Below are 72,089 nucleotides of genomic sequence, written 5' to 3'. Positions count from 1 at the left end.
TATGTTGGCCAGAAAGGGGGCGCTTCAAATGTTTACACACACTTGTTATTACATATGTTGGCCAGAGGAGGAGCACTTCGAATTTTTACACACACTTGTTATTTCATATGTTGGCCAGAAGGGCTGCACTTCAAATGTTTACACACACACACTTGTTATTACATATGTTGAGAGGAGTTGGAGGACTTCAAATTTTTACACACACATTTTATTTCGTATGTTGGCCAGAGGGGGTGCACTTTGAATTTTTACACACTTGTTATTTCATATGTTGACCAGAGGAGGAGCACTTTGAATTTTTACACACACTTGTTATTTCATATGTTGGCCAGAAGGGCTGCACTTCAAATGTTTACACACACACACACTTGTTATTACATATGTTGAGAGGAGTTGGAGGACTTCAAATTTTTACACACACTTTTTATTTCGTATGTTGGCCAGAGGGGGTGCACTTTTAATTTTTACACACACTTGTTATTTCATATGTTGACCAGAGGAGGAGCACTTCGAATTTTTACACACACTTGTTATTTCATATGTTGGCCAGAAGGGCTGCACTTCAAATGTTTACACACACACTTGTTATTACATATGTTGAGAGGAGTTGGAGGACTTTGAATTTTTACACACACTTGTTATTTCATATGTTGGCCAGAAAGGGGGCGCTTCAAATGTTTACACACACTTGTTATTACATATGTTGGCCAGAGGAGGAGCACTTCGAATTATACACACACTTGTTATTTCATATGTTGGCCAGAAGGGGGGCACTTCAAATGTTTACACACACTTGTTATTACATATGTTGACCAGAAGAGGAGCACTTTGAATTTTTAATCACACTTGTTATTTCATATGTGGGCCAGAAGGGCTGCACTTCAAATGTTTACACACACTTGTTATTACATATGTTGGTCAGAGGGGGTGCACTTTTAATTTTTACACACACTTGTTATTTCATATGTTGACCAGAGGAGGAGCACTTCGAATTTTTACACACACTTGTTATTTCATATGTTGGCCAGAAGGGCTGCACTTCAAATGTTTACACACACACTTGTTATTACATATGTTGAGAGGAGTTGGAGGACTTTGAATTTTTACACACACTTGTTATTTCATATGTTGGCCAGAAAGGGGGCGCTTCAAATGTTTACACACACTTGTTATTACATATGTTGGCCAGAGGAGGAGCACTTCGAATTTTACACACACTTGTTATTTCATATGTTGGCCAGAAGGGGGGCACTTCAAATGTTTACACACACTTGTTATTACATATGTTGACCAGAAGAGGAGCACTTTGAATTTTTAATCACACTTGTTATTTCATATGTGGGCCAGAAGGGCTGCACTTCAAATGTTTACACACACTTGTTATTATATATGTTGGTCAGAGGGGGTGCACTTTTAATTTTTACACACACTTGTTATTTCATATGTTGACCAGAGGAGGAGCACTTCAAATTTTTACACACACTTGTTATTTCATATGTTGGCCAGAAGGGCTGCACTTCAAATGTTTACACACACACTTGTTATTACATATGTTGAGAGGAGTTGGAGGACTTTGAATTTTTACACACACTTGTTATTTCATATGTTGGCCAGAAAGGGGGCGCTTCAAATGTTTACACACACTTGTTATTACATATGTTGGCCAGAGGAGGAGCACTTCGAATTTTACACACACTTGTTATTTCATATGTTGGCCAGAAGGGGGGCACTTCAAATGTTTACACACACTTGTTATTACATATGTTGACCAGAAGAGGAGCACTTTGGATTTTTAATCACACTTGTTATTTCATATGTGGGCCAGAAGGGCTGCACTTCAAATGTTTACACACACTTGTTATTACATATGTTGGTCAGAGGGGGGCACTTCAAATTTTTACACACAGTTGTTATTACATATGTTGACCAGAGGAAGAGCACTTCGAATTTTTAATCACACTTGTTTTTTCATATGTTGGCCAGAGGGTGCACTTCAAAATTTTTACACACACTTGTTATTACATATGTTGACCAGAGGAGGAGCACTTCGAATTTTTATACACACTTGTTGTTTAATATGTTGGCCAGAAGGGGCGCACTTCAAATGTTTACACACACTTGTTATGTCATATGTTGAGAGGAGTTGGAGGACTTTGAATTTTTACACACAATTTGTATTTCGTATGTTGGCCAGAGGAGGAGCACTTCGAATTTTTACACACACTTGTTATTTCATATGTTGGCCAGAGGGGGGGGCACTTCAAATGTTTAAACACTTGTTATTACATATGTTGAGAGGAGGAGGAGGTCTTTGAATTTTTACACACGCTTGTTATTTCATATGTTGGCCAGAGGGGGGGGGGGGGGGGGGCATTTCAAATGTTTAAACACTTGTTATTACATATGTTGAGAGGAGGAGGAGGACTTTGAATTTTTACACACACTTGATATTTCATATGTTGGCCAGAAAGGGGGCGCTTCAAATGTTTACACACACTTATTATTACATATGTTGACCAGAGGAGGAGCACTTCGAATTTCTACACACACTTGTTGTTTCATATGTTGGCCAGAAGGGGCGCACTTCAAATGTTTACACACACTTGTTATTACATATGTTGAGAAGAGGTGGAGGACTTCGAATTTTTACACACACTTTTTATTTCATATGTTGGCCAGAAAGGGGGCGCTTCAAATATTTACACACACTTGTTATTTCATATGTTGGCCAGAGGGGTCACTTCAAATTTTTATACACACTTGTTATTTCATATGTTGGCCAGGGGTGCACTTCAAATGTTTACACACACTTGTTATTACATATATTGAGAGGAGAGGGAGGACTTCGAAAGTTTACACACACTTGTTATTTCGTATGTTGACCAGAGGGGGAGCACTTCAAAATTGTACACCCACTTGTTATTACATATGTTGGCCAGATGGGGGGCACTTCAAATGTTTACACACACTTGTTATTACATATGTTGACCAGAGGAGCAGCACTTCGAATTTTTACACACACTTGTTGTCAGGTTCAAACACTGATGACATCTATTAAACAAGACAAGAAGCAAAGAATCAAGCAGAGACATAATTCAATTTGGGCTCAATTGAGGAGAGACGCCTGGACACTGTACTCTTGTACAATCTCCAGCACGCTCTAGCAAAAGATTGTACTCCTCCTCCTTTATTAGACTTTCTCTGACCACATGACCACAGCTGCTTCCAGAAGGGAAGTGGATTGTAAACTTACAGAACAGTTCAAAACTTAAAACAGTTGAAAAAGTTATAATTTAATATTGCAATATTACAGAAACAGAAATAATATGATATTTATTTGTAATTGTTTTTTAATCTTCATTATTTACTTCAAGTTATTACAGTATGTCTCTATATACATATATTTTTTTTTTAATCAATTTTGGCCAAAGGGGGCGCATTTCAATTACTTACACACACTTGTTATTTCATATGGGGGAGCACTTTTAAAACCGACAGAAACGACATGGTTTTCGTCCTGGTCGTGGAACTGTGGACCAGCTCTATACTCTCGGCAGGGTCCTTGAGGGTGCATGGGACTTTGTGGACTTGGAGAAGGCATTCGACCGTGTCCCTCGGGAAGTCCTGTGGGGAGTGCTCAGAGAGTATGGGGTATCGGACTGTCTGATTTTGGCAGTCCGCTCCCTGTATGATCAGTGTCAGAGCTTGGTCCGCATTGCCGGCAGTAAGTCGGACACGTTTCCAGTGAGGGTTGGACTCCGCCAAGGCTGCCCTTTGTCACCCATTCTGTTCATAACTTTTATGGACAGAATTTCTAGGCGCAGTCAAGGCGTTGAAGGGATCCGGTTTGGTGGCTGCAGGATTAGGTCTCTGCTTTTTGCAGATGATGTGGTCCTGATGGCTTCATCTGGCCAGGATCTTCAGCTCTCGCTGGATCGGTTCGCAGCCGAGTGTGAAGCGACTGGGATGAGAATCAGCACCTCCAAGTCCGAGTCCATGGTTCTCGCCCGGAAAAGGGTGGAGTGCCATCTCCGGGTTGGGGAGGAGACCCTGCCCCAAGTGGAGGAGTTCAAGTACCTCGGAGTCTTGTTCACGAGTGAGGGAAGAGTGGATCGTGAGATCGACAGGCGGATCGGTGCGGCATCTTCAGTAATGCGGACGCTGTATCGATCCGTTGTGGTGAAGAAGGAGCTGAGCCGGAAGGCAAAGCTCTCAATTTATCGGTCGATCTACGTTCCCATCCTCACCTATGGTCATGAGCTTTGGGTTATGACCGAAAGGACAAGATCACGGGTACAAGCGGCCAAAATGAGTTTCCTCCGCCGGGTGGCGGGGCTCTCCCTTAGAGATAGGGTGAGAAGCTCTGCCATCCACGGGGAGCTCAAAGTAAAGCCGCTGCTCCTCCACATCGAGAGGAGCCAGATGAGGTGGTTCGGGCATCTGGTCAGGATGCCACCCGATCGCCTCCCTCGGGAGGTGTTTAGAGCACGTCCGACCGGTAGGAGGCCATGGGGAAGACCCAGGACACGTTGGGAAGACTATGTCTCCCGGCTGGCCTGGGAACGCCTCGGGTTCCCCCGGGAAGAGCCGCAAGGCAAAGCTCTCAATTTACCGGTCGGTCTACGTTCCCATCCTCACCTATGGTCATGAGCTTTGGGTTATGACCGAAAGGACAAGATCACGGGTACAAGCGGCCAAAATGAGTTTCCTCCGCCGGGTGGCGGGGCTCTCCCTTAGAGATAGGGTGAGAAGCTCTGTCATCCACGGGAGCTCAAAGTAAAGCCGCTGCTCCTCCACATCGCGAGGAGCCAGATGAGGTGGTTCGGGCATCTGGTCAGGATGCCACCCGATCCCCTCCCTCGGGAGGTGTTTAGGGCACGTCCGACCGGTAGGAGGCCACGGGGAAGACCCAGGACACGTTGGGAAGACTATGTCTCCCGGCTGGCCTGGGAACGCCTCGGGATCCCCCGGGAGGAGCTGGACGAAGTGGCTGGGGAGAGGGAAGTCTGGGCTTCCCTGCTTAGGCTGCTGCCCCCGCGACCCGACCTCGGATAAGCGGAAGAAGATGGATGGATGGATGGAAACGACATTCTCTATTAGATGTGATTTATGTCCTAACTTGTTCACACCTCCTCATAATAAAGGTACTTCTCCTTGTTGATGTCTCAAGAAGGGTCGAAAGACAAGAACACACACACACACACACACACACACACACACACACACACACACACACACACACACACTTTATGGACAGAAAATGAGCGCACGTCTTTCTTGCTGACTCTCCTCCTCTGCCTCTGCCCCCTGTGTGAGTGTATCATCATCAACTGTGTTGTCACACATTTTGCTTTACTTTCAGAAACATAACCCTCGCTCCTCTCTCCCTCTTTTTACTAGGGCTGCCAAAATGAACGTGTCCGTCCATCATCATCATCATTATTCATCGGATTCAAAATTCTCCCTGAAGTAACTCATCTGTAGTGCAGAATGACTTAAAATCCCCGAAACGTCGCTGGCAATTAAATGATGGAATGGATTTAAATGAAACAAAGCACCAATATAATTCAGTTTATTTGACTGTTCAAACTACAAGTGTTCACAAAGTACAAAGAAGAACAATTATGAACATCTTGAACCTTTTTTTTTTAGATAATTGTCACACCTGAGTGAATTCTTGTCTGGGTTTTGTCTGGCTTCAGGTTGTTTTGATGGATTGAAACTCTTATTAGTAGATTGCACAGTACAGTACATATTCCATACAATTGACCACTAAATGGTAACACCCCAATAAGTTTTTACACTTGTTTAAGTCGGGGTCCACGTTAATCAATTTGTGGTAATTCATTGTCTTGTCACTTCCTGTTTTATTTTATTTAGATGCCGCTATTAACGGACTGTAGTACTGGTCTCCTAAAGCTTTAGGAAAACTTGATAATATTCCTATTCTGTCTTGATGGTCCTTCTTACTCAACATATATGTCTTCTGAAAGAACTTGGAATTGACCAGTGACTTGTATTCCCTGAGAGGAAGACTGGTCAGACGCAACAAGACCCAGCAGCTGGTCTCCACGGCCAAAAGGCATGCAACGTCGAGAATAGTCCACTTGAAGGCTTTGGAATGTGGGAGCATGACATACTCCATAGTCTCTCCAAACGGACTCTGGTGTGTCAAAGACTGTGGAGAATGCATATATTTTTAAGAGTTCTTTCTTTATTCATAGTCACGTTTAAATCAGCTAATATTTTCCTACGTGTACACTTTGTTCTTGTATCTTATGTCCGAAAGTAAACTCTGTGCTTTACCTTGAAGGCTTTGGAATGTGGGAGTATGACATACTCCCTTTTTTATCTTATCAGTATTAGAACAAAGAGGCTGTATACCTTTCTGGGCAGGGTGGGGGCTGTTTTGGTATTCAATAAGTTGTCTCTTCCAGTTTGAATTTCAGACCGATTCTAGATGCCGCTATTAACGGACTGTAGGACTGGTCTCCTAAAGCTTTAGGAAAACTTGATAATATTCCTATTCAGTCTTGATGGTCCTTCTTACTCAACATATATGTCATCTGAAAGAACTTGGAATTGACCAGTGACTTTAATTCCCTAAGAGGAAGACTGGTCAGACGCAACAAGACCCACCTGCGACCGATGAATTGCCCTCAGAAAGCTTTACAGTCCTTCTTATTTTCTACTTAACCAAACTTTCCGACAAGCAAACCGAAGACAAAGAGCGGTTCCGACTGAGAAGCAGTTTTTTTTATGTGCGATTGATTATCAGACTGCTTCTAGATGCCGCTCTTAACGGACTGTAGGATTGGTCTCCTAAAGCTTTAGGAAAACTTGATAATATTCCTATTCTGTCTTGATGGTCCTTCTTACTCAACATATATGTCATCTGAAATAACTTGGGATTGACCAGTGACTTGTATTCCCTGAGAGGAAGACTGGTCAGATGCAACAAGACCCAGCAGCTGGTCTCCAAGGCCAAAAGGTATACAACGTCGGGAATAGTCCACTTGAAGGCTTTGGAATGTGGGAGTATGGCATACTCCCTTTTTTATCTTATCAGTATTAGAACAAAGAAGCTGTATTCCTTTCTGGGCAGGGTGGGGGCTGTTTTCGTATTCAATAAGTTGTCTCTTCCCGTTTGATTTTCAGACCGCTTCTAGATGTCGCTATTAACGGACTGTAGGACTGGTCTCCTAAAGCTTTAGGAAAACTTGATAATATTTCTATTCTGTCTTGATGGTCCTTCTTACTCAACATATATGTCTTCTGAAAGAACTTGGAATTGACCAGTGACTTTAATTCCCTAAGAGGAAGACTGGGCAGACGCAACAAGACCCAGCAGCTGGTCTCCACGGCCAAAAGGCATGCAACTTTGGGAATAGTCCACTTGAAGGCTTTGGAATGTGGGAGCATGACATACTCCCTTTTTGATTTTATCAGTATTAAAACAAAGAAGCTGTATTCCTTTCTGGGCAGGGTGGGGGGCTGTTGTCGTATTCAATAAGTTGTCTCTTCCCTTTTGATTTTCAGACCGCTTCTAGATGCTGCTATTAACAGACTGTAGGACTGGTCTCCTAAAGCTTTAGGAAAACTTGATAATATTCCTATTCAGTCTTGATGGTCCTTCTTACTCAACATATATGTCATCTGAAAGAATTTGGGATTGACCAGTGACTTGTATTCCGAGAGGAAGACTGGTCAGACGCAACAAGACCCAGCAGCTGGTCTCCACGGCCAAAAGGCATGCAACGTCGGGAATAGTTCACTTGAAGGCTTTGGAATGTGGGAGTATGACATACTCCCTTTTTTACCTTATCAGTGTTAGAACAAAGAAGCTGTATTCCTTTCTGGGCAGGGTGGGGGGCTGTTGTCGTATTCAATAAGTTGTCTCTTCCCTTTTGATTTTCAGACCGCTTCTAGATGCCGCTCTTAACGGACTGTAGGACTGGTCTCCTAAAGCTTTAGAAAAACTTGATAATATTCCTATTCAGTCTTGATGGTCCTTCTTACTCAACATATATGTCATCTGAAATAACTTGGGATTGACCAGTGACTTGTATTCCCTGAGAGGAAGACTGGTCAGACGCAACAAGACCCAGCAGCTGGTCTCCACGGCCAAAAGGCATGCAACGTCGGGAATAGTCCACTTGAAGGCTTTGGAATGTGGGAGCATGACATACTCCCTTTTTGATTTTATCAGTATTAAAACAAAGAAGCTGTATTCCTTTCTGGGCAGGGTGGGGGGCTGTTGTCGTATTCAATAAGTTGTCTCTTCCCTTTTGATTTTCAGACCGCTTCTAGATGCTGCTATTAACAGACTGTAGGACTGGTCTCCCAAAGCTTTAGGAAAACTTGATAATATTCCTATTCAGTCTTGATGGTCCTTCTTACTCAACATATATGTCATCTGAAAGAATTTGGGATTGACCAGTGACTTGTATTCCGAGAGGAAGACTGGTCAGACGCAACAAGACCCAGCAGCTGGTCTCCACGGCCAAAAGGCATGCAACGTCGGGAATAGTTCACTTGAAGGCTTTGGAATGTGGGAGTATGACATACTCCCTTTTTTACCTTATCAGTGTTAGAACAAAGAAGCTGTATTCCTTTCTGGGCAGGGTGGGGGGCTGTTGTCGTATTCAATAAGTTGTCTCTTCCCTTTTGATTTTCAGACCGCTTCTAGATGCCGCTATTAATGGACTGTAGGCCTGGTCTCTTAAAGCTTTAGGAAAACTTGATAATATTCCTATTCTGTCTTGATGGTCCTTCTTACTCAACATATATGTCATCTGAAAGAATTTGGGATTGACCAGTGACTTTAATTCCCTAAGAGGAAGACTGGGCAGACGCAACAAGACCCAGCGGCTGGTCTCCACGGCCAAAAGGCATGCAACGTCGGGAATAGTCCACTTGAAGGCTTTGGAATGTGGGAGCATGACATACTCCCTTTTTTATCTTATCAGTATTAAAACAAAGAAGCTGTATTCCTTTCTGGGCAGGGTGGGGGCTGTTTTCATATTCAATAAGTTGTCTCTTCCCTTTTGATTTTCAGACCGCTTCTAGATGCCGCTATTAACGGACTGTAGGACTGGTCTCCTAAAGCTTTAGGAAAACTTGATAATATTCCTATTCTGTCTTGATGGTCCTTCTTACTCAACATATAAGTCATCTGAAAGAATTTGGGATTGACCAGTGACTTGTATTCCCTGAGAGGAAGACTGGTCAGACGCAACAAGACCCAGCGGCTGGTCTCCACGGCCAAAAGGCATGCAACGTCGGGAATAGTCCACTTGAAGGCTTTGGAATGTGGGAGTATGACATACTCCCTTTTTTATCTTATCAATATTAAAACAAAGAAGCTGTATTCCTTTCTGGGCAGGGTGGGGTGCTGTTGTCGTATTCAATAAGTTGTCTCTTCCCGTTTGATTTTCAGACCGCTTCTAGATGCCGTTATTAATGGACTGTAGGCCTGGTCTCCTAAAGCTTTAGTAAAAATTTGATAATATTCCTATTCTGTCTTGATGGTCCTTCTTACTCAACATATATGTCATCTGAAAGAATTTGGGATTGACCAGTGACTTGTATTCCCTGAGAGGAAGACTGGTCAGACGCAACAAGACCCAGCAGCTGGTCTCCACGGCCAAAAGGCATGCAACGTCGGGAATAGTCCACCTGCGATCAATGAATTCCCCTCAGAAAGCTTTACAGTCCTTCTTATTTTCTACTTAACCAAACTTTCCGACAAGCAAACCGAAGATAAACAGCGGTGCCGACTAAGAAGCAGTTTTTTCTTTTTATGTGCGATTTGTGTGTGCACCATCTTAATTACTGTGCCATAACACCTCTGCGCACGCTCATCCCAGTGTGAGCACATGTGCTGCTGCAGTCCACAGGGGATGGTTTAGGCAGCAGGATCACAGGCATGGAAAGGGGGGGGAGAGAGGAGGATCAACAGAAAAAAAAATGGCAGGATATGAAGAAAGCCTGCAGGAGGATGGCAGTGATGCTGCCAGAGAGAGAGAGAGAGAGGGAGAGAAAGAGAGAGAGAAGGAAAGAAGTGAGGAATTATTGCCGGGCGGGGAAGGGAGATTAAGAAACATGGGAATAGCAACTGGAATAGGAAGTGGCTGAGGGGGGATGGGGGAGTGATATATGGACAAGGAGTGAGGGTCAGGTAGGGGGAAAAAAGAGAAAGCCATTCTCATCCTTGACCTATAGAGAAAGAGCGAGACAAATAGACGGTGTCAATGCACATTATATTACACAGTATATATATAATGTAGTAACAGACACCTTCATAACAATATGTAATATATTGTGTGTCTATATATATATATATATATATATATATATATATATATATATATATATATATATATATATATATATATATATATATATAATGTAGTAACAGACACCTTCATATCAATATGTACTATTTACAATATACACACTGCAAGTATATATAATTTAGTAACAGACACCTTCATAACAATATGTAATATGTACAATATAAACACTGCAAGTATATATATAATGTAGTAACGGACACCTTCATAACAATATGTAATATGTACAATATAAACACTGCAAGTATATATATAATGTAGTAACAGACACCTTCATAACAATATGTAATATGTACAATATACACACTAAGAGTATATATAATGTAGTAACAGACACCTTCATAACAATATGTAATATGTACAATATATACACTGCAAGTATATATATAATGTAATAACAGACACCTTCATAACAATATGTAATATGTACAATATACACACTGCATGTTGAAATTTATAATGTAGTAACAGACACCTTCATAACTATATGTAATATATACATTATACACATTGCAAGTATATATATAATGTAGTAACAGACACATAACAATATGTAATATGTACAATATACACACTGCAAGTATATATGTAATATAGTAACAGACACCTTCATAACAATATGTAATATGTACAATATACACACTGCAAGTACATATATAATGTAGTAACAGACACCTTCATAACAATATGTAATATATTGTGTGTCTATATATATATATATATATATATATATATATATATATATATATATATATATATATATATATATATATATATATATAATGTAGTAACAGACACCTTCATATCAATATGTAATATTTACAATATACACACTGCAAGTTTATATAATTTAGTAACAGACACCTTCATAACAATATGTAATATGTACAATATAAACACTGCAAGTATATATATAATGTAGTAACGGACACCTTCATAACAATATGTAATATGTACAATATACACACTGCAAGTATATATATAATGTAGTAACAGACACCTTCATAACAATATGTAATATGTACAATATACACACTAAGAGTATATATAATGTAGTAACAGACACCTTCATAACAATATGTTATATGTACAATATACACACTGCAAGTATATATATAATGTAGTAACAGACACCTTTATAACAACATGTACAATATACACACTGCATGTTGAAATTTATAATGTAGTAACAGACACCTTCATAACTATATGTAATATGTACATTATACACATTGCAAGTATATATATAATGTAGTTACAGACACCTTCATAACAATATGTAATATGTACAATATACACACTGCAAGTATATATATATAATGTAGTATTAGACACCTTCATAACAAAATGTAATATGTACAATATACACACTGCAAGTATATATATAATGTAGTAACAGACACCTTCATAACAATATGTAATATGTACAATATACACACTGCAAGTATATATGTAATATAGTAACAGACACCTTCATAACAATATGTAATATGTACAATATACACATTGCAAGTATATATATATAATGTAGTAACAGACACCTTCATAACAATATGTAATATGTACAATATACACACTGCATGTATATATATAATGTAGTAACAGACGGCTTCATAACAATATGTAATATGTACAATATACACATTGCAAGTATATATATAATGTAGTAACAGACACCTTCATAACAATATGTAATATGTACATTATACACATTGCAAGTATATATATATAATGTAGTAACAGACACATAACAATATGTAATATGTACAATATACACACTGCAAGTATATATGTAATATAGTAACAGACACCTTCATAACAATATGTAATATGTACAATATACACACTGCAAGTATATATATAATGTAGTAACAGACACCTTCATAACAAGATGTAATATGTACAATATACACACTGCAAGTATATATATAATGTAGTAACAGACAGCTTCATAACAATATGTAATATGTACAATATACACACTGCAAGTATATATATATAATGTAGTAACAGACACATCATAAAAATATGTAATATGTACAATATACACATTGCAAGTATATATATATAATGTAGAAACAGACACCTTCATAACAATATGTAATATGTACAATATACACACTGCAAGTATATATATAATATAATGTAGTAACAGACACCTTCATAACAATATGTAATATGTACAATATACACACTGCAAGTATATACTGTATATGATATAGTAACAGACACCTTCATAACAATATGTAATATGTACAATATACACACTGTAAGTATATATGTATATATATAATGTAGTAACGGACACCTTCATAACAATATGTAATATGTACAATATACACACTGCAAGCATATATATAATGTAGTAACAGACACCTTCATAACAATATGTAATATGTACAATATACACACTAAGAGTATATATAATGTAGTAACAGACACCTTCACAACAATATGTAATATGTACAATATACACACTGCAAGTATATATATAATGTAGTAACGGACACCTTCATAACAATATGTAATATGTACAATATACACACTGCATGTTGAAATTTATAATGTAGTAACAGACACCTTCATAACTATATGTAATATGTACATTATAGACATTGCAAGTATATATATAATGTAGTAACAGACACATAACAATATGTAATATGTACAATATACACACTGCAAGTATATATGTAATATAGTAACAGACACCTTCATAACAATATGTAATATGTACAATATACACACTGCAAGTATATATATAATGTAGTAACAGACACCTTCATAACAATATGTAATATGTACAATATACACACTGCAAATATATATATATATAATGTAGTAACAGACACCTTCATAACAAAATGTAATATGTACAATATACACACTGCAAGTATATATATAATGTAGTAACAGACACCTTCATAACAATATGTAATATGTACAATATACACACTGCAAGTATATATATAATGTAGTAACGGATACCTTCATAACAATATGTAATATGTACAATATACACACTGCATGTTGAAATTTATAATGTAGTAACAGACACCTTCATAACTATATGCAATATGTACATTATACACATTGCAAGTATATATATAATGTAGTAACAGACACATAACAATATGTAATATGTACAATATACACACTGCAAGTATATATGTAATATAGTAACAGACACCTTCATAACAATATGTAATATGTACAATATACACACTGCAAGTATATATATAATGTAGTAACAGACACCTTTATAACAAGATGTAATATGTACAATATACACACTGCAAGTATATATATAATGTAGTAACAGACACCTTCATAACAATATGTAATATGTACAATATACACGCTGCAAGTATATATATAGTGTAGTAACAGACACCTTCATAACAATATGTAATATGTACAATATACACACTGCAAGTATATATATAATGTAGTAACAGACACCTTCATTACAATATGTAATATGTACAATATACACACTGCAAGTATATATATAATGTAGTAACGGACACCTTCATAACAATATGTAATATGTACAATCTACACACTGCAAGTATATATATAATGTAGTAACAGACACCTTTATAACAATATGTAATATGTACAATATACACACTGCAAGGATATATATAATATAATGTAGTAACAGACACCTTCATAACAATATGTAATATGTACAATATATACACTGCAAGTATATACTGTATATGATATAGTAACAGACACCTTCATAACAATATGTAATATGTACAATATACACACTGCAAGTATATATTTAATGTAGTAACAGACACCTTCATAACAATATGCAATATGTACAATATACACACTAAGAGTATATATAATGTAGTAACAGACACCTTCACAACAATATGTAATATGTACAATATACACACTGCAAGTATATATAATGTAGTAACAGACACCTTTATAACAATATGTAATATGTACAATATACACACTGCATGTTGAAATGTATAATGTAGTAACAGACACCTTCATAACTATATGTAATATGTACATTATACACATTGCAAGTATATATATAATGTAGTAACAGACACATAACAATATGTAATATGTACAATATACACACTGCAAGTATATATGTAATATAGTAACAGACACCTTCATAACAATATGTAATATGTACAATACACACACTGCAAGTATATATATAATGTAGTAACAGACACCTTCATTACAATATGTAATATGTACAATATACACACTGCAAGTATATATATAATGTAGTAACAGACACCTTCATAACAATATGTAATATGTACAATATACACACTGCAAGTATATATATATAATGTAGTAACAGACACCTTCATAACAAAATGTAATATGTACAATATACACACTGCAAGTATATATATAATATAATGTAGTAACAGACACCTTCATAACAATATGTAATATGTACAATATACACACTGCAAGTATATACTGTATATGATATAGTAACAGACACCTTCATAACAATATGTAATATGTACAATATACACACTGTAAGTATATATATAAAATGTAGTAACAGACACCTTCAAAACAATATGCAATATGTACAATATACACACTGCAAGTAAATATATAATGTAGTAACAGACACCTTCATAACAATATGTAATATGTACAATATACACACTGCAAGTATATATATAATGTAGTAACAGACACCTTCATAACAATATGTAATATGTACAATATACACATTGCAAGTAAACATATAATGTAGTAACAGACACCTTCATAACAATATGTAATATGTACAATATACACACTGCATGTATATATAATAAATATATATAGCTTTTGATGTATACGTGAAGTGTGTATGCTATGTGTGTGCATGCTCTGATGTATGTGTAGAAACTAACCACATAGTATTGACCAGAGGTTGTTGGAAGTGTGTGTTGGTTGTGGAGGCAAACAAGTGGGGGCTGAGTAAAAGAGGTCCGCGATCCAAGCGAGAGAGACGTCCTGAGGTCCGGGTCCAAAAGCGGTGTAGTCGAGGATCGAGGAAGGCAGTCGGGGTCCAGGGGGAGATCCAGAGAAGTGAGGCGCACGGCTCACTTCTAAGGTAACGGAGACAACTACGGGAACAGGGACGAGTCAAAACAAGGAGCGAGGGAACAAGGAGAGCAGACACGGGAGAGGAGCCAGAGACGCGAAGCTTACTGTAAACAGAGAACTACGTTCCGGCGCAGGGTAGTCTGCCGAGTGAGCCTTTATGCTGCTGTTCCTCATCAAGTCCAGGTGCGCAGATTGCAGATTGCCTCCCGCCGTGGAGGGAGGAGCAGAATGCGCGTGCGCCGTAACAATTACTTTAGAAATTGGCCATTCCAACTTATTTTCCTATGAGCCAAAGTGTACTGAGTAGCCAGGACACAGATACACAGTATGTACCACTTTCCGTCTTTGCAGGTCAATTTCTTCCAGGTTCTGCACGCCTTTTGAGGCTTATTTTGCATCAATTCCCAATCATTCGACGGCTGTATCGATCCGTTGTGGTGAAGAAGGAGCTGAGCCGGTAGGCGAAGCTCTCAATTTACCCGTCGATCTACGTTCCCATCCTCACCTATGGTCATGAGCTTTGGGTTATGACCGAAAGGACAAGATCACGGGTGCAAGCGGCCAAAATGAGTTTCCTCCGCCGGGTGGCGGGTCTCTCCCTTAGAGATAGGGTGAGAAGCTCTGTCATCCAGGGGGAGCTCAGAGTAAAGCCGCTGCTCCTCCACATCGAGAGGTGCCAGATGAGGTGGTCCGGGCATCTGGTCAGGATGCCACCCGAACGCCTCCTTGGGGAGGTGTTTAGGGCACGTCCGACCGGTAGGAGGCTGCGGGGAGGACCCAGGACACGTTGGGAAGACTATGTCTCCCGGCTGGCCTGGGAACGCCTCGGGATCCCCCGGGAAGAGCCGGAAGGCAAAGCTCTCAATTTAACGGTCGGTCTACGTTCCCATCCTCACCTATGGTCATGAGCTTTGGGTTATGACCGAAAGGACAAGATCACGTGTACAAGCGGCCGAATTGAGTTTCCTCCACCGGGTGGCGGGTCTCTCCCTTAGAGATAGGGTGAGAAGCTTTGTCATCCAGGGGGAGCTCAAAGTAAAGCCGCTGCTCCTCCACATGGAGAGGAGCCAGATGAGGTGGTTCGGGCATCTGGTCAGGATGCCACCCGAACGCCTCCCTAGGGAGGTGTTTAGGGCACGTCCGACCGGTAGGAGGCCGCGGGGAGGACCCAGGACACAGTGGGAAGACTATGTCTCCCGGCTGGCCTGGGAACGCCTCGGGATCCCCCGGGAAGAGCCGGAAGGCAAAGCTCTCAATTTAACGGTCGGTCTACGTTCCCATCCTCACCTATGGTCATGAGCTTTGGGTTATGACCGAAAGGACAAGATCACGTGTACAAGCGGCCGAATTGAGTTTCCTCCACCGGGTGGCGGGTCTCTCCCTTAGAGATAGGGTGAGAAGCTTTGTCATCCAGGGGGAGCTCAAAGTAAAGCCGCTGCACCTCCACATCGAGAGGAGCTCGATGAGGTGGTTCGGGCATCTGGTCAGGATGCCACCCGAACGCCTCCCGAGGGAGGTGTTTAGGGCACGTCCGACTGGTAGGAGGCCACGGGGAAGACCCAGGACACGTTGGGAAGACTATGTCTCCCGGCTGGCCTGGAAATGCCTCGGGATCCCCCGGGAAGAGCCGCAAGGCAAAGCTCTCAATTTACCGGTCGGTCTACGTTCCCATCTTCACCTATGGTCATGAGCTTTGGGTTATGACCGAAAGGACAAGATCACGGGTACAAGCGGCCGAATTGAGTTTCCTCCGCCGGGTGGCGGGTCTCTCCCTTAGAGATAGGGTGAGAAGCTTTGTCATCCAGGTGGAGCTCAAAGTAAAGCCGCTGCTCCTCCACATCGAGAGGAGATAGATGAGGTGGTTCGGGCATCTGGTCAGGATGCCACCCGAACACCTCCTTGGGGAGGTGTTTAGGGCACGTCCGACCGGTAGGACGCCACGGGGAAGACCCAGGGCACGTTGGGAAGACTATGTCTCGCGGCTGACCTGGGAACGCCTCAGGATCCCCCGGGAAGAGCTGGACCAAGTGGCTGGGGAGAGGGAAGTCTGGGCTTTTTTTCCGTTGACGGTCCAGTTTCATCTTGCAAGGATCTCTGGTTTGTTTGTGTTTTTCCTGGCTGTAGCTTACATTCCGGCCCCGTCGGCCTGAACTGGCTTCACATCTTTTTGCAAAAGTGCATCTGGAGTTATGTCTTAAAAATAAACCCGTTTTCAAATGTGCGGCTTCACAAAAAAATGCAAATGCGCACACTGGTGATTCCACACTGGTGATTCCACACTGGTGATTCCACACTGTGTGATGCACCGCAAATCAGTTAATCCGTTTCCGTCTCGCGGCCAATTTGAGCCTGACATTAAAGTGTCCTCTGGTAAATTTGAGGCATGTCATTTCTTTCAGGGTAAAAAGTGCTGATTGCGGATTGGCCCGCTATCAAGTAGTCTATCATCTCCAGGACAATGTTTCTAAGTTCTATTACGGGAAACATGAGGGGCAAGAAGTGGGGAAGGAGAGCGTAATGGGGAGGAATGAGGGATGAGCTGGATGGATAAAGGGGTCGTGCTGGGGGAGGGTCTAAAACATCATACATTTATTTACTGTCCCTCTTCCTGTCCTTCCCACTCACTCACTTCTACTTGGTAATTTACTGGCATATTGATCTGCACATACAGTATATATCTGGTGTCATCCTTTTGTGTTCCTGATGTTTCCCTCTTCTTTTCAAGTGGGTTTTTTTGGCCTTTTGGTTCTGGACCCTTTGAGGACTGTGTGACAAGGGGTGGCACTTTCAGTAGAAGCATTTAAGTCCCATCTTAAAACTCATTTGTATACTCTAGCCTTTAAAAAGACCCCCTTTTTAGACCAGTTGATCTGCCGTTTCTTTTCTGCTCTGCTCTGCCCCCCCTCTCAGATTCGGCACAGCTGTTCGGTGACCACAGATGAGGCGCTCGCTGTCCAAAGTTGGGGCCCAGAGTGGACCACTCATCTGTGCATCAGTTGGGGACATCTCTGCGCTGCTGACCTGTCTCCACTCGGGATGATCTCCTGCTGGCCCCACTATGGACTGGACTCTCACTATTATGTTAAATCCACTATGGACTGGACTCTCACACTATTATGTTAGATCCACTATAGACTGGACTCTCACTATTATGTTAGATCCACTATGGACTGGACTCTCACTATTATGTTAGATCCACTATGGACTGGACTCTCACACTATTATGTTAGATCCACTATAGACTGGACTCTCACTATTATGTTAGATCCACTATGGACTGGACTCTCATTATTATGTTAGATCCACTATGGACTGGACTCTCACTATTATGTTAGATCCACTATGGACTGGACTTTCACTATTATGTTAGATCCGGCTCCGAGATGGGCGACAGGTGCGTAGATGGTCCACCTGGACGGGTTTATCTGATCACCTGTCACTCTATAAAAGGGCAGCAGCTGGGAAGGAAGAGGTTGGAGAAGTTGGAGTTGTTGATGGTGAAGAGAAAACCCGAGCACGAGCGAGAGCGAGACGGAAACGGAGACAGAGACGAGAGTGGATGGTTGAAAAGCAACCCGAAGAGCAAAACCGCCACGAGAGGCGATTGCTGAACACCAGAGTGGTAATTTTATTGCAAATTAAACCAAATCACAAAACCGTCAAGCCTGTCATGTCCGTCCTTGGTGGTCCAAAGAACCCGGAGGTGCAAGACCTTCACAATCATCAAAAACATGATCAAGTGTGTCGCCAACTTTCCAAAGCACTACGAGCGTACAACTACTAGTCTGCTCTAGGGTTGTACGGAATGCCGGTGTTAGTATAGTACCGCGATACTAATGAATAATTTTCGGTACTATACTGCCTCAGAAACGTACCTGGACTTAACTGCAAAAATAAACATGTATATTTAATGTACCCAAAAACATTTTTGTTAAAATAAAGCCAATAATGCAATTTTTTGTGATCTCCTTCATTTAGAAAAGTACCAAAAAGTATTGAAATAATTTTAGTACCGGTACCATACCAAAATATTTGTATCGTTACAACACTAGTCTGCTCCATACTGAAGCAGACTTAGTCTAATTCCGGCCAATCATTTTTAAATAACATCTAAATGGCAAACATTTTTCCATGAAAGTATTAAAAAGCTGCTGCTGATGTGTTCGACGAAGAAGCAGCTTGAAATAGATATTGCAGAAGTCCAAGTTTTGTAACCTTCATCTGCTGCTCCTCAGACCTTCTTCATACACTCCCTCATTCTCTCGAACCATTTCCCGATCTGCTCCTACGAACCGTCTCCTAAACGTGAATCCATGCCACACCACGCCTGTCACTCCCGCTCTCTTCTCACCCGAGGGAGCCGAGGCTCTTCCTTGCTCCCCTGTCACTCCTTTTCGCTCGCTTAGTTGCTCGTCACTCCCGCACTCTCTGACTGTCACTCACAGTAGATTAGCTCAGGGTGGAGAAGAGCATCGGGAGGAGAAGATGGGAGTGAGGGAACTCAAACGAGGCCACGAGAGGACACGTGGTACAAAGGAAAAGGCTCAGCCGAGAGGAAGCGTGGAAGTCGATGCGCGCCGGAAGGGCGAAATGGAGTTGGAAAAGTAATGAGATTACGTTGAGGTGAGATAAAGGTCTGATGACATCTTCAGGTTTGACTGAGTCATTTCAGCTCACTCATCACTTGGTCGTCGTCTTGCATGAATACAGATAATAAATGAGTATCATTCCACTTCTGCCACACACTCACACTAAACCTAGTACACTTAAAACACCCGCATGACCGGAATTTCACTAACAAGTTCTCTTTATAAATGTTTTGTTCTGAAAATGAATCTGGCAGTCTCCCATAATACCCTTTAGTTGTTCCCCCTGTCTCCTTTCCATCGCCAGACTCGTTATGCCGCCCCCCCTCTTCGTGTGCCAATTGTTTGTTTCCGAGCTTGCTCTATTGTCGTTAGTTAAGTGTGACTCAAACAGTAATCTATATTTCTGGGAAAAAATGATGATGCTTTCCCGGTTAAGGTGAAGGCCGTCCCTCCTCAGCAAGCCCGGTTTGCCCCAGAAAGAGGGCCAATTATCAATAAACATTAGTCCCTGTTCTCTACAAAAAACTAGCCAGCCACTTGTTAAGCGAGACTAATCTGCTATACCTCTCATCATTGCCTCTCACAGGCAGGGGGCCAGAGACAAGTACTCGATGCCTGGACATCTTTCTAGCGAGAATACAAGTTTAATCTAAGTTCTTCTTTGTAATCTCTCACTGTCTCATCCTAGTGTCATTGGAGCCGACATGTACAACTATGTTTGCTTAGCTCGTGGTGCAATTAGTCAGCTCTCTAAGACTAGCTTCAATGGCAGGTGTTCTGGGCCCGGGAATACACTTAATTCTGTCCGGTTTACTAAGCTGTATGTTCCGGGTGATGGAGTGGAGTCCCCTATGACAAAGGTGTGGTGTCCGGTAGACTGGGGTGTAGGACTAGCTAAAGGGATACATCTATTATGCGTCTCAGCCGGTTCACCCTGGCTTGTAGGCCGCTTTGGGCTGCTACAATCTGGCCTAAATCCTTTCGGTCTGTAAAAATGGTCAATTTATCAATTGATGGCGATACAAGTTACACTGAGAGTGGCCGTATAAACAACTTTAACATTGTTAGAAATATACGCCACACTGTGAACCCACACCAAACAAGAGTGACAAACACATTTCGGGAGAACATCCGCACCGTAGCACAACAGAACAAATACCCAGAACCCTTTGCAGCACTAACTCTTCCGGGACGCTATAAGGTGGTGGGGGGGTGGGGGGTTTGGTGGTAGCAGGGGTGTATATTGTAGCGTCTCGAAAGAGTTAGTGCTGCAAACTCTTCAATTTTCTTATAATAAAGCCAACAGTTGACTTTGGAATATTAAGGAACAAGGAAATTTCACGACTGGATTTGTTGCTCAGGTGGCATCCTATGACAGTTACACGCTGGAAATCACTGAAAGCGACCCATTCTTTCACAAAGAACTCTGGCTTATTAGTGATTCCCAGAGCCCAAAAAAAGTCTGCAGGCTATAGAGCGTTTTCTATTGGGGCTCCAGTACTATGGAATGCCCTCCCGGTAACAATTAGAGATGCTACCTCAGTAGAAGCATTTTAGTCCCATCTTAAAACTCATTTGTATACTCTAGCCTTTAAATAGACACCCTTTTTAGACCAGTTGATCTGCCGTTTCTTTTCTTTTCTCCTCTGCTCCCCCCATCCCTTGTGGAGGGGGAGACACACAGGTCCAGTGGCCATGGATGATGCTGGCTGTCCAGAGTCGGGACCCGGGGTGGACCGCTCGCCTGTGCATCGGTTGGGTACATCTCTGCGCTGCTGACCTGTCTCCGCTCAGGATGGTTTCCTGCTGACCCCACTATGGACTGGACTCTCACTATTATGTTAGATCCACTATGGACTGGACTCTCACACTATTATGTTAGATCCACTATGGACTGGACTCTCACTATAATGTTAGATCCACTATGGACTGGACTCTCACTATTATGTTAGATCCACTATGGACTGGACTCTCACTATTATGTTAGATCCACTATGGACTGGACTCTCACTATTATGTTAGATCCACTATGGACTGGACTCTTACTATTATGTTGGATCCACTATGGACTGGACTCACACTATTAAGTTAGATCCACTATGGACTGGACTCTCACACTATTATGTTAGATCCACTATGGACTGGACTCTTACTATTATGTTAGATCCACTATGGACTGGACTCTTACTATTATGTTAGATCCACTATGGACTGGACTCTTACTATTATGTTGGATCCACTGTGGACTGGACTCTCACTATTATGTTAGATCCACTATGGACTGGACTCTCACACTATTATGTTAGATCCACTATGGACTGGGCTCTCACTATTATGTTAGATCCACTATGGACTGGGCTCTCACTATTATGTTAAACCCACTATGGACTGGACTCTTACTATTATGTTGGATACACTATGGACTGGACTCTCACTATTATGTTAGATCCACTATGGACTGGACTCTCACTATTATGTTAGATCCACTATGGACTGGACTCTCACTTTATGTTGGATCCACTATGGACTGGACTCTCACACTATTATGTTAGATCCACTATGGACTGGACTCTCACTATTATGTTAGATCCACTATGGACTGGACTCTCACTATTATGTTAGATCCACTATGGACTGGACTCTCACACTATTATGTTAGATCCACTATGGACTGGACTCTCACTATAATGTTAGATCCACTATGGACTGGACTCTCACTATTATGTTAGATCCACTATGGACTGGACTCTCACTATTATGTTAGATCCACTAAGGACTGGACTCTCACACTATTATGTTAGATCCACTATGGACTGGACTCTCACTATTATGTTAGATCCACTATGGACTGGACTCTCACACTATTATGTTAGATCCACTATGGACTGGACTCTCACTATTATGTTAGATCCACTATGGACTGGACTCTCACTATTATGTTAGATCCATTATGGACTGGACTCTCACTATTATGTTAGATCCACTAAGGACTGGACTCTCACACTATTCTGTTAGATCCACTATGGACTCGACTCTCACACTATTATGTTAGATCCACTATGGACTGGACTCTCACACTATTATGTTAGATCCACTATGGACTGAACTCTCACTATTATGTTAGATCCACTATGGACTGGACTCTCACTATTATGTTAGATCCACTATGGACTGGACTCTCACAATATTATGTTAGATCCACTATGGACTGGACTCTCACTATTATGTTAGATCCACTATGGACTGGACTCTCACACTATTATGTTAGATCCACTATGGACTGGACTCTCACTATTATGTTAGATCCACTATGGACTGGACTCTCACAATATTATGTTAGATCCACTAAGGACTGGACTCGCACATTATTATGTTAGATCCACTATGGACTGGACTCTCACTTTTATGTTAGATCCACTATGGACTGGACTCTCACACTATTATGTTAGATCCACTATGGACTGAACTCTCACTATTATGTTAGATCCACTATGGACTGGACTCTTACTATTATGTTAGATCCACTATGGACTAGACTCTCACACTATTATGTTAGATCCACTATGGACTGGACTCTCACTATTATGTTAGATCCACTATGGACTGGACTCTCACTATTATGTTAGATCCACTATGGACTGGACTCTCACTATTATGTTAGATCCACTATGGACTGGACTCTCACTATTATGTTAGATCCACTATGGACTGGACTCTCACTATTATGTTAGATCCACTAAGGACTGGACTCTCACACTATTATGTTAGATCCACTATGGACTGGACTCTCACACTATTATGTTAGATCCACTATGGACTGGACTCTCACTATTATGTTAGATCCACTATGGACTGGACTCTCACTATTATGTTAGATCCACTATGGACTGCACTCTCACACTATTATGTTAGATCCACTATGGACTGGACTCTCACTATTATGTTAGATCCACTATGGACTGGACTCTCACTATTATGTTAGATCCACTATGGACTGGGCTCTCACTATTATGTTAGAGCCACTATGGACTGGACTCTCACTATTATGTTAGATCCACTATGGACTGGACTCTCACACTATTATGTTAGATCCACTATGGACTGGACTCTCACACTATTATGTTAGATCCACTATGGACTGGACTCTCACTATTATGTTCGATCCACTATGGACTGGACTCTCACACTATTATGTTAGATCCACTATGGACTGGACTCTCACTATTATGTTAGATCCACTATGGACTGGACTCTCACTATTATGTTAGATCCACTATGGACTGGAGTCTCACACTATTATGTTAGATCCACTATGGACTGGACTCTCACTATTATGTTAGGTCCACGATGGACTGGACTCTCACTATTATGTTAGATCCACTATGGACTGGACTCACAATATTATGTTAGATCCACTATGGACTGGACTCTCACACTATTATGTTAGATCCACTATGGACTGGACTCTCACACTATTATGTTAGATCCACTATGGACTGGACTCTCACTATTGTGTTAGATCCACTATGGACTGGACTCTAATTATTATGTTAGATCCACTATGGACTGGACTCTCACACTATTATGTTAGATCCACTATGGACTGGACTCTTACTATTATGTTGGATCCACTATGGACTGGACTCTCACACTACTTTGTTAGATCCACTATGGACTGGACTCTCACACTATTATGTTAGATCCACTATGGACTGGACTCTCACTATAATGTTAGATCCACTATGGACTGGACTCTCACTATTATGTTAGATCCACTATGGACTGGACTCTCACTATTATGTTAGATCCACTATGGACTGGACTCTCACTATTATGTTAGATCCACTATGGACTGGACTCTTACTATTATGTTGGATCCACTATGGACTGGACTCACACTATTATGTTAGATCCACTATGGACTGGACTCTCACACTATTATGTTAGATCCACTATGGACTGGACTCTTACTATTATGTTAGATCCACTATGGACTGGACTCTTACTATTATGTTAGATCCACTATGGACTGGACTCTTACTATTATGTTGGATCCACTGTGGACTGGACTCTCACTATTATGTTAGATCCACTATGGACTGGACTCTCACACTATTATGTTAGATCCACTATGGACTGGGCTCTCACTATTATGTTAGATCCACTATGGACTGGGCTCTCACTATTATGTTAGATCCACTATGGACTGAAATCTCTCACTATTATGTTGGATCCACTATGGACTGGACTCTCACTATTATTATGATCCACTATGGACTGGACTCTCACACTATTATGTTAGATCCACTATGGACTGGACTCTCACTATTATGTTAGATCCACTATGGACTGGACTCTCACACTATTATGTTAGATCCACTAAGGACTGGACTCTCACACTATTATGTTAGATCCACTATGGACTGGACTCTCACTATTATGTTAGATCCACTATGGACTGGACTCTCACTATTATGTTAGATCCACTATGGACTGGACTCTTACTATTATGTTGGATCCACTATGGACTGGACTCTCACTATAATGTTAGATCCACTATGGACTGGACTCTCACACTATTATGTTAGATCCACTATGGACTGGACTCTCACACTATTATGTTAGATCCACTATGGACTGGACTCTCACTATTATGTTAGATCCACTATGGACTGGACTCTCACTATTATGTTAGATCCACTATGGACTGGACTCTCACTATTATGTTAGATCCACTATGGACTGGACTCTCACAATTATGTTAGATCCACTATGGACTGGACTCTCACTATTATGTTAGATCCACTATGGACTGGACTCTCACACTATTATGTTAGATCCACTATGGACTGGACTCTCACACTATTATGTTAGATCCACTATGGACTGGACTCTCACTAAAATGTTAGATCCACTATGGACTGGACTCTTACTATTATGTTAGATCCACTATGGACTGGACTCTCACTATTATGTTAGATCCACTATGGACTGGACTCTCACTATTATGTTAGATCCACTAAGGACTGGACTCTCACACTATTATGTTAGATCCACTATGGACTGGACTCTCACACTATTATGTTAGATCCACTATGGACTGGACTCTCACACTATTATGTTAGATCCACTATGGACTGGACTCTCACTAAAATGTTAGATCCACTATGGACTGGACTCTCACTATTATGTTAGATCCACTATGGACTGGACTCTCACTATTATGTTAGATCCACTATGGACTGGACTCTCACTATTATGTTGGATCCACTATGGACTGGACTCTCACTATTATGTTAGATCCACTATGGACTGGACTCTCACACTATTATGTTAGATCCACTATGGACTGGACTCTCACTATTATGTTAGATCCACTATGGACTGGACTCTCACACTATTATGTTAGATCCACTATGGACTGGACTCTCACTATTATGTTAGATCCACTATGGACTGGACTCTCACACTATTATGTTAGATCCACTAAGGACTGGACTCTCACACTATTATGTTAGATCCACTATGGACTGGATTCTTACTATATATTCTTACTAATATAGTTAATACATATAAATAAATCATAGCGCTAAATACGACTCCCTTGTGGTCTGTGCCGTCAACTCCTCCTACAGCCAAATCATTGATACAGCATCTCTGCACATCAACTAGTCCAGCTCTCTATTAGACGTGGATAGAGGATTATCCTCCTGCTTCTCAGTGGGAGCTGGGTGTCATTATTAGCTGTCTGGCTCCGTTTCATCCTCATGCGGTTTCAGTCCCCCACTAAGTGTGTGTATGTATGATGTGTTTGTTGGTGTGTGTGTGTGTGTGTGTGTGTGTGTGTGTGTGACAACCGCAGTAACTCAATCTCCCAGTCCGTAATGGCTTCTGTCCTCACTTGAGCCTCGGAAAAGAGGCTGAGAGAGCATGGCAGCGTTGGCAGAGCAGGCAGACAAGAAGGGCACCTAGGGGTGAAGGAAGAAAGGAGGCATTGGGCAGAACAAGACAAGCATAGAGGGGATGGGGGACATGAAAACCTCAAATACACACTAGGGTTGTACGGTAAACCGGTACTAGTATAGTACCGCGATCCTAATGAATCATATTCGGTACTATACCACCTCTAAAAAGTACCAAATCCCCCCCCTGTCGTCACGTCATGACATTGCTGGTTAACGAGCAGAGGAGCATGTTCGGCAGCGCTCACACACGGAGTACTTACAAGCAGACATAGTGTGTAGACAGAAAAGGGAGAACGGACGCAAAAGTAAAGATAAAGGTGAAGTTATAACACTGAAACACCCTCAGGAAGAGGTGCTTTAAGACATGGCAAACGTCCATCCGCAATCCGCAGTGTTTTAGCCATACTTGCCGACCTTGAGACCTCCGATTTCGGGAGGTGGGGGGTGGGGGCGTGGTCGGGGGTGGGGCGGGGCGTGGTTGGGGGCGTGGTTAAGAGGGGAGGAGTATATTGACAGCTAGAATTCACCAAGTCAAGTATTTCATACATATATATATATATATATATATATATATATATCCTGAAAATCCCTGGAAAAAGACTTCCGGACGGCTTCGAAGCAATTCTGGACCACCATCCGCCGCCTCAGGAAGGGGAAGCAGTGCAGTGTCAACACCGTGTATGGTGGGGATGGTGTTCTGCTGACCTCGACTGCGGATGTTGTGGATCGGTGGAGGGAATACTTCGAAGACCTCCTCAATCCTACCAGCATGTCTTCCTATGAGGAAGCAGTGCCTGGGGAATCTGTGGTGGGCTCTCCTATTTCTGGGGCTGAGGTTGCCGAGGTAGTTAAAAAGCTCCTCGGTGGCAAGGCCCCGGGGGTGGAAGAGATCCGCCCGGAGTTCCTTAAGGCTCTGGATGTTGTGGGGTTGTCTTGGTTGACAAGACTCTGCAACATCGCGTGGACATCGGGGGCGGTACCACTGGATTGGCAGACCGGGGTGGTGGTTCCTCTCTTTAAGAAGGAGAACCGGAGGGTGTGTTCCAACTATCGTGGGATCACACTCCTCAGCCTTCCCGGTAAGGTCTATTCAGGTGTACTGGAGAGGAGGCTACGCCGGATAGTCGAACCTCGGATTCAGGAGGAACAGTGTGGTTTTCGTCCTGGTCGTGGAACTGTGGACCAGCTCTATACTCTTGGCAGGGTCCTTGAGGGTGCATGGGAGTTTGCCCAACCAGTCTACATGTGCTTTGTGGACTTGGAGAAGGCATTCGACCGTGTACCCCGGGAAGTCCTGTGGGGAGTGCTCAGAGAGTATGGGGTGACGGACTGTCTTATTGTGGCAGTTCGCTCCCTGTATAATCAGTGCCAGAGCTTGGTCCGCATTGCCGGCAGTAAGTGGGACACGTTTCCAGTGAGGGTTGGACTCCGCCAAGGCTGCCCTTTGTCACCGATTCTGTTCATAACCTTTATGGACAGAATTTCTAGGCGCAGTCAGGGCGTTGAAGGGATCTGATTTGGTGGCTGCAGGATTAGGTCTCTGCTATTTGCAGATGATGTGGTCCTGATGGCTTCCTCCGGCCAAGATCTTCAGCTCTCACTGGATCGGTTCGCAGCCGAGTGTGAAGCGACTGGGATGGGAATCAGCACCTCCGAGTCCGAGTCCATGGTTCTCTTCCGGAAAAGGGTGGAGTGCCATCTCCGGGTTGGGGAGGAGATCTTGCCCCAAGTGGAGGAGTTCAAGTACCTCGGAGTCTTGTTCACGAGTGAGGGAAGAGCGGATCGTGAGATCGACAGGCGGATCGGTGCGGTGTCTTCAGTAATGCGGACGCTGTATCGATCCGTGGTGGTGAAGAAGGAGCTGAGCCGGAAGGCAAAGCTCTCGATTTACCGGTCGATCTACGTTCCCATCCTCACCTATGGTCATGAGCTTTGGGTCATGACCGAAAGGACAAGATCACGGGTACAAGCGGCCGAAATGAGTTTCCTCCGCCGGGTGGCGGGGCTCTCCCTTAGAGATAGGGTGAGAAGCTCTGCCATCCGGGAGGAGCTCAAAGTAAAGCCGCTGCTCCTCCACATGGAGAGGAGCCAGATGAGGTGGTTCGGGCATCTGGTCAGGATGCCACCCGAACGCCTCCCTAGGAAGGTGTTTCGGGCACGTCCGACCGGTAGGAGGCTACGGGGAAGACCCAGGACACGCTGGGAAGACTATCTCGCCTGGCTGGCCTGGGAACGCGTCGGGATCCCCCGGGAGGAGCTGGACGAAGTTGCTGGGGAGAGGGAAGTCTGGGCTTCCCTGCTTAAGCTGCTGCCCTCGGATAAGCGGAAGAAGATGGATGGATGGATGGATGGATATCCTGAAAATATGCAAACAAACTGTGTTTCGATAATTGATACTTCAAACTTGCATAAATAAATATTAAGGAATGCAACATAACTTGGCTTCTGAGAGTTTCAAAATGTAATGAATAAAATGCTAAAGTTGTTGATAAACAAGCAATTATTTTAATAATTAAATATGATCATTTTAAATGAATTATTATGAGAATTTAAAATCAATTATTTCAAATATGTTTATTTTAATGTATAATTCTATGGCTGGATGTAATAAGGAGTCACGAAAAAATACAAATAAAAATACAATTAATTTTGATGTTTTTAAGCAAAATATAGTAAAAATTTATTTAGTTTTTTGTTTTTTTTAATTAATAAATATATTTATTTTTAGGTAAGATAAACATAATAATACAATTTATCTCTAGTCTGGATGATTTAGTTCTTGTCACCCTGTTGTCCTCCCGTCATGAAAAAAAGGCTGTCCTCACTCAGGTCCGCATGGAGCTGGAGGGGGCGTGGCTTCCAGCTCCGGCTGAAAATCGGGAGATTTTCGGGAGAATATTTGTTTCCGGGAGGTTTTCGGGAGAGGCGCTGAATTCCGGGAGTCTCCCGGAAAATTCGGGAGGGTTGGCAAGTATGGTTTTAGCTACTTCTAAATCACTAATCCTCGCCTCCATGGCGACAAATAAAGTACGTTTCTTACAAGTATTATTATCACTGGATGACAAGGAATAGCTAAACATGCTTCACTACAAACCGGAGCTGAAAGGCTTCACAATGTAAACAAACACCATGGGTGGATCTATACCTGACATCCACTGTAATGATACCAACTACAGGAGTGTATCTAGTCGCAATAGTAATACATCGATAATTTTTAGCATCATAAAATCTTATTTTGTTTTTTTAAAGTTTATATTATGTTTATTTATTTTTTATTTATTTATTTTTTATTAATTAATCAAGCCAACAAAATAATACACAATAATACCATAAAAATACAGTTTGAATTCCAAAACCAAGAATAGCAATTAAGAGGACTCACAAAAATGACAAAAAACAATCCAAAAGTAGTCAAACAAAAATGAATAATATTAACAACAGTATCAATATTAATAGGAATTCCAACATAGCAGTGGTTAGAAATCCCTCATTGACATTATCATTACAGCCATTTATAAAAATTAAAAAAAAACTCAGTAAATATGTCCCTGGACACTTGAGGACTTTGAATATGACCAATGTATGATCCTGTAACTACTTGGTATCGGATCCATACCTAAATGTGTGGTATCGTCCAAAACTAATGTCAAGTATCAAAGAAGAGAAGAATAAGTGATTATTACATTTTAACAGAAGTGTAGATAGAACATGTTAAAACAGAAAATAAGCAGATATTAACAGTAAATGTACAAGTAGATTAATAATATTTTTTACAGCTTGTCCTTAATAATGTGTACAAAATAATAGGTGTATAAATGACACAATATGTTACTGCATACGACTAATTAGGAGTCTTTGTTTGTTTACTTACTACTAAAAGACAAGTTGTCTACAAACCCCGTTTCCATATGAGTTGGGAAATTGTGTTAGATGTAAATATAAACGGAATACAATGATTTGCAAATCATTTTCAACCCATATTCAGTTGAATATGCTACAAAGACAACATATTTGATGTTTAAACTCATAAACATTTTATTTTTTTGCAAATAATAATTAACTTAGAATTTCATGGCTGCAACACATGCCAAAGTAGTTGGGAAAGGGCATGTTCACCACTGTGTTACATGGCCTTTCCTTTTAACAACACTCAATAAACGTTTGGGAACTGAGGAGACACTTTTTTGAAGCTTCTCAGGTGGAATTCTTTCCCATTCTTGCTTGATGTACAGCTTAAGTTGTTCAACAGTCCGGGGGTCTCCGTTGTGGTATTTTATACTTCATAATGCGCCACACAGGTCTGGACTACAGGCAGGCCAGTCTAGTACCCGCACTCTTTTACTATGAAGCACACGTTGATGTAACACGACGTCCACAGTTTCCAAAAACAATTTGAAATGTGGACTCGTCAGACCACAGAACACTTTTCCACTTTGTATCAGTCCATCTTAGATGAGCTCAGGGCCCAGCGAAGCCGACGGCGTTTCTGGGTGTTGTTGATAAACGGTTTTCGCCTTGCATAGGAGAGTTTTAACTTGCACTTACAGATGTAGCGACCAACTGTAGTTACTGACAGTGGGTTTCTGAAGTGTTCCTGAGCCCATGTGGTGATATCCTTTACACACCGATGTCGCTTGTTGATGCAGTACAGCCTGAGGGATGGAAGGTCACGGGCTTAGCTGCTTACGTGCAGTGATTTCTCCAGATTCTCTGAACCCTTTGATGATATTACGGACCGTAGATGGTGAAATCCCTAAATTCCTTGCTTGAGAAAGGTTTTTCTTAAACTGTTCGACAGTTTGCTCACGCATTTGTTGACAAAGTGGTGACCCTCGCCCTATCCTTGTTTGTGAATGACTGAGCATTTCATAGGAATCTACTTTTATACCCAATCATGGCACCCACCTGTTCCCAATTAGCCTGCACACCTGTGGGATGTTCCAAATAAGTGTTTGATGAGCATTCCTCAACTTTATCAGTATTTATTGCCACCTTTCCCAACTTCTTTGTCACGTGTTGCTGGCATCAAATTCTAAAGTTAATGATTATTTGCAAAAAAAAAAAAAAAAAGTTTATCAGTTTGAACATCAAATATGTTGTCTTTGTAGCATATTCAACTGAATATGGGTTGAAAATTATTTGCAAATCATTGTATTCCGTTTATATTTACATCTAACACAATTTCCCAACTCATATGGAAACGGGGTTTGTAGTATGTTCACTATTTTTTTTAAGGACTTAACTGCAATAATAAACATCCATCCATCCATCCATCTTCTTCCGCTTATCCGAGGTCGGGTCGCGGGGGCAGCAGCCTAAGGAGGGAAGCCCAGACTTCCCTCTCCCCAGCCACTTCGTCCAGCTCTTCCTGTGGGACCCCGAGGCGTTCCCAGGCCAGCCGGGAGACATAGTCTTCCCAACGTGTCCTGGGTCTTCCCCGCGGCCTCCTACCGGTCGGACGTGCCCTAAACACCTCCCTAGGGAGGCGTTCGGGTGGCATCCTGACCAGATGCCCGAACCACCTCATCTGGCTCCTCTCCATGTGGAGGAGCAGCGGCTTTACTTTGAGCTCCCCCCGGATGGCAGAGCTTCTCACCCTATCTCTAAGGGAGAGCCCCGCCACCCGGCGGAGGAAACTCATTTCGGCCGCTTGTACCCGTGATCTTGTCCTTTCGGTCATAACCCAAAGCTCATGACCATAGGTGAGGATGGGAACGTAGATCGACCGGTAAATTGAGAGCTTTGCCTTCCGGCTCAGCTCCTTCTTCACCACAACGGATCGATACAGCGTCCGCATTACTGAAGACGCCGCACCGATCCGCCTGTCGATCTCACGATCCACTCTTCCCTCACTCGTGAACAAGACTCCGAGGTACTTGAACTCCTCCACTTGGGGCAAGATCTCCTCCCCAACCCGGAGATGGCACTCCACCCTTTTCCGGGCGAGAACCATGGACTCGGACTTGGAGGTGCTGATTCTCATCCCAGTCGCTTCACACTCAGCTGCGAACCGATCCAGTGAGAGCTGAAGATCCTGGACAGATGAAGCCATCAGGACCACATCATCTGCAAAAAGCAGAGACCTAATCCTGCAGCCACCAAACAAGATCCCCTCAACGCCTTGACTGCGCCTAGAAATTCTGTCCATAAAAGTTATGAACAGAATCGGTGACAAAGGGCAGCCTTGGCGGAGTCCAACCCTCACTGGAAACGTGTCCGACTTACTACCGGCAATGCGGACCAAGCTCTGGCACTGATCATACAGGGAGCGGACTGCCACAATCAGACAGTCCGATACCCCGTACTCTCTGAGCACTCCCCACAGGACTTCCCGAGGGACACGGTCGAATGCCTTCTCCAAGTCCACAAAACACATGTAGACTGGTTGGGCAAACTCCCATGCACCCTCAAGGACCCTGCCGAGAGTATAGAGCTGGTCCACAGTTCCACGACCAGGACGAAAACCACACTGTTCCTCCTGAATCCGAGGTTCGACTATCCGGCGTAGCCTCCTCTCCAGTACACCTGAATAGACCTTACCGGGAAGGCTGAGGAGTGTGATCCCACGATAGTTAGAACACACCCTCCAATAATAAACATGTTTTTGTTCAAATAAAGCCAATAATAGAAAAATGTCTGGTCCCCTTTATTTAGAAAAGTATCGAAATACATTTTGGTAAATATTGGTATGGGGACAAGACTGGAGGAGAAATGCATAAGAGAAAATGAATGCAGTGACCCTCCCCAACTTGCTCTCAGTGGCTTCTGCTCTTGTTCTCCTCAACTTTTTGACATAAAGCCGATTTGCGAAATCCCAGGGAACTGGAAGGCAGCGATCCTCACTCACACACGTGTGCACCCTCATGTGTGATTATCTCCACTTTGACGTCCGTCGCTTCGCATGATCTGTGAATCGTCATTCTTTGTCACTGCGAGTTTGCAGAGTTGGAACTAATGGATTTCCATGGATTAGCCTACTTTCAGTGTGATATTTTCATCTAACTGCTGGGTGAGTCATTATGCGTCACTGTGCATTTCACAGCGCTTCTCCCTGCAGCTATCTATCCTACTTGATATTTATCAACTTCTGGCCACATGTGCGGCAGATTACTACCTGCATGCCTGGGAGATTTGATTGGAATCTACAAAAGGTCCATAACCTGAATACATATCATTTCTTTTCAAAGAGTGTAGATATGGATCATTCGCTGCCAAGAGAATTCCTCCTAAGAGCCTATTTTTAAGGATATGACCTGAAGTGCTCGAGCTGAGATGTCTGTATCAAAGTCAGAGCTTCCTCTCTGAACTGCCGAAGAAACATTTCTTCCAAAGGAAAAGTCCAAATCAAGGAAGTTCACAGCAATGCCAGATTCATGCTGGATTCATGGAAAACTTGTGGACTTTGAACATTTCCAATGTTGCCACAAGGATCTCTTTGTAAATGTGCTGCTTGATTGTCTGGCGCTGGGGCAAGAACAGTCCTCACCTCATAAATGCCATCAAATCTGACTACACTCTTAGAAATAAGGGTTCTTCTACAAGGGCTGAGGTTCTAACTGGAACCATTTGCTTCTGAAAAACCCTTTCCCAAAGAAAGGGTTTTTCAAGGGTTCTTGGTAACGCTAATGGTTCCAGTAAGAACCATTTTGATCCAGAGAACCCTTTAAAACCCCTTTTCTGAATAATTGGTTTTAAAAGGGTTCTCACTAACACTAAGGGTTCCAGTAAGAACTATTTTGATCCAGAGAACCGTTTTTGGAAGAAAGAGTTCTTCAGGGATTGTTGAAAGCATGGGTAAGATCCTGTGTCACCAGGGACATACTTCCTGATAACATTTGCCAATAATGGTGCCTATCTTTAAATAAATGTTTTTCTCATTAAAATGTTTTGAATGTTTGTTCAATGTCAACATGATAAATGACCACAATATAATATGAACTAAACTGATCTGTAGAATACAATATGGTTCTTTATAGAACCCTCAGAAGACAAGACGGTTATCGGTGAAAACCTTTGAAAAGGGATGTTTTTAGAACCCCCTGTGTCAGGTCTAGATGAAACCCTTGAAACATGAAAGAGTTCTTTGTGGAACTCCCTGTGTGGGTTCTAGATGAAACCTTTGAAACATGAAAGGGTTCTTAGTGGAACTCCCTGCATGGGTTCTAGATGAAACCCTTGACAAACGAAAGGGTTCTTAGTGGAACTCCCTGTGTGGGTTCTAGATGAAACCCTTGAAATACGAAAGGGTTCTTAGTGGAACTCCCTGCGTGGGTTCTAGATGAAAGTCTTGAAATACAAAAGGGTTCTTAGTGGAACTCCCTGTGTGGGTTCTAGATGAAACCCTTGAAATACGAAAGGGTTCTTAGTGGAACTCCCTGTGTGGGTTCTAGATGAAACCCTTGAAACATGAAAGGGTTCTTAGTGGAACTCCCTGCGTGGGTTCTTTGTAGAACCTCTCATGGGGGGTTCTGGGTGGAACCTTACACACACAGTTCTAGGTAGAACCCTCCAAAAGGGTTCCAGGTGGAACCTTTATAAAAAGGTTCTACCTGGAGCCAAAAAGGGTTCTCCTGTGAGGACGAGCCGAAGAACCTTATATGGTTCTACTTAGCACTTTTATTTCTAAGAGTGTAGGGTGTCATGTTTTGTTTGGTTTCCGTAATACTGGCACTCATCGAGGGCGGACACTTCCCTTTCCTCTCCCTTATTGTCAGGTTCAAACGCTGATGACATCTATTAAACAAGACAAGAGGCAAAGAATTAAACAGAGACAGAATTAAATTTGGACTCAATATTGAGGAGAGTCGTCTGTACAGTGTACCCTTGTACAGTTTCTCAGATTGCACGCCTCTTTCTTTTATTTTGGACCACCTGGCTACCCCTGTTTCCAAAAGGACAAAGGTCGCAAAAAGTTCACAGAAAAGGTTGTAAACAATTCACAGAAAAGGTCAGTTCAAAAAGAGTTCGTAAAATAGTTCCAAAAGAGGTCCATAAAATAGTTCAAAAAGAGTTTGTCTGGAAATTGGGCAGATCCTGCCATCTCTCCGCTTTGAAGTCCTTGGGTTAGAACAATATCTTCCTGTTGATTACCATACATGAAAGAACACAGGAACACCTTCATCTTGCTTTCCCCTGTTGCGTTTGGACCAGTTGTTCCTCCCAGGGAATTCAAGTTTCTGGTCGTCGCGTAGTTTCTGTTTCGACCACCAGGGCTCCTCCTGTGACTGTCAAAAGTGGGTATAAAGACGATTCGGGCTTTACGTCGTAGGGCGGTGGCTTAGTCAAAGTCTGGGTGGGTCGTTTGAATAGTCTGGCGCATGCGCGACAGGCAAATGACCAGTCGGTCCATTTTTTCATATTCATCTCAATTGTTATCAGTTCTTTAGCAGCTTTTCTTTTTTCCATGTAACTTCCGCTTACTCTAATTCCCTCTAGCTTCCTTTTCTCGTTCGTCAAACGTTTAAATTCCCGAGCACATAAGTTCTGTAAGCCTTCTTTTAAACCGCTAGGTTCCTCGCCCTGTGCTCGAGTCATTTCCTTAACTACTTTACTTCGTTCCTTTTTGTCTCTTCCCGCTGACTCCATTGTCACCAAAAGCACATTCAATCGATCATTAAAGGGTAACCATTCATCACATTTTTTCCAGCCGTCATCACATTCCGTGGCCATCTCGTCTATTTTGTCTCAATCTTCACCCGTGCTATTTATCGTATCATACAAAAGGACTTGAACCCAGAACTCTTTTAGGGGAGACCAAACCCACAGGGCGAGCCACACCCGACTATTTGCTTACTCGTCAGTGAAGCAGCCCGTCACGGTAATCTTATCTTTATCGTACTATTCAAACGGACTTGAACCCAAGAATATAACATACGAAAGGACCTTGAACCTAAATCTTTATTGTATTATTCAAACGGACTTGAACCCAAGAATATAACATACGAAAGGCCTTGAACCTCCAACCATTCTAGTCACAGGTGAAAGATCCAAGACGCAATGACCTGAGTTGGCCACCATATGCAATGGCGGACAAGGCAAAATGCAATCAATCTATCAAAATCGCCACTCTGTGTCTGGGGTACAAACAGTGTTTGACTTACATACTTCAAGACAGACTCCTAAAGCAGATTTTAGAAAAAGGCTCTGCTTACCTTGTTTTATGTTTGGCCACTAGTGAGTCTGTCCAGAAGAGTGCAAGAGGTGTCCAATTCTCAGCGTGTCGCACCGGACGAAGCCCCCAAATTGTTGCGTTTGGACCAGTTGTTCTCTCAGGGAATTCAAGTTTCTGGTCGTCGCTCCCAAGCTCTTTACGACACTTAAAGCTGAGTAAAAGAACCACCAGAGACAGAATAGGTATTTTGTATATATTTGCAAAGCTTTGTAAATATAATTGAGACCAGTCCAGCATAGAACATTCAATCACGCAGCTAAGATGGTCTGATCTAAAAAATGGAAACCTTCTATTCTATAAAGTCTCTCTCCCTCCCACCCTCGCTGTCTTGTCTTTTCAGCCCAAACACATGCCCATTGTCCTCCGCACCTGGACATAAGAATAGATAAGAAGAAGGAGTATCTCTCTTTCTTACATTCCACACTCAAGGTTAGCACACAGTATTTGCAGACAACCAAAAGACCACAATTGGAAGAAAAACACTAGCTGTTTTGTAATATGATTATGAAATTAAAGAAGTAACACTTAAATACGGATATATGTAAATATCTGCCTCCGACACCCCCTACACAGTAGAGTTTTACGAGCTTTACTCTTGGTAGGTTTCAAAAGACAGCTTTTGTCTTCTAACTAGACATTCAATGTAACAAAGTTTTTGTGATAACTTACAAACAAATTATTCTAACACTTATCTCTCCTGCTTGCTTCTTTGTCTTGTCTTAACTTTCGTGTTGCCTCTTTTTGCACTGCTCTCCAAATCGAAACATTGGAACTATTTAACTGGCCTCAAGGAAATTGACAAGATCTTGGGTTCGGCGGAACCTGCTTGTCGTGACGGAGCGGTTGTTGCTTGACACACGACGGACTCTTGGGAGAAGAAGGAGTGCCGCATGCCCGGCGACCCTTCCAGTCGAGGACGGGAAGATATCCACCTTTTCGGAATTATGACAACAGGACATCTGCTGATTGGAGAAAGCGTTGCTCTGGTTTGTCGACAAATTGGAAGTTGCTGGCAGTCTTCAAAGTAGCCCAAAGCTGCCACAAATTATTGGAGGATCCGGGTAGAACTGTGGACAGTCTTCTGGTTTGGATAACATCGGACTGTCTGCCCCACAGGATGAATTTGAGAACCAGTCATAGACAATTTAGAGTGAAAAGCTAATTTTATTTTCACTCGCATACAAAACATTCTAACTTGGATTGTTTCCCTGGCTTCGAGACTCTCCCGAAGGACAGTGCGGCGAAGACACAACAAACTCCGTTCTTGTCTCTCATGGACGCACACCTGTTGTTGTTGACTTTGGACTGACTAGCGACTGCACGACACCAAAGCTGTGGAATAGGATAGGACTTTATTGTCATTGCACAAGTACAACGAAACTATGTTTTCAGCACAAACCCGTTCAAGATTAGACAAACAAACAGTGTACAGTAGAGATGCGCGGATAGGCAATTATTTCATCCGCAACCGCATCAGAAAGTCGTCAACCATCCGCCATCCACCCGATGCAACATTTGATCAGAACCGCATCCGCCCGGACCCGCCCGTATATATCTAATATAGACGATGCAAGGCATTAGTGAGGTTATAAAGCTTTTGCCTGTTAAAGAAAGGAGACTGATCCAATGCAGCACAGACATTCGCATGCCACGCTGTCACGACCCAGACGCACACCAGTGCGCAATCATATGGGAGCCGCGCTGAGCGCACCTCCAAGCGCGTCTCGCTGCCGGCGACGGCCGCGTATGAGCCCGACGCTCCAGCGCCATCCATTTTCAGGGCTAGTTGATTCGGCAGGTGGGTTGTTACACACTCCTTAGCGGGTTCCGACTTCCATGGCCACCGTCCAGCTGCTGTCTATATCAACCAGGGTGAGCCCCACCCCTTTCGTGAGCGCACTGCGCGCGGAGTGACCCCAGTTACGCGCCCCCGGCAATGGGGGTGGCGGGCAGGTAAGCTGCGCGGGCGGAGCGCGCGGAGTGACCCCTGTTACGAGCCCCCGGCCACGGGGGTCGCGGGCAGGTAAGCTGCTTACCTGCTGCGCGTGACGCCGGCCGCGGCGAAGGCGGACGAGGCGGGGTGTCGGTGCGGTGGGCGCGGTGGTGACCCTGGACGTGCGTCGGGCCCTTCTCGCGGATCGCCTCAGCTACGGTTCCCGGTGGGGCCCTCTCGGGGGAAGGGGCCTCGGTCCCGGACCCCGGCGAGGCGTCCCTTCTCCGCTCCGTAAAAGTGTCCATCTCTTTTTTTTTTTTTCTTCTGTTGTGGCATATGCAGCAGGTGCCTGCTCGTTTTTCGTATGTGGGTAACAACATTTAACTATGTATATATATTTCCGAATTGGTTTAACTGCCACCCGCCTGAATCTATTTAAAATCAAATTTTTTTTTATTTCAACCACCCGACCCGACCCGACCCGCGGATAAAATCTAATTTTTTTTTATTTCATCCGCCCGATCCGCGGATAATCCGCGGACTCCGCGGTTGTGCCCGCAAACCGCGCATCTCTAGTGTACAGGGTTGCAGAACAGGAACGCTATGGGTCGCCAAAGGCGCCCCGTAAAAGATAAGAAAAAGGTACAACGCTGGGGAAGAAGATGAGTAAAAAAATACAATCTAGACTAGGCTCCTAAGGGGGCCTAGTCTGGAGTGGGAAAAAACCTCCATGCAATGCATACATTACAGCCCGGCCCAAACCTTCCATTGCGACGAACAGCCTTTGGGCTCCTTGAGTGGCTGCCATCGTCTTACGAATTTGACGATACACCAGAGCAATTCCCAGCCCAATCAGCAGGTGCCCCGCGATCACGGTTCCAAATAGGTATATGTCTTCCACATCCTCGATGGAAAGGACTGAGAGGCACATGATTCTCCATTTATCCCAGGAATCTCTATAGAGACACGCGGCAAGCTTACACACACACATGCATCCACAAAAATATACGCCACACCCACATACCAGTCCTAGCTGAACTGCACCAACGTTGTCAAGAGGAGTGGTCAAAAATCCAAGCAGAAGCATGTGGATGGCTACCAAAAGCGCCTTATTGCAGTGAAACTTGCCAAGGGACATGTAAACAAATTTATTTGTCTAAAGAATCATTTCTGGGTGACATTGCATGCGTGTATGGTGTGTCGCTCATGCATACATAAAAGGCTGCAGAAACAATTAACTGGTGAGCTGTACGTGCTGAAAAGATACGAAGGCTCTTCAGCGCCTGAGCGATTGCCGTGACAGACGCGCACTTCTTTTTCCAGCCGAGCAAATTCAGTTAGGCCTTAAAGGGTCATTCACCCCGGATACTCTCCAAGATAAACTCTGGGTGGTGGCCAGATGTGCATTAGAGATTTACTGGCACCACAAGTGCGTTTCAGGGGGCACTAAGGGCCTGATTTACTACGAGCAATCAATCAATCAATCAATCAAAGTTTATTTATATAGCCCTTAATCACAAGTGTCTCAAAGGGCTGCACAAGCCACAACGACATCAAATCAGGGCAATCCCCCCCGGGTGACCGGGGCAATGAATCTAGTTAATAGTGTGAGAGTCCGGTCCATAGTGGGGCCAGCCGAGGATTATCTTGAGTGGAGATATGTGGATTAGGTCTCTGCTTTTTGCAGATGATGTGGTCCTTCATCTGGCCAGGATCTTCAGCTCTCATTGGATCGGTTCGCAGCCGAGTGTGAAGCGACTGGGATGAGAATCAGCACCTCCAAGTCCGAGTCCATGGTTCTCGCCCGGAAAAGGGTGGAGTGCCATCTCCGGGTTGGGGAGGAGATTTTGCCCCAAGTGGAGGAGTTCAAGTACCTCGGAGTCTTGTTCACGAGTGGGGGAAGAGTGCATCGTGAGATCGACAGGCGGATTGGTGCGGCGTCTTCAGTAATGTGGACGCTGTATCGATCCGTTGTGGTGAAGAAGGAGCTGAGCCGGAAGGCAAAGCTCTCAATTTACCGGTCGATCTACGTTCCCATCCTCACCTATGGTCATGAGCTTTGGGTTATGACCGAAAGGACAAGATCACGGGTACAAGTGGCCGAAATGAGTTTCCTCCGCCGGGTGGCGGGGCTCTCCCTTAGAGATAGGGTGAGAAGCTCTGCCATCCGGGAGGAGCTCAAAGTAAAGCCGCTGCTCCTCCACATCGAGAGGAGCCAGATGAGGTGGTTCGGGCATCTGGTCAGGATGCCACCCGAACGCCTCCCTAGGGAGGTGTTTAGGGCACGTCCGACCGGTAGAAGGCCGCGGGGAAGACCCAGGACACGTTGGGAAGACTATGTCTCCCGGCTGGCCTGGGAACGCCTCGGGGTCCCCCGGGAGGAGCTGGACGAAGTGGCTGGGGAGAGGGAAGTCTGGGCTTCCCTGCTTAGGCTGCTGCCCCCACGACCAGACCTTGGATAAACGGAAGAAGATGGATGGATATGTGGGGGCGCAGAGACGTCACTAACTGATACACAAGGCGTGGTCACCCAAGGTCTCGACTTCATGTAAAGTCCAGTCTATTGGGAGACCAGCAGGGGATCTTCTTGAATAGAGACAAGTCCGCAGTGCAGAGACGTCACCGACTGATGCACAGAGGAGTGGTCCATCCCCGGTCCCGACTTTGAAGAGCTAGCGGGTCATCCGTGGAGGCTGATCCGTGGCCACCTGATAACCTCTCCCTACAGGAGAGGGGGGCAGAGCAGAAAAGAGAGACACCAGATCAACTAGTTTAAAAAGGGGGTCTATTTAAAGGCTAGAGTATACAAATGAGTTTTAAAATGGGACTTAAATGCTTCTACTGAGGTATCATCTCTAACTGTTACTGGTAGGGCATTCCAGAGTACTAGAACCCGAATAGAAAACGCTCTAAAGCCTGCAGACTTTTTTGGGGATCTAGGAATCACTAATAGGCCGGAGTTCTTGGAACGCAGATTTCTTGCCGGGACATATGGTACAATACAATCAGCAGGATAGTGTCATGTCTGTGTAATCATGTTTTGTCTTAGTCATTTTTTGTTTAGTTATTGGACTCTTTAGTTTCTGGCTTTTCACTCCCTTGTCTTGTTTCCATGATTACCCATTGGTTTCACCTGTTCCACGTTTGGACTCATTGTGCACTCTTGTTTGTCACCATAGCAACCCATTAGTTTTCACCTGTCACGTCACGCACCTGTTTCACGTTTTGAGTCACACTGTCATGACTTGGTCCTGGGTGTTTGCTTTTCCGGGATGCAACGGAAAGTTGGCTCGGGCGAGACGGGAATGTAAGTACATTTTTTATTTAAACACTATAAATACAAAACAAGGAAGTAAACAAAAGGCGCGCACAATGGCGGAGAACAAACTATGAAACCAAATACTTGTACAAAGGCAAAAACTATGAACAACAAAAAACACTAACTGTGGCAATAATAAACAAAACTTACTTGGCATGGACAAAAAAAGAGCAGCGTGAACGATGGACATGAAAAAAAGAGTCAGAAATGTGCCGAGCATAAATGTGGGGATGTCACCAGAAAGACAAACTGAAAAACAATGAACTTAAATACTACAGACATGATTAACGAAAACAGGTGCGTGACTCAAAACGTGAAACAGGGGCGTGACGTGACAGGTGAAAACTAATGGGTTGCTATGGTGACAAACAAGAGTGCACAATGAGTCCAAACGTGGAACAGGTGAAACTAATGGGTAATCATGGGAACAAGACAAAGGAGTGAAAAGCCAGAAACTAAAGAGTCCAATAACTAAACAAAACATGACTAAGACAAAACATGATTACACAGACATGACAGATAGGATGGAGCTAGACCGTGTAGTATTTTATACCTAAGTAGTAAAACCTTAAAGTCACATCTTAAGTGCACAGGAAGACAGTGCAGGTGAGCTAGTATATATGGATATAGGTGTTATGTTTACGGGGAGAGTAGATGGCACAGACCACAAGTGGGTGTAGTTAAGCTCAATTATTTATTATATATGTACACTATATATATATATATATATATATATATATATATATATATATATATATATATATATATATATATATATATATATATATATATATATATAATAACGAAACAATAATAATAATAATAAACTAGAGAATGAACTGGGACTGAATCCAAAAGGGTGTATGCTGTGTGACTATGTGTGGAGATTAGCTGTGTGTTACCGGAGGGGATAGCAAGCAGGAAGTCGGGGGCTAAGCGGGGCATAGAAGGTCCGTGTCCAAGCGGGAGGTCGAGAATCCAAAAGGGGCAACCAGAGAACCAGAGGGGAACAACAGGGAATCACAGGAAAAGACGAGACGCCCAGCTCGTCACGTGGAACGAAGGCAGACTGCAGGAAGGACGACAAGGAAGACACGGGACTAATCAAACACGACGGTAGAGAAACACAGAGAGAGAGAGCAAGGTTGCACAGAGCGTGATGATCGCTTACGGTACTCGAACAGCTGATTACTTTCCGGCCCGGAATAGCAGGTTGTGCAGGCTTTTGAAGGCAGGGCCTCTGATCAACTTCAGGTGTGCTGATTGGCGGTGATTGACTGCAGCTACCGGCAGGTGCGCTCTTGGAGAGGCGCACTGAAATGCGCCCGGGCAGTGACAACAGGTATGTAAAGCTTTACATGTATATAGGTTTATACAGTACCGTATTTTCCGCACCATAAGCCGCCCCGTGTTATAAGCCGCGCCTTCAATGAACGGCATATTTCAAAACTTTGTCCACCTATAAGCCGCCCCGTGTTATAAACCGCATCTAACTGCGCTACAGGGAATGTCAAAAAAACAGTCAGATAGGTCAGTTAAACTTTAATAATATATTAAAAACCAGCGTTCTAACAACTCTGTTCACTCCCAAAATGTACGGTAATGTGCAAATGTGCAATCACAAACATAGTAAAATTCAAAATAGTGCAGAGCAATAGCAATAACTTAATGTTGCTCGAACGTTAATGTCACAACACACAAAATAAACATAACGCTCACTTTCTGAAGTTATTCTTCATTCATAAATCCCTCGAATTCTTCTCCTACGGTGTCCGAATTAAAAAGTTGGGCGAATTACGGGATCCAAAATGGCCGGCTCCGTCTCGTCGAAGTCATCAGAGTCAGTGTCGCTGTTGTTTTTCCAGCAGTTCCGTGAATCCTGCCTTCCGGAAAGCTCGGACCACAGTTGAGACCGAAATATCCGCCCAGGCATTTACGATCCACTGGCAGATGTTGGCGTATGTCGTCCGGCGCTGTCTCCCTGTCTTAGTGAAGGTGTGTTCGCCTTCGGTCATCCATTGTTCCCACGCCGTTCGCAGTCATGCTTTAAATGCCTTGTTGACACCAATATCGAGCGGTTGGAGTTCTTTGGTTAATCCACCCGGAATGACGGCGAGTGTTGTATTTGTGTGCTTCACTTGTTTTTTGACACCATCTGTGATGTGGGCGCGCATGGAGTCGTATATCAACATGGACGGAGCTGCGTGAAAAAAGCCACCCGGCCTCTTCGCGTAAACTTCCCTTAACCACTCGCTCATCTTTTCTTCATCCATCCATCCCTTCGAGTTAGCTTTTATGATGACGCCGGCTGGAAAGTTCTCTTTTGGCAAGGTCTTCCTTTTGAATATCACCATGGGTGGAAGTTTCTGGCCATTAGCATGGCAAGCTAGAACCACAGTGTGTCGCTTAGTAGGAGCCATTTTGTGGTCTTTACAGATGTAAACACACAAAGGAAATGAAACGTAATACCCGCGCGCTTCTTCTTCTACGGGGGGCGGGTGCTTACCTTGGCGGTTGCTTACCGTAGAAAAAGAAGCACTTCCTCTTTTACGGGGAAAAAAGATGGCGGCTGTTTACCGTAGTTGCGAGACCTAAACTTTATGAAAATGAATCTTAATATTAATCCATATATAAAGCGCACCGGGTTATAAGCCGCACTGTCAGCTTTTGAGTAAATTTGTGGTTTTTAGGTGCGGCTAATAGTGCGGAAAATACGGTACATGATTTTTGCAGCTCTTCAGGCGCTGCTCAGCCATCAATCACCCCTAAGTGATTCGCGTCAAGGGCGTTGGATGGGGGCTGGGGTATGAGTGTGTGGCGTATATTTTTGTGGATGTGTGTGTGTGTGTGTGTGTGTGTGCGTGTGTGTGTGTGTGTGTGTGTGTGTGTGTGTGTGTGTGTGTGTGTGTGTGTGTGTGTAAGCCTGCCGCGTGTCTCTGTTCCTCGGCCTTGGCGTCGTGCAGTCGCTAGTCAGTCCAAAGTCAACAACAACAGGTGTGTGTCCATGACAGACAAGAAGGGAGTTTTTTTGTGTCTTCGCCGCACTGTCCTTCGGGAGAGTCTCAAAGCCAGGGAAACAATCCAAGTTAGAATGTTTTGTATGCGAATTAAAATAAAATGTTCTTTTCACTCTAAATTGTCTATGACTGGTCCTCAAATTCATCCTGCGGGGCAGACAGTCCAAAAAGAGGAGTTGTACTAAAAGCTCAGCAACACAGTCTCAGTGCTCGTGTCTGAACTGGTTTCAATTTCTTTTACTCATTGTTTGCTGCTGACCCACAGGGCCGGCCCGTGGCATAGGCCGTATAGGCAAATGCTAAGGGCGCCGTCCATCAGGGGGCGCCATGCCAGTGCCACAAATGTTGGAAAAAAAAAAAAAAAAAAAAAGTTGTTACTATTATTTCTAAATACAAAAAAATAATCTCACGTTAATTAAAATGCAAAGTAAAGCCTATTTAATAGAAATGTTATTTGTTACAACATTACGCCCCCTCCTCCCCCCGCACGGTGCGCCCCCTCCTTTCCCGTATCATGACTCTTTTTGGACGTCACCACATCAAAAAATCACCACAAGATGTCAAAACGGCCAAAACTGTCAGGTGCCCAGGGAAGAAAAAAGAGAAAAGAAGAGGAGTAGAAACGAGAAAAGACAGAGGTAGCAGGTAGGTAACGTTAGCCTACATGAAATTATTTGTCTGTTACAGAATGTGATAGTAACCTGGCTTTTTAGCATTAAGCTAATGTTACATGATTCGGCAATTGCTAATCAATAAATAGCTAGTTCTGTTTTAACGTCGGGTTAATATTGTGGAGGGGGCTAAATTGTTATGGAAAATAATAATGTAACGTTAGGTAATTACAGTACTCCCACCTTACATTCCTCAGGGACCGTATTAGATCTTTTAAGCAGGTGTTTTTTGTTTACATTATTGCCTTCTGGTTAGCTAATGTTTGCCCTGCAGTTAATAGTCACTTTTCCACCCCTTTATATATTAGGTATAGTTGTAAGTAAAAAAAAAGGTCAAAGACAAAGCTATTCGGGTTCTTGTGAGTATATACACTTCACTGCCGATGTGGGGGGGCGCCACCTAAAATCTTGCCTAGGGCGCCAGATTGTTTAGGGCCGGGCCTGCTGACCCATATACAATATATCCATTATTTAAAGTCGCCCTTACCATAGCTTTAGAAAACCTTTTCATGGCGCCCCACTCTACTCTTGCCAGACATCTCATTACATTCAATATTGTTTTACATTTGGAAACAATGCTGGCGACATGTGCATTCTGTGTTAGCTTAGTCTTCATCCACATCCCCTAAAACTTAAGTTCTTTGACTTGTTCTATTACTTGGCCATACGACGTAATGGACTATCCTATTGTCTTCCCTACTGAAAACTTCAAACACAAGCGATAAGCCCACATTTACTCCCTCTAGAACTGTATTTGTGATGTGACAAACATTTCTACACGTTTCCATAGAGCGCCTTCATCTGCAAATAATGAAGGCCAAATGCTGCCTTCAACATGTTCAAAGATACCATTGATCATAAAAGAAAATAAGTATGGCCTTATCACACTCCCTTGGGACTACCTTTTTCCACTTAATAATATCCATCCATCCATCCATCTTCTTCCGCTTATTCGAGGTCGGGTCGCGGGGGCAGCAGCCTAAGCAGGGAAGCCCAGACTTCCCTCTCCCCAGCCACTTCGTCCAGCTCCTCCCGGGGGATCCCGAGGCGTTCCCAGGCCAGCCGGGAGAGATAGTCTTCCCAGCGTGTCCTGGGTCTTCCCCGTGGCCTCCTACCGGTCGGACGTGCCCGAAACACCTTCCTAGGGAGGCGTTCGGGTGGCATCCTGACCAGATGCCCGAACCACCTCATCTGGCTCCTCTCGATGTGGAGGAGCAGCGGCTTTACTTTGAGCTCCCCCCGAATGACAGAGCTTCTCACTCTATCTCTAAGGGAGAGCCCCGCCACTCGGCGGAGGAAACTCATTTCGGCCGCTTGTACCCGTGATCTTGTCCTTTCAGTCATGACCCAAAGCTCATGACCATAGGTGAGGATGGGAACGTAGATCGACCGGTAAATCGAGAGCTTTGCCTTCCGGCTCAGCTCCTTCTTCACCACAACGGATCGATACAGCGTCCGCATTACTGAAGACGCCGCACCGATCCACCTGTCGATCTCACGATCCACTCTTCCCCCACTCGTGAACAAGACTCCGAGGTACTTGAACTCCTCCACTTGGGGCAAGATCTCCTCCCCAACCCGGAGTTGGCACTCCACCCTTTTCCGGGAGAGAACCATGGACTCGGACTTGGAGGTGCTGATTCCCATCCCAGTCGCTTCACACTCGGCTGCGAACCGATCCAGTGAGAGCTGAAGATCTTGGCCGGAGGAAGCCATCAGGACCACATCATCTGCAAATAGCAGTGACCTAATCCTGCAGCCACCAAACCAGATCCCTTCAACGCCTTGACTGCGCCTAGAAATTCTGTCCATAAAAGTTATGAACAGAATCGGTGACAAAGGGCAGCCTTGGCGGAGTCCAACCCTCACTGGAAACGTGTCCGACTTACTACCGGCAATGCGGACCAAGCTCTGGCACTGATCATACAGGGAGCGAACTGCCACAATAAGACAGTCCGTTACCCCATACTCTCTGAGCACTCCCCACAGGACTTCCCGGGGTACACGGTCGAATGCCTTCTCCAAGTCCACAAAGCACATGTAGACTGGTTGGGCAAACTCCCATGCACCCTCAAGGACCCTGCCGAGAGTATAGAGCTGGTCCACAGTTCCACGACCAGGACGAAAACCACACTGTTCCTCCTGAATCCGAGGTTCGACTATCCGGCGTAGCACTTAATAATAATAATAATGAATTTAATTCCATAGCGCCTTTCAGGAAACTCAAGGTCGTTTTACAACAGAATGCAATACAATAAAACCAAGGCACAAAAATAAACAACACAATAGAATAAAACTAGGGCAAGGGTATTTGGTGAGTTAGATGGAGTAGGCAGACCGGAACAGGTGTGTCTAGAACGAACTGCTCGACAAAGGTGATTTAAATGTTGGCCTAGTTAGATTGGTTGGATGTAGATCAGACCCATCTATGTCTAAGACTAGATTTGACCAATCTTAGTTTATGATGGATGAATTTTGGTGGAGAAGAACATATGTGTTAATGCTTTGGAGCATTCACACAATAATAATAATAATAAGATGGATTTTGGTGTAAAAGAACATTTGTGTTAATGCTTTGGAGCATTCACACAATAATAATAGTAATAATAATAATAATAATAATAATAATAATAATAATAATAATAATAATAGTAATAATAATAATAATAATAGTAATAATAATAATAATAATAATAATAATAGTAATAATAATAATAATAAATAGATGAATTTTGGTGTAGAATAACATATGTGTTAATGTTTTGGAGCATTAGCACAATAATAATAATAAATAGATTAATTTTGGTGTAGAATAACATATGTGTTAATGCTTTGGAGCATTCACACAATAATAATAATAAATAGATGAATTTTGGTGTAGAATAACATATGTGTTAATGCCTTAGAGCATTCACACAATAATAATAGTAATGATAATAATAATAATAATAATAATAATAATAATAATAATAATAATAATAGTAATAATAATAATAATAATAATAGTAATAATAATAATAATAGATAGATGAATTTTGGTGTAGAATAACATATGTGTTAATGCTTTGGAGCATTCACACAATAATAATAATAAATAGATGAATTTTGGTGTAGAATAACATATGTGTTAATGCCTTAGAGCATTCACACAATAATAATAGTAATGATAATAATAATAATAATAATAATAATAATAATAATAATAATAATAATAATAATAATAATAGTAATAATAATAATAATAATAATAGTAATAATAATAATAATAGATAGATGAATTTTGGTGTAGAATAACATACGTGTTAATGTTTTGGAGCATTAGCACAATAATAATAATAAATAGATGAATTTTGGTGTAGAATAACATATGTTTTAATGCTTTGGAGCATTCACACAATAATAATAATAATAATAATAATAATAATAATAATAATAATAAATAGATTACTTTTGGTGTAGAAGACCATATGTGTTAATGCTTTGGAGCATTCACACAATAATAATAGTATAAAAATAATAAATAGATGAATTTTGGTGTAGAATAACATACGTGTTAATGTTTTGGAGCATTAGCACAATAATAATAATAAATAGATACATTTTGGTGTTGAATAACATATGTGTTAATGCTTTGGAGCATTCACACAATAATAATAATAAATAGATTAATTTTGGTGTAGAAAAATATATGCGTTAATGCTTTGGAGCATTCACACAATAATAATAATAATAATAATAATAATAATAATAATAATAATGAATAGATTACTTTTGGTGTAGAAGACCATATGTGTTAATGCTTTGGAGCATTCACACAATAATAATAATATAAAAATAATAAATAGATGGATTTTGGTGTAGAAGAACATATGTGTTAATGCTTTGGAGCATTCACACAATAATAATAGTAATGATAATAATAATAATAATAATAATAATAATAATAATAATAATAATAATAATAATAATAATAAATAGATGAATTTTGGTGTAGAATAACATATGTGTTAATGTTTTGGAGCATTAGCACAATAATAATAATAAATAGATTAATTTTGGTGTAGAATAACATATGTGTTAATGCTTTGGAGCATTCACACAATAATAATAATAAATAGATGAATTTTGGTGTAGAAAAATATATGCGTTAATGCTTTGGAGCATTCACACAATAATAATAATAATAATAATAATAATAATAATAATAATAATAATAATAATAAATAGATTACTTTTGGTGTAGAAGACCATATGTGTTAATGCTTTGGAGCATTCACACAATAATAATAATATAAAAATAATAAATAGATGAATTTTGGTGTAGAATAACATACGTGTTAATGTTTTGGAGCATTAGCACAATAATAATAATAAATAGATGAATTTTGGTGTAGAATAACATATGTGTTAATGCTTTGGAGCATTCACACAATAATAATAATAAATAGATGAATTTTGGTGTAGAAAAATATATGCGTTTATGCTTTGGAGCATTCACACAATAATAATAATAATAATAATAATAATAATAATAATAATAATAAATAGATTACTTTTGGTGTAGAAGACCATATGTGTTAATGCTTTGGAGCATTCACACAATAATAATAATAAATAGATGCATTTTGGTGTAGAAGAACATATGTGTTAATGCTTTGGAGCATTCACACAATAATAATAGTAATGATAATAATAACAATAATAATAATAATAATAATAATAATAATAAATAGATGAATTTTGGTGTAGAATAACATTTGTGTTAATGTTTTGGAGCATTAGCACAATAATAATAATAAATAGATGAATTTTGGTGTTGAATAACATATGTGTTAATGCTTTGGAGCATTCACACAATAATAATAATAAATAGATGCATTTTGGTGTAGAAGAACATATGTGTTAATGCTTTGGAGCATTCACACAATAATAATAGTAATGATAATAATAACAATAATAATAATAATAATAATAATAATAAATAGATAAATTTTGGTGTAGAATAACATATGTGTTAATGTTTTGGAGCATTAGCACAATAATAATAATAAATAGATGAATGTTGGTGCTGAATAACATATGTGTTAATGCTTTGGAGCATTCACACAATAATAATAATAAATAGAGGAATTTTGGTCTAGAAAAATATATGCGTTAATGCTTTGGAGCGTTCACACAATAATAATAATAATAATAATAAATAGATTACTTTTGGTGTAGAAGACCATATGTGTTAATGCTTTGGAGCATTCACACAATAATAATAATATAAAAATAATAAATAGATGGATTTTGGTGTAGAAGAACATATGTGTTAATGCTTTGGAGCATTCACACAATAATAATAATAAATAGATGCATTTTGGTGTAGAAGAACATATGTGTTAATGGTTTGGAGCATTCACACAATAATAATAGTAATGATAATAATAACAATAATAATAATAATAATAATAATAATAATAATAATAATAATAATAATAATAATAATAATAATAATAATAATAATAATAAATAGATCAATTTTGGTGTAGAATAACTTATGTGTTAATGTTTTGGAGCATTAGCACAATAACAATAATAAATAGATGAATTTTGGTGTTGAATAACATATGTGTTAATGCTTTGGAGCATTCACACAATAATAATAATAAATAGATGAATTTTGGTGTAGAAAAATATATGCGTTAATGCTTTGGAGCATTCACACAATAATAATAATAATAATAATAATAATAATAATAATAAATAGATTACTTTTGGTGTAGAAGACCATATGTGTTAATGTTTTGGAGCATTCATACAATAATAATAATATAAAAATAATAAATAGATGAATTTTGGTGTAGAATAACATACGTGTTAATGTTTTGGAGCATTAGCACAATAATAATAATAAATAGATGAATTTTGGTGTAGAATAACATATGTGTTATTTGCTTTGGAGCATTCACACAATAATAATAATAATAATAATAATAATAATAATAATAAATAGATTACTTTTGGTGTAGAAGACCATATGTGTTAATGCTTTGGAGCATTCATACAATAATAATAATATAAAAATAATAAATAGATGAATTTTGGTGTAGAATAACATACGTGTTAATGTTTTGGAGCATTAGCACAATAATAATAATAAATAGATGAATTTTGGTGTAGAATAACATATGTGTTATTTGCTTTGGAGCATTCACACAATAATAATAATAATAAATAGATGAATTTTGGTGTAGAAAAATATATGCGTTTATGCTTTGGAGCATTCACCCAATAATAATAATAATAATAATAATAATAATAATAATAATAATAATAATAATAATAATAAATAGATTACTTTTGGTGTAGAAGACCATATGTGTTAATGCTTTGGAGCATTCACACAATAATAATAATATAAAAATAATAAATAGATGGATTTTGGTGTAGAAGAACATATGTGTTAATGCTTTGGAGCATTCACACAATAATAATAATAAATAGATGCATTTTGGTGTAGAAGAACATATGTGTTAATGGTTTGGAGCATTCACACAATAATAATAGTAATGATAATATTAACAATAATAATAATAATAATAATAATAATAATAATAATAATAATAATAATAAATAGATCAATTTTGGTGTAGAATAACTTATGTGTTAATGTTTTTGGAGCATTAGCACAATAACAATAATAAATAGATGAATTTTGGTGTTGAATAACATATGTGTTAATGCTTTGGAGCATTCACACAATAATAATAATAAATAGATGAATTTTGGTGTAGAAAAATATATGCGTTAATGCTTTGGAGCATTCACACAATAATAATAATAATAATAATAATAATAATAATAATAATAATAAATAGATTACTTTTGGTGTAGAAGACCATATGTGTTAATGCTTTGGAGCATTCATACAATAATAATAATATAAAAATAATAAATAGATGAATTTTGGTGTAGAATAACATACGTGTTAATGTTTTGGAGCATTAGCACAATAATAATAATAAATAGATGAATTTTGGTGTAGAATAACATATGTGTTATTTGCTTTGGAGCATTCACACAATAATAATAATAATAATAATAATAATAATAAATAGATTACTTTTGGTGTAGAAGACCATATGTGTTAATGCTTTGGAGCATTCATACAATAATAATAATATAAAAATAATAAATAGATTAATTTTGGTGTAGAATAACATACGTGTTAATGTTTTGGAGCATTAGCACAATAATAATAATAAATAGATGAATTTTGGTGTAGAATAACATATGTGTTATTTGCTTTGGAGCATTCACACAATAATAATAATAATAAATAGATGAATTTTGGTGTAGAAAAATATATGCGTTTATGCTTTGGAGCATTCACCCAATAATAATAATAATAATAATAATAATAATAATAATAATAATAATAATAATAATAAATAGATTACTTTTGGTGTAGAAGACCATATGTGTTAATGCTTTGGAGCATTCATACAATAATAATAACATAAAAATAATAAATAGATGGATTTTGGTGTAGAAGAACATATGTGTTAATGCTTTGGAGCATTCACACAATAATAATAGTAATGATAATAATAACAATAATAATAATAATAATAATAATAATAATAATAAAAAATAGATGAATTTTGGTGTAGAATAACATATGTGTTAATGTTTTGGAGCATTAGCACAATAATAATAATAAATAGATGAATTTTGGTGTTGAATAACATATATGTTAATGCTTTGGAGCATTCACACAATAATAATAATAATAATAATAATAATAATAAATAGATTACTTTTGGTGTAGAAGACCATATGTGTTCATGCTTTGGAGCATTCACACAATAATAATAATATAAAAATAATAAATAGATGAATTTTGGTGTAGAAGAACATACCTGTTAATATTTTGGAGCATTAGCACAATAATAATAATAAATAGATGAATTTTGGTATAGAATAACATATGTGTTAATGCTTTGGAGCATTCACACAATAATAATAATAAATAGATGAATTTTGGTGTAGAAAAATATATGCGTTAATGCTTTGGAGCATTCACACAATAATAATAATAATAATAATAATAATAAATAGATTACTTTTGGTGTAGAAGACCATATGTGTTAATGCTTTGGAGCGTTCACACAATAATAATAATATAAAAATAATAAATAGATGGATTTTAGTGTAGAAGAACATATGTGTTAATGCTTTGGAGCATTCACACAATAATAATAATAAATAGATTAATTTTGGTGTAGAAGAACATATGTGTTAATGCTTTGGAGCATTCACACAATAATAATAGTAATGATAATAATAATAATAATAATAATAATAATAATAAATAGATCAATTTTGGTGTAGAATAACATATGTGTTAATGTTTTGGAGCATTCACACAATAATAATAATAAATAGATGCATCTTGGTGTAGAAAAACCTGTGTTAAAGCTTTGGAGCATTCACACAATAATAATAATAATAATAAATAGATGAATTTTGGTGTAGAAAAACATGTGTTAATGCTTTGGAGCATTCACACGATAATAATAATAAATCAAAGAATTTTGGTGTAGAAAAACATGCGCTAATCCTTTGGAGAATTCACCCAATAATAATAATAATAATACATAGATTAATTTTGGTGTTAAAGAACATATGTGTTAATGCTTTGGAGCATTCACACAATAATAATAATAAATAGATGAATTTTGGTGGAGAAAAACATATGTGCTAATGCTTTGGAGCATACACACAATTATAATAATAATAAATAGATGAATTTTGGTGTAGAAAAACATGTGTTAATGCTTTGGAGCATTCACGCAATAATAATACTAAATGGATGAATTTTGGTGTAGAAAAACAAATGTGCTAATCCTTTGGAGAATTCACACAATAATAATAATACATGGATGAATTTTGGTGTAGAAGAACATATGTGTTAATGCTTTGGAGCATTCACACAATAATAATAATAAATAGATGAATTTTGGTGTAGAAAAACATGTGTGTTAATGCTTTGGAGCATTCACACAATAATAATAAATAGATTCAGTTTGGTATAGACAAATATATGTGTTAATGCTTTGGAGCATTCACATAATAATAATAATAATAATAATAATAAATAGATTAATTTTGTTGTAGAAGAACATATGTGTTAATGCTTTGGAACATTCACACAATAATAATAATAATAAATAGATGAATTTTGGTGTAGAAAAACATGTGTTAATGCTTTGGAGCATTCACACAATAATAATAATAAATAGATGAATGTTGGTGTACAAAAACATATGAGCTAATCCTTTGGAGAATTCACACAACAATAATAATAATAATAATACATAGATTAATTTTGGTGTTAAAGAACATATGTGTTAATGCTTTGGAGCATTCACACAATAATAATAATAATAATAAATAGATGAATTTTGGTGGAGAAAAACATATGTACTAATGCTTTGGAGCATTCACACAATTATAGTAATACATACCGTATTTTCCGCACTATTAGCCGCACCTAAAAACCACAAATTTACTCAAAAGCTGACAGTGCGGCTTATAACCCGGTGCGCTTTATATATGGATTAATATTAAGATTCATTTTCATAAAGTTTCGGTCTCGCAACTACGGTAAACAGCCGCCATCTTTTTTCCCCGTAGAAGAGGAAGTGCTTCTTCTTCTACGCAAGCAACCGCCAAGGTAAGCACCCGCCCCCATAGAACAGGAAGCGCTTCTTCTTCTACTGTAAGCAACCACCCGCCCGCGTAGAAGAAGAAGAAGCGCGCGAATATTACGTTTCATTTCCTTTGTGTGTTTACATCTGTAAAGACCACAAAATGACTCCTACTAAGCGACAGGTTTCCGGTTCATGAAAAGACGCAATCTCTCCATCCGCACACGGACTACTATTTCACAGCAACTGCCTAAAGACTTTCAAGAAAAGCTGGCTACTTTCCGTGCATATTGTAAAAACAAGATAGCTGAAAAAAAGATCCGGCCAGAGAACATTATCAACATGGACGAGGTTCCACTGACTTTTGATATTCCTGTGAACCGCACTGTGGATACAACGGGAGCACGTACGGTGAATATTCGCACCACAGGGAATGAGAAGTCATCCTTCACTGTGGTTCTAGCTTGCCATGCTAATGGCCAGAAACTTCCACCCATGATGATATTCAAAAGGAAGACCTTGCCAAAAGAGACCTTTCCAGCCGGCGTCATCATAAAAGCTAACTCGAAGGGATGGATGAAGAAAAGATGAGCGAGTGGTTAAGGTAAGTTTACGCGAAGAGGCCGGGTGGCTTTTTTCACGCAGCTCCGTCCATGTTGATATACGACTCCATGCGCGCCCACATCACGCTGGTTTTTAATATATTATTAAAGTTTGACTGACCTATCTGACTGTTTTTTTGACATTCCTTTAGCGCAGTTAGATGCGGCTTATAACACGCGGCGGCTTATAGGTGGACAAAGTTTTGAAATATGCCGTTCATTGAAGGCGCGGCTTATAACCCAGGGCGCCTTATGGTGCGGAAAATACGGTAGATGAATTTTGGGGTTAGGGTTAGGGTTAGATTTGACCAATCTAAGTTTATGAACATGAACTGATGAAGACTATTTGGAGGAACAACATCCAGGACAAATTGAACAAATTGATGGAGTGAATGCTCTGAAGATTCAACAACCTGGATGAATGAGAACATCATGAAGAAGTGCTGTGTTTTTGTGGTTTTCACTTGGGGCTGCTGTTGGCGTGTTATAGTTGGCAATGAAGTTTAGAAAGAGCGTCTGAATGCTGCATTACTTCCAATCGCCTCGGAAAAAGGCTTCTGCAAAGACATGAGATGAGATTGTATCGACTGATAATAGGGCGGCACTGTAGAGTAGTGGAGAAATCTCAGTGTGATAAGGTCAGTGTTTGAGGAATGATTACAATTTGATCATATTACTGAGCCACTGGGACATTTGGGACATGATATTGTACTAGAAAGTAGATGGTGGGATCATTGAGCACTTGGGATACATTGACTGTGTAATAAAATTATTCCATCCATCCATCCATCTAATTCCGCTTATCCGAGGTCAGGTCGCGGGGGCAGCAGCCTAAGCAGGGAAGCCCAGACTTCCCTCTCCCCAGCCACTTCGTCCAGCTCCTCCCGGGGGATCCCGAGGCGTTCCCAGGCCAGCCGGGAGACATAGTCTTCCCAACGTGTCCTGGGTCTTCCCCGTGGCCTCCTACCGGTCGGACGTGCCCTAAACAACTCCCGAGGGAGGCGATCGGGTGGCATCCTGACCAGATGCCCGAACCACCTCATCTGGCTCCTCTGGATGTGGAGGTACAGCGGCTTTACTTTGAGCTCCCCCCGGATGACAGAGCTTCTCACCCTATCTCTAAGGGAGAGCCCCGCCACCCGGCGGAGGAAACTCATTTCGGCCGCTTGTACCCGTGATCTTGTCCTTTCGGTCATAACCCAAAGCTCATGACCATAGGTGAGGATGGGAACGTAGATCGACCGGTAAATTGAGAGCTTTGCCTTCCGGCTCAGCTCCTTCTTCACCACAACGGATCGATACAGCGTCCGCATTACTGAAGATGCCACACCGATCCGCCTGTCGATCTCACGATCCACTTTTCCCTCACTCGTGAACAAGACTCCTAGGTACTTGAACTCCTCCACTTGGGGCAGGGTCTCCTCCCCAACCCGGAGATGTCACTCCACCCTTTTCCGGGCGAGAACCATGGACTCGGACTTGGAGGTGCTGATTCTCATCCCAGTCGCTTCACACTCGGCTGCGAACCGAATGAAACAAAAACCTCTATGTAGGTCTGACTTAGACCTACATTTCCTATATTGACAACCCCCGGCAAAAATCAATGGGAAGTTTGCAATTCCCCCTTCAAAACAAAAGTTTTGTAAAAACCGGTCACCTTTTTTCAAACATTATCTCCTCTGAGCACGTTTGTTTTGTCGGCTTCAAACTAGCACAGGAGAGAGATTGAACCCTTCTGATTAAAAGTTGACCAAAGAGTTTTAATTACTGCTCCGGTTTGGATTTGATGTGCCGTCAAAGTCGGTCCCATCCATCGCTGCTTGCAGCTTTAATTAGGGACCGCAATGTCCCTTTGGGACAGAGGACCCTATTGTAATTGTAAGGTTTTATTATTATTATTCCGCCGCCTCTTTGAGCTGTAATTTGACCCTCTTAACATTCTTCAAAACTCACCAAATTTGACACACACATCAGGACTGGCGAAAATTGCCATCTAATAAAAAACCCAAACTTTAAAACTCAATATTGCGCTCTAGCGCCCCCTAGGAAGAAAACAGATAAAACTGCCTGTAACTTCCAGTACAAATGTTGTAGAGACATGAAACAAACACCTCTATGTAGGTCTCACTTAGACCTAGATTTCATACATTAATTTCTTTCAGCAAAAATCAACAGGAAGTTTGAAAATCCCCCTTCAAAATAAAAGTTTTGTAAAAACAGTCACCTTTGCCTCTTTGAGCTGTAATTTGACCCCCTTAACATGCTTCAAAACTCACCAAACTGGACACACACATCAGGACTGGCGAAAATTGCGATCTAATAAAAAAAGCAAACCCCAAAACTCAAAATTGCGCTCTAGCGCCCCCTAGGAATAAAACACAGACAAAACTGCTCGTAGGAAGAAAACACAGACAAAACTGCTTGTAACTTCCGGTAGGAATGTCGAAGAGACATGAAACAAAAACATCTATGTAGGTCTCACTTAGACCTACATTTCATAAATTGACAACCCCCAGCAAAAATCAACGGGAAGTTTGCAATTCCCCCTTCAAAACAAAAGTTTTGTAAAAACCGGTCACCTTTTTTCAAACATTATCTCCTCTGAGCACGTTTGTTTTGTCGGCTTCAAACTAGCACAGGAGAGAGATTGAACCCTTCTGATTAAAAGTTGACCAAAGAGTTTTAATTGCTGCTCCGGTTTGGATTTTATGTGCCGTCAAAGTCGGTCCCGTCCATCGCTGCTTGCAGCTTTAATTAGGGGCCGCATGGCCCATTGTATAAGGACAAAAGTATTGGGAAACTTAGGACTAAGACTGGACAAAAGTATTGGGACACTAAGGACTACCACTGGACAAAAGTATTGGGACACTTACACTGGACAAAAGTATTGGGACACTTAGGACTACAACTTGACAAAAGTATTGGGACACTTAGGAATACCACTGAACAACAGTATTGGGACACTTCGGACTAAACGTAGACAAAAGTATTGGGACACTTACACTGGACAAAAGTATTGGGACACTTAGATTGCACAAAAGTATTGGGACACTTAACACTACAACTTCACAAAAGTATTGGGACTTTTAGGACTAAAACTGGACAAAAGTATTGGGACACTTACGACCAAAACTGGACAAAAGTATTGGGATACTTATGACGAAAACTGGACAAAAGTATTGGGACACTTGGAAATAAAATTTGACAAAAGTATTGGGACACTTAGGACGCAAACTTGACACTTAGGACTACAACTAGACAAAAGTATTGGGACCTTTGTATTAAAACTTGACAAAAGTATTGGGACACTTAGGACTAAAACTTGACATAAGTATTGGGAAACTTCGGACTACCACGGGACAAAAGTATTGGGACACTTAGGACTAAGACTGGACAAAAGTATTGGGACACTAAGGACTACCACTGGACAAAAGTATTGGGACACTTACACTGGACAAAAGTATTGGGACACTTAGGACTACAGCTTGACTAAAGTACTGGGACACTTAGGACTAAAACTGGACAAAAGTATTGGGACACTTTGGACTACCACTAAACAAAAGTATTGGGACACTTAGGACTACAACTGGACAAAAGTATTGGGACACTTAGGACTACCACTGGACAAAAGTATTGGGACACCTACACTGGACAAAAGTATTGGGACCCTTAGGACTACAACTTGACAAAAGTATTGGGACACTTAGGACTAAAACTGGACAAAAGTATTGGGACACTTACGACTAATACTGGACAAAAGTATTGGGACACTAAGGACTAACAATGGACAAAAGTATTGGGACACTTACACTGGACAAAAGTATTGGGACACTTATGGCTAATACTAGACAAAAGTATTGGGACACTTACACTGGACAAAAGTATTGGGACACTTAGGACTACAGCTTTACTAAAGTATTGGGACACTTAGGACTAAAACTGGACAAAAGTATTGGGACACTTTGGACTACCACTAAACAAAAGTATTGGGACACTTAGGACTACAACTGGACAAAAGTATTGGGATACTTAGGACTACCACTGGACAAAAGTATTGGGACGCCTACACTGGACAAAAGTATTGGGACCCTTAGGACTACAACTTGACAAAAGTATTGGGACACTTAGGACTAAAACTGGACAAAAGTATTGGGACACTTTGGACTACCACTAAACAAAAGTATTGGGACACTTACGACTACAACTGGACAAAAGTATTGGGACACTTAGGACTACCACTGGACAAAAGTATTGGGACACCTACACTGGACAAAAGTATTGGGACCCTTAGGACTACAACTTGACAAAAGTATTGGGACACTTAGGACTAAAACTGGACAAAAGTATTGGGACACTTTGGACTACCACTAAACAAAAGTATTGGGACACTTACGACTACAACTGGACAAAAGTATTGGGACACTTAGGACTACCACTGGACAAAAGTATTGGGACACCTACACTGGACAAAAGTATTGGGACCCTTAGGACTACAACTTGACAAAAGTATTGGGACACTTAGGACTAAAACTGGACAAAAGTATTGGGACACTTACGACTAATACTGGACAAAAGTATTGGGACACTAAGGACTAACAATGGACAAAAGTATTGGGACACTTACACTGGACAAAAGTATTGGGACACTTATGGCAAACACTAGACAAAAGTATTGGGACACTTACACTAGACAAAAGTATTGGGACAGTTAGGATTTAAACTGGAAAAAAGTATTGGGACACTTAGGACTACCACTGGACAAAAGTATTGGGACACCTACACTGGACAAAAGTATTGGGACCCTTAGGACTACAACTTGACAAAAGTATTGGGACACTTAGGACTAAAACTGGACAAAAGTATTGGGACACTTACGACTAATACTGGTCAAAAGTATTGGGACACTAAGGACTAACAATGGACAAAAGTATTGGGACACTTACACTGGACAAAAGTATTGGGACACTTATGGCTAACACTAGACAAAAGTATTGGGACACTTACACTGGACAAAAGTATTGGGACACTTAGGACTACAGCTTGACTAAAGTATTGGGACACTTAGGACTAAAACTGGACAAAAGTATTGGGACACTTTGGACTACCATTAAACAAAAGTATTGGGACACTTACGACTACAACCGGACAAAAGTATTGGGACACTTAGGACTACCACTGGACAAAAGTATTGGGACACCTACACTGGACAAAAGTATTGGGACCCTTAGGACTACAACTTGACAAAAGTATTGGGACACTTAGGACTAAAACTGGACAAAAGTATTGGGACACTTACGACTAATACTGGACAAAAGTACTGGGACACTAAGGACTAACAATGGACAAAAGTATTGGGACAATTACACTGGACAAAAGTATTGGGACACTTATGGCTAACACTAGACAAAAGTATTGGGACACTTACACTAGACAAAAGTATTGGGACAGTTAGGATTTAAACTGGACAAAAGTATTGGGACACTTAGAACTACAACTGGACAAATGTTTTGGGACACTTAGGACAAAAACTGGACAATAGTATTGGGACACTTAGGACTACATTTTGACAAAAGTATTGGGACACTTATGGCTAACACTAGACAAAAGTATTGGGACACTTACACTAGACAAAAGTATTGGGACAGTTAGGATTTAAACTGGACAAAAGTATTGGGACACTTAGAACTACAACTGGACAAATGTTTTGGGACACTTAGGACAAAAACTGGACAAAAGTATTGGGACACTTAGGACTACATTTTGACAAAAGTATTGGGACACTTATGGCTAACACTAGACAAAAGTATTGGGACACTTACACTAGACAAAAGTATTGGGACAGTTAGGATTTAAACTGGACAAAAGTATTGGGGCACTTAGAACTACAACTGGACAAATGTTTTGGGACACTTAGGACAAAAACTGGACAATAGTATTGGGACACTTAGGACTACATTTTGACAAAAGTATTGGGACACTTATGGCTAACACTAGACAAAAGTATTGGGACACTTACACTAGACAAAAGTATTGGGACAGTTAGGATTTAAACTGGACAAAAGTATTGGGACACTTAGAACTACAACTGGACAAATGTTTTGGGACACTTAAGACAAAAACTGGACAATAGTATTGGGACACTTAGGACTACATTTTGACAAAAGTATTGGGACACTTATGGCTAACACTAGACAAAAGTATTGGGACACTTACACTAGACAAAAGTATTGGGACAGTTAGGATTTAAAGTGGACAAATGTTTTGGGACACTTAGGACAAAAACTGGACAATAGTATTGGGACACTTAGGACTACATTTTGACAAAAGTATTGGGACACTTAGGACTACATTTTGACAAAAGTATTGGGACACTTGGGACTAGAACTGGACAAAAGTATTGGGACACTTAGGACTAGTACCAACGCTGCTTGCAGCTTTAATTTTACTTGTTTTGGAAAGTCTTGACAAGCCAAATTTTCTTGTTCTATTGGCAGATAATTTTGCTTAGTTCAAGTAAAATACCCCTCATTTTTGTATTTTTTTTTTCTTGTTTTTGAACACTGACTTTTTGCAGTGCAATCACTCTATCACAAAAAAATAAGAGTTGTATAAATGATTGTAAAGACAACACAGCCATGACATGATGTTCTTTACAAGTCTATGTACACTTTTGACCAGGACTGTAGACGCATACTGCGTTCCAGCATCCCTCCCTGCAGCCGTGACTGCGAGTCTGGGAAATGGAGGTGAAAAAAGATCAGGTTCACTGCAGTTAATCCGTGCACTGATAAGCTTGTGGGCCCTAATTAACTTCTGTCTGTTCCACTTTCAGTCAAACTCCAATTATACGGCTAATTGAATTTGTTGTTGCTCGACTGCGACATGCAACACTCTTAGACCGAGGGCTAACATAGTCTAAACTGAACAGTCTTCATCAGAGACGTGTCGCAGGGACTGTCGGAGGGAAAATAACTTATTTTTCTTATTACTATTTCACCTTAGTTAACTAAAACTCACAGATGAAACCTGACGGTTGAAACGCTCCCCTCCTCCATCCTTTTCTTTGCTGACACATCCTTTTTATCCATCCAGCTTGATTTCTTCGCTAGTAGGCACAAACCCTCCCTTACTCATTTAGAACACGACAGCAGCAGTTTTTTTTTTTTTTTTTTTTTTGCAAAGTCTCCAAAGCTGCGGTGGTAATCAAGATAACAAGCAGGGGAGACGTGTGGGTGAGCGGGGTGAGGAAGGATTCAAGGCGATACCCTCGGTTTGCTTATTACAGCAAGTGGCCCTCAAGCAGAGCATGACATCTGGAATGATGAAGACATTACGAGTTTTCATTTTGTGTACGTATTAGTCAAATATAAGTAGAGTGCATGTTGGCAAGTGATATAATTGTATAACCCTAGAGCGTATTAGCCCATGACTTATTCATTTGCTTTATTTTCCATGAATCATCACTTTTTAATGACGCAAAATAAACTGTTTATATCTACAGCATCTACCTATATACAGTCGTGGTCAAAAGTTTAAAGAACATCATGTCATGGCTGTCTTGAGTTTACAATAACTTCTACAAGTCTTGTTTTTTTGTGATAGAGTGATTGGAGTTGGTAATAAAAAAACATTCATGAAGTTTGCTTCTTTTATGAATTTATTATGGGTCTACTGAAAATGTGAGGGTCAAAAGTATACATACAGCAATGATAAATAAATGATAAATGGGTTATACTTGTATAGCGCTTTTCTACCTTCAAGGTAGTCAAAGCGCTTTGACAGTATTTCCACATTCACCCATTCACACACACATTCACACACTGATGGCGGGAGCTGCCATGCAAGGCGCTAACCAGCAGCCATCAGGAGCAAAAAGTTAAAGTTAAAGTTAAAGTACCAATGATTGTCACACACACACACTAGGTGTGGCGAGATTATTCTCTGCATTTGACCCATCACCCTTGATCACCCCCTGGGAGGTGAGGGGAGCAGTGGGCAGCAGCGGTGGCCGCGCCCAGGAATCATTTTTGGTGATTTAACCCCCAATTCCAACCCTTGATGCTGAGTGCCAAGCAGGGAGGTAATGGGTCCCATTTTTTTTATAGTCTTTGGTATGACTCGGCCGGGATTTGAACTCACAACCTACCGATCTCAGGGCGGACACTCTAACCACTAGGCCACTGAGTAGGAAGGGGTGAAGTGTCTTGCCCAAGGACACAACGGACGAGACTAGGATGGTAGAAATTTATACATTTATAAATTTATTATTTATTTATTTTAATTTTATTTTTTTTATTTTTTTTATTTTTTTTATTTTTTTTATTTTTTTTATTTTGTTTATTTTATTTATTTTATTTATGTTATTTATTTTTATTTTTATTTTTATTTTTATTTTTATTTTTATTTTTATTTTTATTTTTATTTTTATTTTTATTTATTTTATTTATTTTATTTATTTTATTTATTTTTATTTTTATTTTTATTTTTATTTTTATTTTTATTTTTATTTTTATTTTTATTTTTATTTTTTTATTTTTTTATTTTTTATTTTATTTTTTTTTTATTTTTTTTTTATTTATAATTTATAAATGTATTATTTATTTATTTAATCCCAGGAACACCATTCCTACCGTCAGGCATGGTGGTGGTAGTATTATGCTCTGGGCCTGTTTTGCTGCCAACGGAACTGGTGCTTTACAGAGAGTAAATGGGACGATGAAAAAGGAGGATTACCTCCAAGTTCTTCAGGACAAGCTCAAATCATCAGAGGTTGGGTCTTGGGTGCAGTTGGGTGTTCCAACAGGACAATGACCCCAAACACACGTCAAAAGTGGTAAAGGAATGGCTAAATCAGGCCAGAATGAAGGGCAACGGCTGTTTACGACCCCCTTCCTTTAGAAACAGCTGTTGCCATGTAATCAGGGAAAGTCCAAATAAAATAGGAGTCGTGCAACCTTTCGTCAGAGCATGGGACGACACTGTACAAGGGTACAGGTCTACGCGTTTCTCCTCATTGAGTCAAATGTAATCCTGTCTCTGTTTAATTCCTTGCTTCTTGTCTGTTTAATAGATGTCATCAGTGTTTGAACCTGACAACCATAGCCTGTGCTTCCCCAGGCCCTTTCAGCATTTCCTCAAGCATATTGAAGAAAAACATCTGGGGAAGGGGAAAACAAAAAAAAAAGGAATAATAGCGGTTAAGCTTATTTTTCTCTCGGTTTTGAGCAGCTGGGGCCTCATGTTGCGTGGCGTTCCTGCTAAAAATAGGTTGAATCTAAAAAAAAACGATGTACGCCAGTAGACAATTCGGATGTATCGAAGTGCGCACACTTTTTTTTTTTTTTTACAGTGCAATAAACGTGGAACTGAGCTCGGGAGTTGAGCTGACAAATGCACGGCCAGGTTACGCCCCCTTTTAAATCATGTGGAAAGTAGCCATGTGCTTAAGCGCTGCACCTTGGGGCCAATCACAACTTAATATCATGTTGTGGAGGGGGGCGTGGCCTGCGGGCCTGCCGCGGAACGGGGTGTGCAAGGACCGGCCTCGAAGACAGCGACAGGTGAGTGGATGACCCAGGTAGTCCTGGTTATCTAATCACTTATCGCCTTTATTAGCAGCAGCCGGAACGAGACACGGTGTTGGAGTTGGGAGCTGGAGAGCGAGCGAGAGCGACACGCCTAAAAAAGACTGCTGAAAAGCAATTCCAGACTGTTGTGTTTAAATAAAAGACCGTATTGTGTGTAATGTGTGTGTGTGTGTGCGTGTGTGTGTGTGTGTGTATTTTGAAATGTCTATGTGGAAGTTGCGTCCTCGCAGACCCACTGTCAGACACGGCACAGGAGCCAAGCGTGCAGGTTTTAACAAGGTTTTAACAAACATGGGTTTTTAACAAAAGTTTTCTCGTGACTTTTCAGCCACGTCCGTATCCTCTCCTCCCTCCTGATCCCGGCCGCTTACTGTTAAAGACAACAGATGATTAGATTAACACTTGTGAAATCTAATCACCTGCCAGCTGTGTCTCGCCGTCAGCACTGCCACGCCCCCGTCTGATGGTGCTCTGTCCTCAGCACCATGGACAGAGGCGGTGACCTTTGCTCCTGCAGGCAGCGCTGGCCACATCTCCCTCCACAGTCTATATATTGCTCATTTTGCTATATGTCTGTCTATCTATCTATGGTATTAATTTAACCTCTTAAGGCCCAAGATGTTTGTTTACATCCTTTTTTTATTTCTCTTTGCTATTTGGGCTTATTGGACCCTAATTAGTAAACTGCGAAAAACCCCTCGTTATGACACTGGATGGTGTACCGCATAATAAACGCCAACCCTTGCAGCGTCTTTACACTTTTGACACGCAACAATGTGATAATAAGCATCTTCTCATGTAAAACCACTTGTGCTTTCTGTACCGCCAAAGGTTTCAAGGGCTTATTTTTATGTGGTTGTGTCAAACGATGATGTTTGTATTCCCTTCATCTCTTGTGACCATACGCTGCTGTCCTTATTTTCTGCTTTCCGCCAGCATCTTGCTAATGAGCATCCAGGTGCAGCGTTCATGTTCTGATCACCAACACAGGTGTGGTAGTCGTCCAGGAAGTTGGCAGAGAAGTGTTGGGAGAAAGTTGTGCGGCGGTGGCGTTGTCTCGCACGTCGTGTCTAATCTTAGCGGTGTCTGCGGAGACGGTGTGAAAGCACAGGTTCAGATCTACACGACATTGCCAAAAGTATTTGGCCACCTGCCTTGACTCACATATGAACTTGAAGTGCCATCCCATTCCTAACCAATAGGGTTCAATATGACACCTTTTGCAGCTATTACAGCTTCAACTCTTCTGGGAAGGCTGTCCACAAGGTTGCGGAGTGTGTTTATAGGAATTTGGTGAGGTCACACACTGATGTTGGTGGAGAAGGCCTGGCTCTCAGTCTCCGTTCTAATTCATCCCAAAAGGTGTTCTATCGGGTTCAGGTCAGGACTCTGTGCAGGCCAGTCAAGTTCACTCTGTCATCCATGTCTTTATGGACCTTGAGGAAGGGGCTCGCTCCAAACTGTTCCCACAAGGTTGGGAGCATGGAATTGTCCAAAATGTTTTGGTATCCTGGAGAATTCAAAGTTCCTTTCATTGGAACAGCACACCTACTCAGTGGCCGAGTGGTTAGAGTGTCCGCCCTGAGATCGGTACGTTGTGAGTTCAAACCCCGGCCAAGTCATACCAAAGACTATAAAAATGAAACCCATTACCTCCCTGCTTGGCACTCAGCATCGAGGGTTGGAATTAGAGGTTAAATCACCAAAAATGATTCCCGGGCGTGGCCACTGCTGCTGCTCACTGCTCCCCTCACATCCCAGGGGGTGATCAAGGGGATGGGTCAAATGCAGAGGACACATTTCACCACACCTAGTGTGTGTGACAATCATTGGTACTTTAACTTTATAACTTGCTTCAAAACCATAAGTTAAGCAGATATTTAAGTATCTATTTGGATTTTGACCAACAAAGTTAGATAATATAATATTTCTTGCAATATTGGAAACTATTTTTTTTCCCCTGTCAAACTAGAAAAATATTTAAAAAAAAAAAATTCGACAGACTTTTACTGTAAAAAAACAAACATTGGTCGTTTTTTTTTTTTTCCAACTTAGAGTAATATGCTGTAAAAAACTCTATTGGTCATTTTCATTAACTTGCTTCAAAACCATAAGTTAAGCAGATATTTAAGTATTTATTTGGATTTTGACCAACAAAGTTAGATAATATAATATTTCTTGCAATATTGGACACTATATTTTTTTCCCCCGTCAAACTAGAAAAATATTAAAAAAAAAAAAATCGACAGACTTTTACTGTAAAAAAACAAACATTGGTCATTTTTTTTTCCAACTTAGAGTAATATGCTGTAAAAAACTCTATTGGTCATTTTTATAGTGTACAGTTTGATGGATAACTTGCTTCAAAACCATAAGTTAAGCAGATATTTAAGTATTTATTTGGATTTTGACCAACAAAGTTAGATAATATAATATTTCTTGCAATATTGAACACTATTTTTTTCCCCTGTCAAACTACAAAAAAGAAACAAATTTTAAAATTCGACAGAATTTTACTGTAAAAAAACAAACATTGGTTGGGTTTTTTTTCCAACTTAGAGTAATATGCTGTAAAAAACTCTATTGGTCATTTTTATAGTGTACAGTTTGATGGATAACTTGCTTCAAAACCATAAGTTAAGCAGATATTTAAGTATTTATTTGGATTTTGACTAACAAAGTTAGATAATATGATATTTGTTTCAATATTGAACACTATTTTTTTCCCCTGTCAAACTAGAAAAATATTAAAAAAAAAAAAAATTCGACAGACTTTTACTGTAAAAAAACAAACATTGGTCGTTTTTTTTTTCCAACTTAGAGTAATATGCTGTAAAAAAAAAACTCTATTGGTCATTTTTATAGTGTATAGTTTTGTTGTGTTTACTGAGAGAGGTGACGGCAAACAGACACCAGGGGGCAGTATATACAATTATTTTATATATATATATATATATATATATATATATATATATATATATATATATATAATAATTCAATATATATATATATATAATAATAATAACAAACACTACTGAACTAAGGAAATGGAGTGTGAACTAGGATACAAGAGTGTGTGGTGTAAGACTATGTGTGTAGTTAGCTGAAGTGTGTTACCAAGTGTTGACGAGAGCAAACGAGGCAGTCCATGGGGCAGGCAGGTGATCCGGGGCGAGAGCGAGGAGTCGGAATCCAGGGGCGAGCGAGAGGTCGAGAAACGAAGGAGGTAGTCAAGAGTCCAGAGGGAGATCCAGGGAAAAGTGAAACGCACAGCTCACTTTCCAGGCGACGGAGGGTAGGTACACCATGAGAAAACTAAGTTCCCGCGCCGATCCTTGGGTCCACTGGTCCTTTATTGAGCTTGCCCTCATCAGACCCAGGAGTGTAGATTGCCGGTGAGTGATTGCAGCTGGTGGCTGCTGCAGGGCGGGGACGCGCACGGCGCGTCCCTGGATGTGCGCACCCGTGGGCGTGTCCCGAGGTGCGCACAGACGGATGAGCGGCGTTGGCAGGAGCCTGAGCCGTAACAAGTTTGATGGATAACTTGCTTCGAAACCATAAGTTAAGCAGATATTTAAGTATTTATTTGGATTTTGACCAACAAAGTTAGATAATATAATATTTCTTGCAATATTGGAAACTATTTGTTTTCCCCTGTCAAACTAGAAAAATATTTAAAAATTCGACAGACTTTTACTGTATAAAAACAAACATTGGTCGTTTTTTTTTTCCAACTTAGAGTAATATGCTGTAAAAAAAACTCTATTGGTCATTTTTATAGTGTACAGTTTGATGGATAACTTGCTTCGAAACCATAAGTTAAGCAGATATTTAAGTATTTATTTGGATTTTGACCAATAAAGTTAGATAATATAATATTTCTTGCAATATTGGAAACTATTTGTTTTCCCTGTCAAACTAGACAAAAAATAAATAATACCTTTAGTAAGAAAATAAGAAAGTAAAGAAAGAAAATATAAGGTATTTTTATTGACACATATTATTTCTGTCATGTCTGTGTGATCATGTTTTTGTTTTGTCATGTCCGGTTTTGTTTTTGGACTTTTTGTGCACTTTTGTTTTGTCACCATAGCAACCATTAGTTTTCACCTGTCACGTCACGCACCTGTTTCACGTTTTGAGTCACGCACCTGTTTTCGTTAATCAAGTCTATAGTATTTAAGTTCATTGTTTTCAGTTTGTCGTTCTGACGACATCCCCGCATTTATACTCTCCACACACTTATGACCCTTGCTGCGCTTTTTCATGCCGTTTTTTCATCCAAGTAAGTCTTCTTTATTCAAGCCATAGTTTGCAAGTTTTGTTTAATTGTTCATAGTTTCTGCCAATGTGCAAGTTCTGTGTTTATAGTCTAGTTTTGTACCTCCGCCCCTGTGCGCGCCTTTTGTTTGATCTTTTGTTTGTAGTTATAGTGTTTAAATAAATCATGTATTCCCCTTCACGCCACGTATGGTCCAAATCTTTTGCACCTCGGGAGAATAAACCACGCCAAAGTCCAAGTCTTGACAATTTCCAGGCTTTTGCGGGCCATATAAAATGATATGGAGGGCCAGATCGGGCCCGCGGGCCTTGAGTTTGACACAGCTTGTTTATAGATGTACAATAAAACTCCTCATAGGAAGTTGCCATTTCTTAGAACTTTGTGACATGATACAATGCACATTAATGAACATATTAAATATAAAAGTGACAGATTGTAGCCAAAGGCTGATTTCCATCTGCATTTCATTGCAAAGAAACAAGCCCACTAATTCAGCGTTATAGTGAGAAATGGGAAGCCAGTCCCTGAAAATAATGCCTACATTAAACCGGTCCGTGGTGCAAAAAAGGTTGGGGACCACTGGTTTAATGGACACCATATAAAGTCAACTTGTTTTACTATTCTACTGGTACTTAACACCTCACTTATTTTGTTTGGCCCACGGCCCACTGACCCATTATCAGTTTGGCCCCCTGGGAGGCAAAAAAAGTTGGGGCACCCTTGGTTAATGCCGTCGACCGGCCCTGGGTCAGGTCATTTGTCAGTGAGCAAGTGTTTTCAGATCCCGTTCAAGACCACCTGTGCGGTTCTTCCACTCTAATTGCCTCTCTCACAGAGACAACGCTCAGCAGGAAGACTGTCCGGTCAAAGACCCGGCTTTATGATGCCCTTAGGCACTTTCTGTCAGCTAATAGCCCCTGTGTTGTAGTAAAGGTCTCTGCTGATACCTCAACTCTGAGTCAAACGGCCCTTTGTTTGATTCTGCGAGCCCTGACATGCACATTAATGAAAGCTATAGTAGGTGGTCTACATCTGTGGTGTATAATCCCCCGTCAGCGTATGTCAAGGACTTAGTAACAGAATATATGCCTGACCTACATTTGCTGCTCACATTCCCACAATTGCAGACTCTGCGTATCCTTCTGCAAAAAGTGTTCTGTTTTTTTGGCATGAGGTCTACTTACACACACATGAAGGCTAAACAGTTTGGCAAGGGTGCTGCAGTCACATTCCCTAAAGCTTCCTTTAGGTGCTTAACATCATTTGTGTTGTGTTTACTGGGGAGGGTAGACGGCACAGACCACAAGGGGGCATAGTTAAACTCTATGTTTTATTTAAATACAGTATATATACTATATATAGTCGAGGGTTTCTGTGGTTTATTTGTCGTCGTCGGCATCCTTACGTCTCGGGAGACGATGGGGTGGATCCAAAAAGGGGGGGGGTCTCAGTGCGATGGTCCCTCCCACGGACGGAGATGGCCCCTGGCACCTGTTTCCTTTGCCAATCGGATGGGCTTAGAACCGGTATCTGCTGGAGTGACCGCTCCAGTGGATCTACATGGCCTAGGCATAGAACTATGGAGGGCAAGCTGTTGTCCAGGCAGCAAGCCCCCCCTCTCCACATGGCTGGTGGATCCAAGGGAGCGACGAGTGTCGATAGAACTTGGCACCAGCGACGCCGCAGGAATTGCCGGAATGACACTACAACATCAAACCGCCTTCAGGACTCCGGCTCCTGATTTTCTGTCGGGGTTTACTCCTTTAGCCTTACCTTCAAGTGGGTTGACCGCAAGGCAGC

The sequence above is a fragment of the Nerophis lumbriciformis genome, linkage group LG24 (genome assembly GCF_033978685.3).
Source record: "Nerophis lumbriciformis linkage group LG24, RoL_Nlum_v2.1, whole genome shotgun sequence".
Taxonomy (NCBI): domain Eukaryota; kingdom Metazoa; phylum Chordata; class Actinopteri; order Syngnathiformes; family Syngnathidae; genus Nerophis; species Nerophis lumbriciformis.
Note: the sequence above shows the minus strand (reverse complement) of the source record.